The 72,089-nt window shown below is 37.4% G+C and overlaps 2 protein-coding genes across 2 annotated transcripts; both read left to right on the top strand.

The window, feature by feature from the left end:
* The first annotated feature begins 26,187 nt into the window (after positions 1–26,187).
* On the top strand, positions 26,188–28,589 carry LOC113720456 (norfluorocurarine oxidase-like). The gene is made up of 2 exons (XM_027245303.2): positions 26,188–27,142; positions 27,772–28,589. Exons 1-2 carry the CDS (start codon positions 26,207–26,209, stop codon positions 28,381–28,383), a joined length of 1,548 nt encoding a protein of 515 aa, XP_027101104.2. The 5' UTR covers positions 26,188–26,206; the 3' UTR covers positions 28,384–28,589.
* Positions 28,590–36,858: 8,269 nt separating this feature from the next.
* LOC113720457 (norfluorocurarine oxidase-like) lies at positions 36,859–39,238 on the top strand. Its single transcript, XM_072083754.1, has 2 exons — positions 36,859–37,779; positions 38,473–39,238. Exons 1-2 carry the CDS (start codon positions 36,859–36,861, stop codon positions 39,082–39,084), a joined length of 1,533 nt encoding a protein of 510 aa, XP_071939855.1. The 3' UTR covers positions 39,085–39,238.
* The last annotated feature ends 32,851 nt before the right edge of the window (positions 39,239–72,089 follow it).

Here is a 72,089-nt window from a genome sequence, read left to right as displayed (position 1 = left end):
CACTAAAAACGTTAATTTGGGTTGCCGCAAGGTCCTTCTGAATTTCTACGTTCAGGCCCTGGATAAAGCGTCTTACTCGCCGTTGCTCGGTCATGATTAGTTCGGGGGCAAATTTGGATAAACGGGTGAACTGGCTCTCGTACTCCGCTACGGACTGGATTCCCTGATGAAACCGAATAAATTCATATTTCTTCCGTTCCTGAACTAGCAGAGGGAAGAATTTAGTGTTGAACTCGCGCATGAAGTTCACCCAAGTCCAATGCGTTTGTTCTCGTTCCCATTTTTATCGAATAACGTTCTACCAGGAACGGGCCGCCCCTTCCAGCTGAAAGACGGCAAAGGTTACCTGCCTCTCCTCGGTATAGTGCAAGGCGACAAAAATATCTACCATTTTCTCGAACCACCTTTCGGCGACATCCGGGTCAGGCCCCCCAATAAACTTCGGTGGGGTGAACTTCTGGAATCTCTCAAGAGCCCTATCGTCGCTCTCGACGTGATTGCCAGGGTTTCCAGGATTAGGGTTCGGGTTTTGTCCCTGTTGCTGCAACACTTGTGCCAGCAGGTTGGTCATTTGTTGCATGGCGGCCGCTATTTGAACGTTAGGGTCAACCCTCGGTTCAGGGTTAGGTCCAGATGAGGTTTTTCCAGCGCCCCTTGCCGACGTGGGTTGCCTACTCCCGCGTCCACGTCCCCGACCCCTACGTGTCCCTTCCATGAAGTCTAATCGATCTAAGGTAAATCATGAATGTAACATTAAAGAGAACGGGAATGTAAATAAGGAACCAAAAATATGCACCATCAAAACATATACACATATCATACATCGGTATCAAACAAGTCACACAGTAACAGTTAGTCAAGTACAAACAAAGACAATCCATGAGAGAACAGTGTCATCAAAAGTTACATACAAAACTAGTCCAAACATAACAAAAATGGCTAGCTAAAGGTTCCTCCCCTGAACTACTCCTCTCACGGAATCAAAACTTAACTCAAAAGAGCTCTAGCCTAGCTCCCAACTGAGCCCACAGACTCTCCCCCTCGGCTAGAACTAGGGGTGCTCCCTTCTCCAGGAGTACCACCTCTAGGAGCCTCCACCTGCACATTGGCGCCAATCACGCCCTGGATTAGCACCTCACACTCATTAATAATACCGCCGGAACGGTCTCTAACCTCCCGGACGACATTGGTCAGACGCTGGTTAACCCCTTGCAACTGCTCCCTGAGAGCATTAGTGTGCTCCTGCTCCATAGTTATGTCCTTACGGAGCTCCCCTATCCGGTCAGCTTGCATCCTCGTGATGCCTCTCAACCTAAGTATCTCCGTGTGATCCCTGGCGGCGGCAAGCCTAAATCTCCTCCGCTCGCCTAACACCGCCACGACCACATGATCGATGTAAGAGTGATTTCGGCAACGATCACAACGACGAGCCCGACTAGCGGTATACCAAAGCCGGACCGGGCCTCCCGGCCTCTCCTGATTATCGATCACACGAGGGCGTCTCTGAGGCGGCTCACCCCCGCCCTCTCCGCTAACTCCAGCCATGGCCTATAAGAATAACAAAAGGGGTTCATAACTTAAACAACTTAAGCATAATCACACTTAACGGTACCTTAACATTCCTCACACAGGTCCTAAGAACCAAAAGTCACACTTGCCTAAGTCATTTCTAACTTAGGCTCTGATACCACCTGTGACAGCCCCACCTTCCCCTAAGGCGTACCAAAGGGGTTAGCGGACTGCTTGCCCAACTCTCGTCAGGACTAACGAGGCAGTTAAATACAATCTAAAATATTTCAAAAAAATAAAAATGCGCTTAAACGATGCAAAATTCACAAAATAAAAAAAACAGAATCTGAAACCTAACGTGAACAGTGACGGCCACGTCAGCAATCCGGCCAGAGTCAGTACAAAATTCATCCCAACATCAACAAACCATATGAACCATGAAACCAAACATGTACAAGCCGAAAAAACACATGAACATGTCCAAGCACTTTTATATATACATGTTTGCACATCTACAACTTAAAGGAACTTGTTTGATCAAAATACATTTGAGGTTTATACCCCATCGAGGAGCTATACAAAAGAATATGTAAACCAGCTCAACTCGGCCTCAAAATACAGTCTTCAAAAGTTATTCATTTCCTGTAAGGAAAACAAATATAATAAAGTGAGCTTTCGCCCAATGAGGTACCATCACCCAAGTAATAAAGTTCAAATAAGCACCAAGCCACTCAATCCAAATACATTCCATAGGTGAAGCGACTAACACCATGTAATAGTAAAATTATTAAAAGGATACAGACGGCTCTCAAGAGCCCTTTTCCTTGCTTGCCGTTCTTGATCTTGCCCCGTTGACCCTCCGTCAACGTTTAAGGAGTAACAATTACCATAGACTCCACTTTCTCCAATTTCCATCCACCTCTCATACCCCTATCGGGCCCGAACTCCAACCAGTTCAGTAATGGTTGTCGCGCCCCACTTTTTGATATGATGTGTGTGGTGTGTGTGTGGTGTGAGATGTGAGTGGTGTGATGGAATGTGAACGTGTGTAAATGAAAAGTGAAAGGCCATGGGACTTGATAATGCGACGGTTTGGCCATATAAAGTTCAAAAAGGGTTTTTTGTATCAAAAATGGAGTCGCCACTTGGTATAGGGTTAGGGTGTACCAAGTCACCCAAAAAATGGTTTTTTGTTTTTGAATAAAAAAAGTAAATAAACCCTTTTAAAGAACTTTTGGGTCTACGTAACCAAAAAGAGGGATCGGGGGTCACATTTGACGAAGGGGAAGGCAAGGATAAAAATCCAAGGCACCCCTTCGACCTAGCCAAGGCTAGTTGCGTGACTTAAACCAATTTTTCCTAATTTTTCTACCCAAGGTATGTATCGCGTGTTGGATATGTCTATATGAATGCAAAAACCTAGACCTAGGGGGACATGGGGGAAATTTCTCTTCAAAGGTTGAGCGGTGCCAATCACATTAATTGTGAAGCCCAATAATGATCCTTTGGAGAGGTCACACGTAATCCTAAATGACGTAAAATGAGTGGAATGCATGCCATGTGAAAGTGTGAGTTTGTGTGAAGTGAGAAAAATGATAAAAATAATAGGATGTAAGTGGAGGTGTGCAAATGAAGATAAAAAGTGTTCGTGTGCAAGTGAAGGGATATAAAGGTGCACGTGTGCAAATGAAAGTGTAAAGTGTGAGTAGTTAAGTGAAAACGTCCAAAAGTAGTGTGAAGTGAGAATGTAGAAAAAGAGATAGAATATAAAGTAAGTGTATGTGATAGTGAATGAAAAATGCATGAATCCTATAGGAATGCATCAAGATGGGAACGAGGAGTCCTAACTTTGTGACTTAATTTTCCCTTTGATTAGAAGGGGGAACTAGCGTGCTAAGGCTATCGAGTAGCCACACTCGCTCGTTTCCCTTATCAGAAGGGGACTCTTCAGGCAAATGTACCCTAACTAGCATGAGATGCAAGACCTAAAGTGAGGGGAAAGGGGAATCGAGGAGCATGCCAGATGATAAAACTAAGGAAAAATGCATGATATGTAGTGAACAGGCAAATAATGCATTAATGAAAAACAAAGGAAAATCCTATTGGGTCTAGCGTTGGACTAGCCCTTTCTATGAATTCCTACTAGCATTAGACTAGTGGAAACAATAAAAGAAGCCACAACTAGCGTTGGACTAGTGTGGTGACGTACATTCATCCATTCCATTCATCCACACTATGGAAAGCGAGTAGACATGCAAATCACTTATAAACACGTAGCACATAACACTTAGCATGCTCGACTAGATGCAAGAGCCTAAGAAAGCACTTAACAAATAACACATAGGCATGCAACACAAATTAAGGCCCTAATTATTACACTTGCTAACTAAAACAAAAGGGGAAGGGGAAAATGGACCAAATTTGCTCGCCAAGCCCTATCTATTACAAACCAAGAGGTGTACACATACCCCATAATGAATAACTTAAATAAAAGTAAAGTAAATGAAATAAATGCAAGGAATTAAAGAAGGGCAAGGAAAGCGAAGTAGACATGCATATTCACATAACACGTAGGAGCACGTAGGAGAAATGAAAGTTAAGGAGATAGAGGTTACCTCCCTTGCAATTGGTGCCCTAAATGGAGTGGAATCACTTATTTATCCTCCAAAATAAAAGAAATGGTCAAGGTACCAATTTATTTGGGAAAATTAAAGAAAATAGGCAAACACAAGCTCACTTGGTCATAAAGCCTCTAAAGTCATGAATTGAGTGCAATTGAAACAAAGCATGGTAGTTAATTGAAGCAAACAAACAATGAAGTTGCACACATTAAAATTGCCAAGGACCAAATTGATGAAATTATTTAATTGATTGGGTCCTAGTGGCATTAGCTAGAAGCCAAGGGGTCAAGGTGCAATTTTTGGAAATTATTTTCATGCAAAACATGCAGCTACGTATGGCTTAGACTTCTGCAACTAAAATGCAACATGCTTTCTTTTACTTTCAAGTTTGCTGCAAAGTTTCTAGCCACGGCTTTTGCCCACTTCACAATGCAAACATGCTCATCAAATGCTCAGATTTCTACCTATCAAACATCAATCAAACACACAATTTGGTTGCAGGTTTGATGGCGCAAAGAAACAGAAAAAATGCAGCAGTAGTTTTATATGCAATCCACATAGGAAGTTTGTTTCTGCAATATTTCTGTTGTGCTACATCAACCGAAACCACACTCAAGCACACAGCAAATCCAGATACACAGCTTCAAACTAAGCAGTAAAGCCCACCATCGAAAACATAGCAGCAAACTGCACAAATTCTGATGAACATTTCATGCAAACTCAAAGAAAATTTCTGCAACAGCAAAATTCTGCAATGTCTCTGTACTCGGCAAACAAAATGAAATCTGCTGCAATCTTCTCAAACTCAAACTTCTTAATCACAACCTTGGTTAGATTCTTCCACACCAACCAAATTCATTCATGCCAAATAACAGAAAACTTAGCAACTTCATTCTAACAAATGGAAAACTTAGCAAAACATCAATGGTTTTAAATTTCAGCTGGCAATGGAGCTAGCCTGCTGCGATATTCATCCAGAATTTTGCACTTTCAAGCTTTCAAATGCAGGTTTCATGTAAACTTCAAACCAAACCAGCAAAGACTATCACTTAACATCATTTAGCATCTGGACACTTTGATTAACACAACACAGCTGAATATGCAACAAAAGTAGCAGCAAACATCCCCCCAAAAGCTCATGCAACTCAGCCGAAGCCGTCATGAATACCCGCAGGTCCTGCTGCAACAAACTAAAGATTTCGAGCTTGTTGCGGCAGGTTTTGCTGCACCATCCCTCCCCAGAAAAAACGAGATTTATTATAAGGAGTTAAAGAAAGACAGCCCCTGCTGCTGTATCATTTAAGAGTATAACCCAGGTAAGCATTCACCCCAACGCAGGCAAGGGAAAAAAACAGCAAAGGGAAACGTGCGGATGAGCTTCATCCTCGGCAAAACTGCTGCAATTTCATTTCTCAAATGAACCCTAGCTTATTCGACCACACCACTAGAACCAAAACATCACACAGATTCAAGGGAAACGCGCAAATCTGAAAAGAAAACAAACAGGCTGCGACTTTCAGCCATGACTGCTATGGACAACAAAGCATCGTTTTTATCCGAACACAAACACCAGCCATTTTATTATAGGCTCAAGAAGGTCAAACAGAATCAGTAACAGCAGAGAGATGCAAATAAAAGAAAAGAAAAACTTTCAACTTTAAAGGAAGAATACGGTACCTTAATCGAGGAAGGGAGAAAGGGCTCGGATGATTCGGCCCGAACCTTCAAGGGAGCAGCAATGGAAGAGCGATGATGATGGAGCAAATCCCTCTTCGTCCCCACGGTTGAAAACCTTCGGGTTTAGCTTTCCTCCGGCAGTCAACAACCCCCCCTAGCAATCTTCCTTTCTTTTCCGTCGCACACACACTCTCTACTCCTTCAAGATTTTCAACCGCCACTCTACCCTAGCCGTCAACTTCGCCCTCAGCTCCTCTCTTTCCAGTTTTCGATTCCCCTTTTCCTATTCTTTCAACCTCTCAGACGCCACCTTGCTTAGCTCTCTCTCCATCTCCCCCGGCTGCCTTTCTTTTCCTTTTGCTGTCCATTCTCTGTTTTTTCCTTCAGCCCCCAGCCCAGCCGAAACCTTCCTCCGTTTCTTTCTTTTGCCGTAAGTCTTTCTGTCTCTCCCTCCAAACCGAGCTCCCTCTGTTTCATTTTTGCCTTTGCTCTTAACTCTACTCTCTCTGCCCTCTCCCTTGTTGCCCTCAATCTCTCAGACCAAACCCCTCAGCTCTCGGTTCAACTCTTTCTCCTTTACTCCCGTAGCTAGTTTTTCGTTAGCCTTTTTTTTTATCCCCGTTTTTTTTTTTAGTCGTAGCTCCCCCCTCAAGCTCTCATTTTTCTGTTTTTCTCCCATCCGTGGCCTCTTTTTCTTTTTTTTCCTCCAATTCTCAAACCTCCCTCCTAAGCTAAACAAGTGTCTTCCTAAATGTTGTGTTGTCAATTAAACAAAAGGGACACTTGTCCCTCAAATTCCCTAACCACTTGTCCCATGATTGTTTTGTACACTTGTTCAACATGCACACACTTCCACCTATTTTTGCCATTTTCATTCTTTTCCTTTTTTTTCATTTTCAAGAAATTCTATGCTAAAACTTAAAAATAATAATAACACAAAAAACTAAAAAACTAAAAACTAAAAAGTGGAAAAAAAACGAGCACAGACTAAAAAAATAATTAGTAAATGAAATTACACCAAAATTTGGTGTCTACAGTTTGCCCCTCTTTGTCTGAGTTTTGAAAAAACTTGAGACAAAGAAGTAGACACCAAATACTTACCTGTGTTATTCGGCTACGAACGATCCGGACGACGGACGCTTCTGAAACGAGGACTGACCTCTTTACCAGATTTTTTTTTTTTTTTTTTTTTTTTTGAAATGAAGACTTTAAGATAAGATTGATCCAAACAGAAAATTTAAAATCGGGATTGACCCGAACAGAAATTTAAAACGGGGATAGACCCAGACAGAAATGTAAAATTGGGATAGACCCACGGGATAGACCCGAACAGAAATTTAAAATTGGGATAGACCCACGGGATAGACCCGGACAGAAATTTAAATGGGATAGACCCCGACAGAAATGTAAATGGAATAGACCCACGGGATAGACCCGGACAGAAATGTAAATGGGATAGACCCGAACAGAAAATGTAAATGGGATAGACCCACGGGATAGACCCGGACAGAAATTTAAATGGGATAGACCCAGACAGAAATGTAAATGGGATAGACCCACGGGATAGACTCGAACAGAAATTTAAAATTGGGATAGACCCACGGGATAGACCCGGACAGAAATGTAAAATTGGGATATTGGGATAGACCCACGGGATAGACCCGGACAGAAATGTAAAATTGGGATAGACCCACGGGATAGACCCGAACAGAAATCTAAAATTGGGATAGACCCAAGGGATTAACCCGGTCGATTGGCGGGATAAAACCCGGTCCCAATGTGATAAAAAAAAACGGTCAGCGGGATTATACCCGGTCCTGCCGAGATTGGCGGGATAAAACCCGGTCCCAATTTGATAAGAGCGGTCAGCGGGATTATACCCGGTCCTGCCGAGATTGGCGGGATAAAACTCGGTCCCAATTTGATAAAAGCGGTCAGCGGGATTATACCCGGTCCTGCCGAGATTGGCGGGATAAAACCCGGTCCCAACGTGATGTAAGAGCTGACACGGTCAGCGGGATAAAACCCGGTCCTGCCGAGGTAAGCGGTCAGCGGGATAAAACCCGGTCCTGCCGAGATAAGCGGTCAGCGGGATAAAACCCGGTCCTGCCGAACTAAGCGGTCAGCGGGATAAAACCCGGTCCTGCCGAGATAAGCGGTCAGCGGGATAAAACCCGGTCCTGCCGAGATTGGCGGGATGAAACCCGGTCCCAACGTGCTTTTGCGAATGGTCAGTGGGATAAAACCCAATCCTGCCATCCAATTGGTCAAGAAATTGAATTTGATTTGCCAAGAAACAAGCAATTAAATTTGATTTTCCAAGAAACAAGAATTTGAACTTGATTTTTGACTTTTGACGTTTTGAATTTTTCTGATTTTTCGAGAGAATCATTTTTCAAAAATAATTTGCCCCAGTGTAGGGCCCTTTTCCCTTCTTTTCTCTTTCTTCGGCATCGGCCTTCCACATTACCAGATGCTCTTTCGTTGATTTCAACAATGAATACCTGCACAGGGGGCTTACCAAAATATGACATGCATTCACATTTTCATGAAAAGAGCAGCGTGATTGATTTGAAAGATGCATCATTTGATTCTTGGGCGAAATCCTCAATTGGACTAACAAAAATATTTGCCCCTGTGTGGGCTTGTTTTCACGAAATCTCATAACAAAAGTTTTGCCCCAATATGGGCCATTTAATTGCAAAAACTTGTCTGGATGACTTTCCATTTATTTGAACATTGTAAGAAACTATGTTTCCTAAAAGAAAATTTCATGATGATTTTCTTGAAATAAAATCAGATCACAGAAGATTTCTTCCTCACCTTGGCATTGGTGTTTTGGGTAATGGGTCACAATTTCCAGTTGGTTCATCTTTCAGGACCGATCAAGTGGGTGTTATTTCTGATTTGGAAATGGGAGGTCAAGATTTGTCTTTCTTTTTTTTCCAAATTGTACGTAATCCCATCAATATCACATCTTAGTGAAAGCAGAGAGTTTGTCACCCTTATTTCAAGAAAACTTAGTCAACATACAAGCTTTTTAGGCTTGTAACGTATGGACAGAAGTGATAGCTAAACATGTAGAAACGGGTTATACCCTTATGATCACAAATGATTTGATGAATTTCTTATGAGTATGATCCTCACTTTGGATTGTCATGAAGGAATAAGTCAACTATGGACTTTATTAGCTTGTAATTTGGCTTGAAAACGATAGCTAAAGAATAACACTTTAAAGGACATAGCACCGAAGATCGCATTTTCCCAAAATTGCCCCTATTTTGAACTCGAAGATTCTGAACTTTGTTTGATCACTCAATAGGGACTTCACCATCGAATCCTTTGTATTTCATTTTTTCCTTTTTTCTTTTCCGTTTTCTTTTCTTTGATCTGGTGGGTTTTCCATGGTGAGTAGCGTCAACCTCATGCTCAAGTAATTCAGAAATACAGCTAAAATTTTCCGGCATCAGAAATTTTCTTGACAGGGCCATTGCAAAAAACAAAAGTCAGGACTTTCGGCTTTTGTAATGGGGTCAGGTGGGGTGCTTAAAAAAGTTAAGGCTTGAAAGCGGATTTCGAAAGTGGTTTGAAGAATCTGAGATCGCATTGTTGCGCCAACCCTATTTTAGGGTTAAATCAGAATTTGCCCCAGTTTATGCTCAATTGAGGCTTTTTCTCTTTCATTTTCTTTCTTCTTTGATTTTTGGCCTTTTGCCATTCTTTTGAAATTTGACAAAATTTGCCCCAGTTTATTTGTGGACTGAGGTTCTCTTTTCTCTTTTGTCTTTTGATTTTGTGGCTTTTCACCTTTTCACTTCTTGAAATTTTCCTTTTCAACTCAAACTTGCCCCAGTGTGGGGTTTGCGATTCTCACGGGTTGCCAAACGAAATAATTTATTCTGAAGGCTCAAAAAGGATAACGAGGGGAAAGAATGTTTGATTGGAAAAGAAGAGGGCCTGACCTTTATTCTGTTCCTTACAATAACGCTGAAAGGAACCTTTCGTTAATGCGAAATTTTTTGCATGTATCTGAATTAACTGACTGAGGATGACTTCTGTTCGTCCATAAGTGGTTCGTCGGACAAAACCCTTCCTTTTTCCTTTTTCCAAAATTGAATCCCAGATAAATTCAAACTTCTCCAATTTGTGATTCCCTCTTTTCTTTTCTTTTGGCATTTTTTGCTTTTGTTTTTTTTTTTTTTTTTTTTTTTTTTTTTTTTGAAAAGAACCTCCAATTTTGGCTCAAATGAGGATGCAAGGGATAAATAGTGTTTAGATTATAGAAACGATGGCCAAAGTATCATTCTTACACTTCATGACAACCAAAGTAACGAAATGGTCATTAAGAATCCATTCCCCTTTTGATATTTGAAAATTTTCCAATGAAGGGTAGTGATCATTAGGGCTCTTATTTGAAACGAAATTATTCTTTCAAAGGCTCCAATGGGAGAACAAATGATAAAATGTGTATAGGTAGAGAAACGAATGCTCGAAGTATCATTCCAAATTTTCAAAACAAACAAGAATAATGCACATTTTTGCTTTCACTTAGATGTGAATTGAATCTGGTTAGACACCGCGGATATTTTCAAGCAAAAGTTGCCCCAATTTATCAATCAATGTGACTGACTTTATTTTGGGATTAAGTGCAGGAGAAAAGGTATCTCATGGGCCTTCTGAATGACCTCTTTCAATTTTTGAGCACTCTTATTGTGTAACTCGGATCAGCAATCTAGTGTATACATTTGTGAGTTTTCAGGCCAAAGGTTGAAAAATCTCAATTTGAGCTTATTTCTTAAAATTCACCATGAAATCTCTTAATGAGCTCAATAAAGAATGAAATGTACATGAATATACACAAAACAATAATTGTCCAAAAATTTTATTGCTGAAAAAGTTTGAAACAAAATTTATCGTTCAATTATGATACAAATGAGAATAGAAAGCTTCTAAAGAGCTCCACATATATATCCCTTTTGTCTCCTTCTCTTTTGACACAAAAAATATATTAACAAGTCAAATATACAGAATCTTCCTTGAAAGCAATTATGAAATCTCTTAGAAGCTCTTAGCCTAGAGCTTTCAGATGGATCTTTCAGGTTTCCATTATTGGATCTGCCCAAGAATCAAATAATACTTTCCAAACTTTATCGGATCAAAAAAAATTGTTATCCAATATAGGGAAATATTTTCATCTTATTGAAACCTTTTTTATGAATGCAGGGGAGGGGGGAAACAAAAGAAAAATACCCCGAGTTAGTAAACAAGAATATAAAATCGGTATGCATGTCCTATGGGGGAACCCTTTTATGCCAAGGGTAGGCCTAGCATGAAAATGCAATCCTCTAGGGTAGGCACTATACCATACCTGACGGATCTGATCAACTCATTGAGTGAAAAATAATTTTGAAAAATTTGGTCAATTGGAGTGACGAGAGACACTTTGTCAAAATGAGGTCAACGTCCGAATGGATTGATCACTTTTGATCGATACAAGAATTTGCAAAAACACACGGGTTTGACCTTGACGAACTTCCTATCGAAGAGATTGGAACTTTTCTCAGTGAAGCACGGGTCAAAACTCCAACTGATCAAATGGCTGGATGCAATGGATGCTTTTCTCAAAATCGACTAGGTTTTCCGTTTTGAAAATCGACAATGAAACCCTAATTGGTCAAATGAAATTGACAAATTATTAAAAATCGACCGGATTACCCTAGAAAGGGAAACAGGTCAAATGAATTGAATGAAATTTAATTTATCCAAAATTAATCAGATCACCCTAACAAGGGTAAATTGATCAACTAGAATGAACGAAAATTGATTTATTCAAAATCGGCTCGGTTGCCCTAAAAATGGGTAAATTGGCCAAATGAATGAAATTGAATTAGTGATTTATTCAAAAATCGGCCGAATGACCCTAAAAAGGGTAAATTGGTCAAATGAGTTGACAATTTATTGAATGAATTGGCAAAATGGATTGGTTGAATTGTCCGGCCATTGGTTATTTCAAAATTATTGAGGTGCATTAGTCTATGACCTTCTAAAAATCAAATTTTGACCTCAATTTATTTATCGTCTCAATAGGAGGAATCATTTGTGATTTTCTTCAAATTAATGTCCTTCACGCAAGGGATTTTTACCAATTTTTGATAAAATGGCCAAAAAGTGATTATTAGATGCTCATATTCCAAAGATCACTCTATGAAAATGATCGGATCCTACCTTACCTTGTGCACTACCCCTTTGGATGGTACAAAATGTAAACGTGCAAGTCTCACTGGATTAAGTATCCGAGACATAAGGTGGCTTATTCCTAAACACGGGATTCCCTAAATGGCATTCCCTTTCTAGGGTTTATGTGTGATGCCAGTTTATTAAAGCAGTAAAACATGCAATTTGAAATGAAATCATGACCTAAGAGGACCTTTTATACGCCAAGGTAGGCTTAGAATGCTATGCAATTATTAACCTATGAATGCAATACCAAAATCTTCAAACGTGCAATAACCTATCTACGAGGGTAGGTTCTAAAAGAAGGTCATGCCAGACCTCTTATTTGCTAGGGTTTGTGAATGCAATGGGGACACAAAATCAAGAAAAGTTAGTTCAGCCAAGACAAATACACATACACATTGTGGCAACGAAATCAGCACAAAGAAATAAAGCGATAAAAGGAGAAAGGGGTTGGACCCCTCCCCTCGTGAATAGTGTCCCTAATAGGGTAAGGCAGACGCTATCCTAGGTAAACTATCATGGATGCATGAGGTTAGGGTTCACTAATGCATCTAGACTCGATAAGTCATAGGTCCCCGAGCCTTCAGACTTGGAAACCAAGGGTCATCACTTCCAAGGTTCCTTGTCGGTGGCTCGAGCGATTCCCCAGACGTTGCTACGCACACGTCGTGTTACGGCTACCCGTCTGGGCGAATCTAAAAAAACCTCAACCTTCGACTAAAAACTAATAGGTTATCAACCTAAAGTTTAAAGCGGAAGATCGAGTGACCCCTCGGATCATGCTACGCACACGTCGTGATACGATCACATGTCCAAGTGGGTCGCCTAAAATCCTAATAGGGTGGAGTGGCGTGACAAGCCACTAAAAGAAAAATAAATGAGGGGTAAAAATAATTAAAGCGTATGCACGTATGCTAGTGCTCGTTTGGAGGGGAGGGATCAAGAACCAACGCGAGGCTCTAGGGTATGTCCCCCACCCAAATGTAATGCAAGCGCGAGATAAACAAGTAAACATACATCCAATCAACCAATCACACGTACGTGAGTGAGGGAATAGTTGGATACGCGTGCGAGGCAAAAAGGCCCTAAAAATGGAAAATGCAACCCTAATATCCAAATGCTATGCATAAAAAGGGTAGAAACAGGAAACGAATGGCTAAGTCAAATGCTTGGACCCACTTAGGAAGTCCCCAGTGGAGTCGCCAACTGTCGCGCCCCACTTTTTGATATGATGTGTGTGGTGTGTGTGTGGTGTGAGATGTGAGTGGTGTGATGGAATGTGAACGTGTGTAAATGAAAAGTGAAAGGCCATGGGACTTGATAATGCGACGGTTTGGCCATATAAAGTTCAAAAAGGGTTTTTTGTATCAAAAATGGAGTCGCCACTTGGTATAGGGTTAGGGTGTACCAAGTCACCCAAAAAATGGTTTTTTGTTTTTGAATAAAAAAAGTAAATAAACCCTTTTAAAGAACTTTTGGGTCTACGTAACCAAAAAGAGGGATCGGGGGTCACATTTGACGAAGGGGAAGGCAAGGATAAAAATCCAAGGCACCCCTTCGACCTAGCCAAGGCTAGTTGCGTGACTTAAACCAATTTTTCCTAATTTTTCTACCCAAGGTATGTATCGCGTGTTGGATATGTCTATATGAATGCAAAAACCTAGACCTAGGGGGACATGGGGGAAATTTCTCTTCAAAGGTTGAGCGGTGCCAATCACATTAATTGTGAAGCCCAATAATGATCCTTTGGAGAGGTCACACGTAATCCTAAATGACGTAAAATGAGTGGAATGCATGCCATGTGAAAATGTGAGTTTGTGTGAAGTGAGAAAAATGATAAAAATAATAGGATGTAAGTGGAGGTGTGCAAATGAAGATAAAAAGTGTTCGTGTGCAAGTGAAGGGATATAAAGGTGCACGTGTGCAAATGAAAGTGTAAAGTGTGAGTAGTTAAGTGAAAACGTCCAAAAGTAGTGTGAAGTGAGAATGTAGAAAAAGAGATAGAATATAAAGTAAGTGTATGTGATAGTGAATGAAAAATGCATGAATCCTATAGGAATGCATCAAGATGGGAACGAGGAGTCCTAACTTTGTGACTTAATTTTCCCTTTGATTAGAAGGGGGAACTAGCGTGCTAAGGCTATCGAGTAGCCACACTCGCTCGTTTCCCTTATCAGAAGGGGACTCTTCAGGCAAATGTACCCTAACTAGCATGAGATGCAAGACCTAAAGTGAGGGGAAAGGGGAATCGAGGAGCATGCCAGATGATAAAACTAAGGAAAAATGCATGATATGTAGTGAACAGGCAAATAATGCATTAATGAAAAACAAAGGAAAAATCCTATTGGGTCTAGCGTTGGACTAGCCCTTTCTATGAATTCCTACTAGCATTAGACTAGTGGAAACAATAAAAGAAGCCACAACTAGCGTTGGACTAGTGTGGTGACGTACATTCATCCATTCCATTCATCCACACTATGGAAAGCGAGTAGACATGCAAATCACTTATAAACACGTAGCACATAACACTTAGCATGCTCGACTAGATGCAAGAGCCTAAGAAAGCACTTAACAAATAACACATAGGCATGCAACACAAATTAAGGCCCTAATTATTACACTTGCTAACTAAAACAAAAGGGGAAGGGGAAAATGGACCAAATTTGCTCGCCAAGCCCTATCTATTACAAACCAAGAGGTGTACACATACCCCATAATGAATAACTTAAATAAAAGTAAAGTAAATGAAATAAATGCAAGGAATTAAAGAAGGGCAAGGAAAGCGAAGTAGACATGCATATTCACATAACACGTAGGAGCACGTAGGAGAAATGAAAGTTAAGGAGATAGAGGTTACCTCCCTTGCAATTGGTGCCCTAAATGGAGTGGAATCACTTATTTATCCTCCAAAATAAAAGAAATGGTCAAGGTACCAATTTATTTGGGAAAATTAAAGAAAATAGGCAAACACAAGCTCACTTGGTCATAAAGCCTCTAAAGTCATGAATTGAGTGCAATTGAAACAAAGCATGGTAGTTAATTGAAGCAAACAAACAATGAAGTTGCACACATTAAAATTGCCAAGGACCAAATTGATGAAATTATTTAATTGATTGGGTCCTAGTGGCATTAGCTAGAAGCCAAGGGGTCAAGGTGCAATTTTTGGAAATTATTTTCATGCAAAACATGCAGCTACGTATGGCTTAGACTTCTGCAACTAAAATGCAACATGCTTTCTTTTACTTTCAAGTTTGCTGCAAAGTTTCTAGCCACGGCTTTTGCCCACTTCACAATGCAAACATGCTCATCAAATGCTCAGATTTCTACCTATCAAACATCAATCAAACACACAATTTGGTTGCAGGTTTGATGGCGCAAAGAAACAGAAAAAATGCAGCAGTAGTTTTATATGCAATCCACATAGGAAGTTTGTTTCTGCAATATTTCTGTTGTGCTACATCAACCGAAACCACACTCAAGCACACAGCAAATCCAGATACACAGCTTCAAACTAAGCAGTAAAGCCCACCATCGAAAACATAGCAGCAAACTGCACAAATTCTGATGAACATTTCATGCAAACTCAAAGAAAATTTCTGCAACAGCAAAATTCTGCAATGTCTCTGTACTCGGCAAACAAAATGAAATCTGCTGCAATCTTCTCAAACTCAAACTTCTTAATCACAACCTTGGTTAGATTCTTCCACACCAACCAAATTCATTCATGCCAAATAACAGAAAACTTAGCAACTTCATTCTAACAAATGGAAAACTTAGCAAAACATCAATGGTTTTAAATTTCAGCTGGCAATGGAGCTAGCCTGCTGCGATATTCATCCAGAATTTTGCACTTTCAAGCTTTCAAATGCAGGTTTCATGTAAACTTCAAACCAAACCAGCAAAGACTATCACTTAACATCATTTAGCATCTGGACACTTTGATTAACACAACACAGCTGAATATGCAACAAAAGTAGCAGCAAACATCCCCCCAAAAGCTCATGCAACTCAGCCGAAGCCGTCATGAATACCCGCAGGTCCTGCTGCAACAAACTAAAGATTTCGAGCTTGTTGCGGCAGGTTTTGCTGCACCATCCCTCCCCAGAAAAAACGAGATTTATTATAAGGAGTTAAAGAAAGACAGCCCCTGCTGCTGTATCATTTAAGAGTATAACCCAGGTAAGCATTCACCCCAACGCAGGCAAGGGAAAAAAAACAGCAAAGGGAAACATGCGGATGAGCTTCATCCTCGGCAAAACTGCTGCAATTTCATTTCTCAAATGAACCCTAGCTTATTCGACCACACCACTAGAACCAAAACATCACACAGATTCAAGGGAAACGCGCAAATCTGAAAAGAAAACAAACAGGCTGCGACTTTCAGCCATGACTGCTATGGACAACAAAGCATCGTTTTTATCCGAACACAAACACCAGCCATTTTATTATAGGCTCAAGAAGGTCAAACAGAATCAGTAACAGCAGAGAGATGCAAATAAAAGAAAAGAAAAACTTTCAACTTTAAAGGAAGAATACGGTACCTTAATCGAGGAAGGGAGAAAGGGCTCGGATGATTCGGCCCGAACCTTCAAGGGAGCAGCAATGGAAGAGCGATGATGATGGAGCAAATCCCTCTTCGTCCCCACGGCTGAAAACCTTCGGGTTTAGCTTTCCTCCGGCAGTCAACAACCCCCCCTAGCAATCTTCCTTTCTTTTCCGTCGCACACACACTCTCTACTCCTTCAAGATTTTCAACCGCCACTCTACCCTAGCCGTCAACTTCGCCCTCAGCTCCTCTCTTTCCAGTTTTCGATTCCCCTTTTCCTATTCTTTCAACCTCTCAGACGCCACCTTGCTTAGCTCTCTCTCCATCTCCCCCGGCTGCCTTTCTTTTCCTTTTGCTGTCCATTCTCTGTTTTTTCCTTCAGCCCCCAGCCCAGCCGAAACCTTCCTCCGTTTCTTTCTTTTGCCGTAAGTCTTTCTGTCTCTCCCTCCAAACCGAGCTCCCTCTGTTTCATTTTTGCCTTTGCTCTTAACTCTACTCTCTCTGCCCTCTCCCTTGTTGCCCTCAATCTCTCAGACCAAACCCCTCAGCTCTCGGTTCAACTCTTTCTCCTTTACTCCCGTAGCTAGTTTTTCGTTAGCCTTTTTTTTTATCCCCGTTTTTTTTTTTAGTCGTAGCTCCCCCCTCAAGCTCTCATTTTTCTGTTTTTCTCCCATCCGTGGCCTCTTTTTCTTTTTTTTCCTCCAATTCTCAAACCTCCCTCCTAAGCTAAACAAGTGTCTTCCTAAATGTTGTGTTGTCAATTAAACAAAAGGGACACTTGTCCCTCAAATTCCCTAACCACTTGTCCCATGATTGTTTTGTACACTTGTTCAACATGCACACACTTCCACCTATTTTTGCCATTTTCATTCTTTTCCTTTTTTTTCATTTTCAAGAAATTCTATGCTAAAACTTAAAAATAATAATAACACAAAAAACTAAAAAACTAAAAACTAAAAAGTGGAAAAAAAACGAGCACAGACTAAAAAAATAATTAGTAAATGAAATTACACCAAAATTTGGTGTCTACAATGGTAATACTCGAGTATACCGGAACCAAGAGTCTCATACTCAATGATTCCTTATAACAGTCCCCTTAGTTTATCAATTTTCTCGACCAAGCCCTAGCTGGCTCGATTCAATTGACCACCAATAGGATTGAGCTCAGATTCAACAGTATAAGTCGTTGGAGACACGTCCAAACGACACAGTTCAAGTATAATCAAGTCACTTCAAGCAATACAGTAAATAGTCAATTAAACCCTAGAGTACGAGAGTGGTAAAGTACACCATCGTCTTACCAGTATCATCAGTAAACACAAACATTCCAATCATAAATCTCAAGTATAACAAGCCAAGAAGAATCAATAATGTGAGTAGTACACTCACCACTCAAGCAAAGGAAGTTATCACAAATTTCCGCCCGACGAATGCCTTGCGTCACCGACACGCCCTAAAACATTCAAATAAACACAATAAGACTCGAATACGAGTCATAAACCAAACCTGCATACTACTAAAGTAAGTTCAAAGAGAACATATAAGTGCAAACTCAACCTAGGACATGTGCGGAAATGAAATTTAGGTTGGAAACCAAAAGACAGTTTTGACGTTACTGTGCGGAACGGGCACAATAGTAGCTAAACTTATCGGATTGGGGTGAAAATTACACCGTTTCGAAGCTAACAGAAAGGGATACAATGTTGAAGAAGGCCATTCAGTCCAATTTGTAGTGCAACTAGGTCAAAAGTTCAATGTACCAAACCAGAACCGCATAAACAGGTTAACGAACCGCATTCTGGTTAAATAATCATAATTCAGGCTACCAAAGTCCAATTCAAGTGATTCCAAAGCCATTTGAAAGCTAAGATACTAAGATATATTTCTTAAGAAGACATCAACAACCAAATCAGTAGTATTCCCAATCAAATTAACCAATTACCAAAGCTGATTTTCAGTTTCGGACAGAAACAGGGCAGCAGGGGTATTTCAGTCTTTTCACAGGATACATTGCTCCGATTGGCCTGCAATTTTGTAGGCAACTATAAAACATCATTCTATACAACTTTCATGTTTTAATCTAAAATTAATTCGGCGTCTAACTATGGGAAATAGTACCGGGCAGAATGGGGTCCAATGAAACCCTAATCTGGAAATTTTTGTACAAAGTGGGAATTTTCCGCAAATAACTTCAATTTACGCATCAAAGCTTCATTCTAGACCATTCTAAGCCATCACCCATAGCCTACCATTATTACACATATAAAACAGAAATATCACGGAATAAAATAAAAATTTCACCAATCTCTACCAAAGTCAAGAAATCTTTCACAAAATCATACCTTTAACCAACACAAGTCATTAATTTGACATTATCAAGACCAAAGAAAGCATTTCCTAGCTACTCACCTTGAAATGCAAGAAAGGAAGCAACTGAACACCTCTGTTTCTCAAACCACTTCACCAACAACTTCACTACCACTCAACTAAGGGTTTTTATGGAGAGATTGGAAGTTTAATCGGTTGGATTACAACTTGAGCAAGATTTGAGATGAAGAAAGTTGAAAAGTTTTTTCCTTTTCTCCCTAGCAAGGTTCGGCCAAGAGGAGCTTACAAGATGATGAATTTTGGTCAATTTTTTTTTTTGATTTATTGGTAAAGTTGGTCCAAAGGTCAAAGTCCAACCCAATCACAAAGTGACACTTGTCACTCTCATTAATGCATGGTTATCCTTTTGTCCCTCTCACACTAATCCATTTAGTAACCTCTAGTTATCTCTTAACACCTGTTAAAGTAAACCCAGTATCCAAAACTTAACCTAACTGGCCGAATTTTTCCGAACTTTCGGCACTAGCGGGTCCCACGTCCAGCATACGCTCTTAATTTCTCAAAAACTAACCGATACCAGAAAAATCATCTAAAAACTATATTTACTCATAAAAATTATCTAGAAAAATTTTCTAATAAAGAAAATGAAGAAAAGCATGCCATTAAATAGAATAAAACCTAGAAAATGAGAAAATTTACGGGGTCTCACACCTTGAATTCCTCTATAAATAGAGACCTTTGGAGAACATTTTCATAACTTTGGAAGGCTAGAGAAACTCACTAAAAATGTAGTCCTCACTAGAATTTTCTTAGTTCATTAGTTAGAGTAGTATAGTATAGGTAGTGTAGTTTATCCTCTTGTATTTATAGCTAGATTTGGATGAAGATTGAGGAGCAAAGATGGAGAGGTTGATCTCATGTGACAAGGGTGATATCTCTTTTACTACTTTCTTTTTTGTATTTGATTTCATGTTTAGTTATAATACAAGTTTGGATTTGTGTGTTTATCATGTTTAGTTAAAGTTTATGCCTAGAGTTATGGATGAACTTTCTATATCTTGTTTGTGATATTTACTTGGTTATTTGATGATATTATTTTGAACAAGTTATTTATCACTTTGTTTTTCTAATCATGATTAACTGGCCATTAATTGTGATTATCTAAAGGTGTTAAGTTTGCAATAAGAATTGAAATTTAACACTAATTCAAAGAAGTGATAAACCTAGGGAGTACATTCACGAGATTAGAGGTGCACCTATGTGGTTTTAGTGACTTGTTTCATGTAATTTCATAGAAGAAATGAACTTATAGTTAATTCATAGCCATGAGAGTAGGTATGGTTTAGTTACAAGTATAGTTGATTCACTACGAGAGTAGGTTTCATATACATTGGAAATTACACCATAATTAGCAAAGATAATAGCATTCACTTAACCAGTAATCTCATTTGCAAGAGTAGTAAGGAATTCCATACCTCTAGGAGTTTTCTAGTGTTATTTTCATTACTTTTATGTTTATGGTAGTCTAGATAATAAAGGAGTTCGAAAAACCATCGGTAATTGAAAATCTTCTCTGTGAGATCAACCATTAATACCTTATACTCGCTCACGATTCGTATACTTACGATAAATCGCGTGTGGGGTATTTAGGAATTACGATAAACCATCGGTAATTGAGTCTTTATTTGTATATTTTTATTTGTTTAGAGTCATCTATTCTTCTTGACTAAACTTGTTTTTAAGTTACTTTAAAAACATATTTAGGGATTCAAGGAGAGTAGAAAATATGGGCGGACAACACATGAAAAATGGAAGATCGGCAATCGATGGTTACTACATGCAAAGCTCCATGAATAGAGGCGACCAAGAAATTACCAAAGGTATGTCATTTGAAGATGGTTTAAAGTGCTTATAGGCTAAACTTGATATTATAATGTTAAAAATTCAAATGGACACCATTATGAATATACTCGAGCAAAAGAGGAATGTTAATACTTTTAATTCTAATCATGTGATTTGTGACTTGTGTGGAGGATTTCATGCTATTCATACATGTAGACAAGTACAAAATGTGGATTATTATGGTGAATTTGGGCATTACAATCCTTGTTTAGATCAATATGGTGCTAATTGGGATAATTCTTCTACTTATGGTTGGGATAATCAATATACTAATAGTGACTCTTCATGTTTTTATGATTATCCACCCGAATGTGTCCAATATGAATCAAAACCATCTTGGGAATTGGCAATAGGAAGGTTAGTTAATGCACCTTCACTGTCGGAATTAGAAAGTGAACCATTAGCTAATGATTCTAAGCCATCTTGGGAGTCAGCTTTAGAAAAGCTAGCAAATGCAACCTCCGACCGTTTTGATAGGGTTGAGGAAAAGTTAGATAAATTAACTTCTCACTTTGGTAGAATACAAGAACAATTACATGTTTTGTGTGACGTTATTTCCTCTAATGATATGCAAATTGACCCTAACATGAATGGTGAGCATGTTGCATGTGAACGTGGATTGCATTTTGATGAAAATGATAAATCTCAATTGTGATTCAGTAACAAAATGTCCATTTCACATGATAGTACCTTTGGAGCTAATCTTGAACCTCAAGAGATGAGTCTTAGCAACTTATTTTTCACCCCTCTTAAGGAATGTATTGATAGTATAGGTTTTAAAGGTATTATTACCCAAGAAAGTCAAGCAGATGTTCCTTTGGTGAATTCTCAAGTGATACACATTCAAGGTAATATCTATGAATCACTTGAGATAGGTAAGCCACTTCTATCTCTTTTATCATTAGAACATGTGGCTTTGGCTATTAAGCCACCTTTTAATGATTCACCACGACCAAAATTGGCGGATTATTCATTAACCAAGCCTCCTTGAGAAATGAGGCAAAATAGTCGAGCCAATTTCACCCTTTTTCTACTGATTTTTTTTTTAAAAAAAAGGCAGCTTGAGTTTAAACATTTGATAATGATGAATTTAGTACTTGGCATAGATTTAGACCCCATTTGAGGTTACAGTACTTTTGGTTAAAAAATACATTTTTATGTGCTAAAATTATTATTAAGGTATTTTGTAAACATTATCTCATAAAAATAGAAGTAGGGATTTTGGTGTTAAAAGTACTTTTAGCAAAATATCAAAATTTGGTGCTTTTTTAAGGTGAAAAATCTAACAAAATTTACAAAAAAAAATCTACAAAGAACATTTGATCATTAAGCAACTAAGGGAAAAAAATCTACAAAAAATGGGAAATATACAAAGGAAGTAGAAGACAATAACAAAAAAGATTCTTGTCAAATTTAAATATCTTGGAGAGGTTAGCTATCAATATTTTGACTTTTTGTTTCTAGCTCCACTTGTTTTTTGTGAATTATTCAAACGTTCAACTATGACGCTCTCTAGTATTGTGGACTTCAAGAACACCAATCTGGAAAGAAGAAGTTGCAGGTCCTGACTAGGCTTGCATGCAAACTGTTTGTAGAGTTGGTGGTGGGCGTGAGACGAGTGTTGGTCCTCGTTCCCATAGCAATCTATTTTTCCTAAATGGATTTATATGGATCATGTGAATAATTCATGCAAATCCATCAATTCAATTGGGTTGAAATCGTTATCGATCTAAAGTCATTACCCTTCATACAGTGGCGGAGCTAGGAATTGCAATTAGGGGGGACGAGTCTCTGTTATTTGGACCAAGTTCAAATAACTTTCAAACATTATTGTTTGGGTCCTTGAGAGGGGGGCAAAGTGAAATTTTTTATCAATATTTTGGGGGGGGGGCACAAAACAATATAATAAAATTTTTTTTACTTAGAAATTTTTTTTATAACAATTGGAGGGGGGGCAAAGTGAAATTTTATCAATATTTGGGGGGGCAAAACAATATAATAAAAAATTTTTTACTTAGAAATTTTTTTTTTAACAATTGGAGGGGGGGCGGTTGCCCCCCCTTCCCTCCGCCCCTGCCTTCATACAAATCCATTCAAACTTGCTTTGTATGGACTCCATTGTGCCACCTCTAGTATGCAGGATGAGTTGTAAGTCATGACCCATGCAGGATGACTTTTTTAAGTTTTTAAGCGAGTCATGCAATCCTGGTTATTAAAATCGGACTGGGAAGGAACGGCGAAGTAGATGGGTCAACAGGTCACTAATTAAACCAATGGATTGTTGAATATATTTAAATATTATATTTCATAATTTTTGATATAAGATATATGATATAAATTGTAATAAACAATGCAGTAGCAAATGCTCATTTAATTTAATTTGCTATAAAAAAATTAATTCATATAAAAATCAATAAAAATTAAATTTATTTAGTAATTCACCAAATTTCAAGTGTAAAATTTTGTCTATGTTTAGTATAATTATCTAACCACCAGTCTTTTGGTTGGTGACCACCATCAAAGTATTAAGAATTGATGGGATAGGAGGTCAAGGGTTCAAACTTTACCTTCCACCAATTGCCACATTATGTGGGTCTACTTAAAAAATTCATACGGGTGCGTAGTATACCCATCTGGTCTGTTGGTGGTTCAATCCCCTCCAGGTTACCCTTGGGCCTCTTCAGATCCCCCCTCCCACTAGTGTAGAATAGTTTATCGTATCAACAAAAAAAAAATGGTGTAATTATCTAGCTTATTTATGAATTTTAAGTATAAAAAAATATTAAAAATAATATTTGTCTTTAAAATGAATTATGTAACATGTTATTTTTGAAATCTATTTTATAACTTATAGAGTTTGGGTGGTCATAAATTTTTATTAAAAAATTCCAAATAAATTTATTTTAGAGATATTTAAAAAAAGATAGAATTGACAAAATGTTTATATCCTAAAGAAAGCTATTCTATTAACATAAGGCAAAGTGGCCTAGTAGTAAGTATACTATAGCATATACCAAAGGTCTGAAGTTTGAATCCTAACAAAGCTAACTAAATTTTTTTCCACAAAACCTGGTTCATGGACAAAATCAATCAGATTTCCGGTCTAATACGGTTGAACTGCAGGATCATTGACCAATCAACGATCTCTATGTTTAAATAATCTAATTAGAAACCCAGTCCGATCCAATAATCGGTTCACCAGATTGGCTAGTTCGATTGCTAGACCGGATCGGATTTAATAACTATGCATGCAATGACCCTAAATTGTACATCTTGAGCGAAACAGATATCCATCACTATCTAAAATTAGAAGTTGAAGCACGAAACAAAAAAAATGTGAAGGGAGAAGCAAATAGAGAGCAATTAAGGTATCCAAAAGTGAAAACTGCAGCTCGATTGGAAGGTGGACAATATCCTTGTAGGAATGCCAAGCTTATGCGAGGTGCTTCAATTGTAGAATGATCGATGGGTGTTTTTTTTTTTTTTTTTTTTACTTTTTTGATTTATCTAATTTGCCTTTAAGACAATTTGTCTACATATGTCCTTAATTTCCTGTTGAAATACTAATAGTATCCACTTGGTTGTAGGATGCTATGTTTTTAACTATGTTAGACTCTGAGTCTAGTAGTAGTCATTTTGTAGATATATGTGACTCAATTGCTGTAAATAATAACAAATCAGCCTTCTAAGAAGAAAATAAGATATTTTGTAATAAAAATGACTCATGCTATTTTGGTCTATATGCATACCAAAAGCATATCAAATGAAGAACACAAGAAAGAATTTAGTATACGTGGAATTACAAAAGAAACAAATTGAAAGCTCTAATAAAAATGAGCAGAAACGTCAAATTAATTATTTTGTGATTAACTTTGTGTACATGCCGTGGTTCTTTTGAATTTTCATTTCCATTCTAGTCAAAGAAGAATAATTAAAAAAAAGTTTTGCATAGCGAATGAGTTGACTCTTTATGATAATATATGATATCTCACCCTTAATTTAATGAGAAGTAAAGGCTGCTTTTTCCACAAGAACTTTCAAAATGTTTGAAGTACCCAAGAATCTTACAAGTCCCGGTCCGATGTGACAGAACCATACAAGTCAAAGAAATCAAGCAAACGAAAGCGGAAAAAATATTAATAAAGATTAATAAGACGCCCATATGTTACACGAATCAAACGAACCTGATGTAATATAGGTAAGAGTAAAATAAAGGAAACAATTTGCCCACAAGCCTCAATTGAAGAAAAATCTTTCCTCTTCATTCTGCTCTACGTACAGGGTTATCAATTATGGCATAGCTTTTAGTATAATTGTATTTGACTGCCAGAGGACAGAGTTGTCGAACAACTATGACCAAAGAAAGAGCTAGACAGAAAAATAGCATTCTATCTTTTATATCACAATTAGAACTGAGCACTCATTCTCATACAACAAAAAACATCCTCATGAATGCGAGCACTCATTCTTTTTAGTTAGAAAACATTTTAATCTTAAACTCACTTTCAATCTGTTTTTGTAAAACCTGACTCGGTAACGAGAAGATTCTGACAGCCTCCAGTCCATGTACGGTACACCCAAATTATAACAAAAAAAATTCTGATAGTCCTGGCCATCTAGATGAATTGGACTTGCAATTCTTAATTCGATGTTCAACTGTCTGGAGTTGCTTACTTTTCTTCTTTCTTTCTCGTGATCCATGTTTCTTTGCCGAACACCCAAAAAAAAAAAAAAACGTTGTAATAAGTTTCAATTGAATTCCCAGATTGTGATTTCACCCATAACTCAAATAATAATAGCCAAAAAGTTATGCAGCAATTTAAGCCAAATCAATTTAAGTCACGAGGAGCAAGATAAAATGGTATGAAAAAGACTATCAAACTCTTAAATAAACCACATGATCAAAGAAACCTTTCTCATATACAAAGAATTAAGCTCCTCTCCATTAACTGAAAAGGATTTTAATGTATATACAAAAATAAAAATTAAATTGATTAAATTTTACCATTAGATCAAACTTTAAAACTTTTATCGTTATTTTGACCTATTTTGTGCTGTCCAAATATTTTGTTCAAATTTAATAACAAAATGTTCGTAGATAAGTTTGATTTTTAATTGCGTTGATCTACTTGTGAAAATAAAACTATTCGCATAAACATATTACTTTGTAAAAATTTATTTGTACAGATATAAATATATAGAAGATTCAAATATCACTGCTCAAAAAATGAACCACCCGAGAACCGTCAATGGTCGTACTCGTACAACGGTGCCCTAAATGATGTATTGACTTGATCGTCCCCTCTGGTCCTGATTTATTGGATTTTCTATGGTAAAAGAGCTTGAAAAACTAGTATAAAAGCAGAACACCATCACAGCCAAATGCATGCTCACATACCACATGGCTTTGATCAATCTTGATCTTTCATTTTTCTCAATTTTTTCCTTGCTCGTATTCCTTCTATCCCTTCTCAAATGGTTCTATGCTGCTTCTAAACCCCAGAAAAAGTTACCACCATCTCCACCAAAGCTCCCAATTATTGGCAATCTTCACCAGCTTGGCCAGTTTCCACATCGCTCCCTCCAATCACTGTCAAGAAAATATGGTCCACTCATGCTGCTTGAACTGGGAAGCAAGCCGATGCTGGTTGTCTCTTCCTCTAATGCAGCTTGCCAGATCTTGAAAACCCATGATTTATCCTTTGCAAGCAGGCCTAAATCGGGCATCCCAGATAAACTCTTTTACGGAAGCAAGGACATAGCTTTTGCACCATATGGTGAGTATTGGAGACAACTAAAAAGCATTTCTATGCTTCATCTTTTGAGTAACAAAAGGATTCAGTCTTTTCAACATGTCAGAGAAGAAGAGACGTCACTCATGATCGAGAAGATCAGCCGAATGTGTTCTTCCTCAGCTGTAAATTTAAGTGACATGTTTTTAATTCTCACAAATGATATAATCTGTAGGGTTGCCTTGGGGAGGAAGTATAGCGAGGAAGAAAATGGGAGGAAAAGTATGGAGAATTTGAAGGTGTTTGGTGAGTTACTGGGTATTTTTGATGTAGGAAACTATATTCCTTCGCTTGCATGGGTTAATCGCTTCAATGGTTTGGATTCTAAAGTGAAGAAAACAGTTAAACAGATTGACGGATTTCTTGAGGGTGTGATAGAAGAGCACATGAATAAGAGGAAAGGAAAGGCTGAAAGTCACTCTACTGCTGAGGCAAGATGCCAAGACTTTGTAGATATCTTGATTGAGATTAATGAGGAAAAGACTATGGGCTTTGCTCTTGAACGAGATGCTATGAAAGCTATCATCCTGGTAAATTTCTCTCTCCATCTCTTTGTATTGGTAGTAAATCTTTGGGATTGAGGCAAGTATGGTAGATTTTGGTATAGTTGCATACGGTCGTTTTATTCTTACTTTTTAAATTTGGTATACACTTATATCTCACTAAATTGGCATACGCAAGTGATATTTATATAAGTTATATTAGTATAAATCAAATTACGTAAGAAATCAATAGTTGTACAACATATAAATCACAATCGAACTTGTGTCAAATTCTAAATCTTTTACCTGTTTTAACCACTCAAACATATGAATATTCAGGTTTGTTGAGTTAAGCCTTATGAAGCCTGGATTGATGTGTGAATGGAGTAATAATTGGGTTTTGTCAATCGAGATTTGGCAAACCTAAACTCAGCCCATTTAAATATTCATATATACGTTAGAACTATAAAAGCTCACAAACCTTAGGCTGTTTATTGGACTATGAGCCAGCCCAAGCTAGCTTATTTTATTGATTTTAAAATCATTTCATTGATAAAGTTTGATTACGACATGGTTTTGAATAAAGTTGGATTGGTACACAATAGAAATAAAGGTTATTGCCATTATATAATCCAAACATGTTCTAATGCAACACTTTCTTTGATTCCATTATTTAGGATGTCTTTGGTGCTGGATCTGATACAACACATTCAGTTATGGATTGGGGAATGTCAGAACTTCTAAAGAACCCCAAAGTCTTGCATAAATTGCAGGCTGAGGTAAGAGATGTGACTCAAGGAAAGCCAGAAATAACTAGAGCTGATATGGAGAAAATGCAATACTTAAAAGCAGTGATTAAAGAAACTATGAGACTTCATACTCCAGTTCCATTACTGGGTCCTAAAGAATCGAATCAAGACGTCAAAGTAATGGGGTATGATGTACCAAAGAGCACACAGGTACTTGTGAATGCTTGGGCAATTGCAAGAGATCCATTGTTGTGGGAGAACCCTGAAGAATTTCGACCTGAGAGGTTTTTGGGTTCGAGTGTAGATTTTCATGGTTTGAACTTTGAGTTAATTCCGTTTGGTGCCGGACGAAGAGTTTGCCCGGGTATCAACTTCGCCATGTCAGTAACTGAACTTGCATTGGCAAAACTGGTCAACAAATTTAACTTTACATCACCCGATGGAATCAATCCAAACGAGTTGGACATGACCGAATCATTTGGTATCACAGTCCACAGAAAATTTCCTCTGCATGCCATTGCCACACCATATTCTTGCTAATGTCTTTGTTTATGATGTTTCAGCTTTACTTGTTTTGTTTCATTTCTAGTGACTATAGTGATGGGTTATTGGATACTATGCCCTAAGGATACCGAATAAGGGGTGCGTTTGGCATTATCTTATTTGCACGATGTAACTATAGTTAATATTGCTAGTTAAGTTATACACAATTCACACTGATAATGTTGGAATTTCGTTGTGGCTTAGTCCCTCTTTTTGGTGTGCTTATCTTGGGCCTTTTTTTTTGAATGCCGGCCCAAATTTTATTAGAAACAAACCAAATACGAGGGGGACATCAACCTTACCTCATATAGTACATGATAAAATGACCAATTAAGAACATTGACAAGTAATTCTATATCTACGGAAAGACTGAAAAACTAACTTGTCCAATCTATACTCTCCCCTCGCCATCATCAATAAGTAATCCTTCAGAATCCGTACTAATACCATTGAATCTGATTTAACAATAACCTGCGTAGATCCTCTTTGAACACACAATTTCATCCCTAATAATGAAGCTTTAGCTTCCGCCTGTATACTAGTACCCTTACCGAAGAAAGAGGAGAAGGCAAACTGTAAGCACCCCCATTGAATCTCGGAGTACCCCTCCTCCACCACACACACCTGGATTTCCTTTCAAGCATCTATCAATATTGAGTTTCAACACCCCCCTCTACGGAGGTTGCCAAAAAACAATCCTGACATTAAAATCACCCAATCGTCACTCAACTAGTTCCAAAAAAGGATGCCAAGACATAATATTGTGAAATTCCCTGAACTTAATCCAATACACAGACCTCAAATCACTAAAGATAGCTCCGCACACCGAATGAAAATCCACAAAAACTCCTTGGTAGAAAGCTATATTCCTTGCCTTCCATAGGCGAAAGATAAACTTTAATCTTTCGGACTTGGCTGGTTTATACCACCAATGAGCCATGACCGCATGCAAATGATCTCCAGCATAATGAATTCCACAAGGCGATCCAAAAAACTTCCACACGGCCATCGCCAGCTCCCCTTGCAAGAACAAATGTTTTACCGTTTTAGCTTGAGAGTCCACACAACAAAAACATTTGGACAACATATGAAACTAAAACTTAGTCAGCACATCATCCAAAGGCATCCTACATCTAAACAATCGCAGCATAAAAAATGAAATTTTCAATGGCACTTGTGTATGCCAACATTGTTTAGACATGAATGAAGAATCCCTAGCATCCCGTATCTCCTGGAATGCAAAGAATAAAGAGAACCTGCCCGATGTAGATACAACCCAAGTCATGGCATTTGGAACATCCCTAGAAAGAATAACCATACCCGCAATTTCTTGAACAACCTCCACTGGCAGCAGTTGACCCAACAAGATAATATTCCACTCACCATTGTCAATAACATCTTTGAAAAACAGATTTCCTTGCACCTCAGCTTTAAGAGACAGAGCTCCTGATCCTACCCAGTTGTCATACCAAAAGTTACAACTTCCATTGTGAAGTTGCTAGACTATAAATACCCCCTAATGTCCAACTTCCTTCTCCATGTAGGCGAGCTTGTTGAAGAAATGGGGGCTTGACATGGAAGAATTCCAAAACAGTACTTGTCGTGCATAAATTTTGCCCACAAGGAAGAACCACTCCAAAAATTCCACTACAACTTACAAGAGAACGCCCTATAAACCTGACAAGTAGATATTTTACGTGTTTTATTGGTTAGTTTTGGTGTATTTTACTTAGTTTTATAACTAATTAACTAGGAATCTTGTGAAAATATGCATTTTGTGATTTAATTGGTGAAAATTGCATTTCTGTGGATTTTAATGGTGAAAACTTCATGTTTTTGTAGGTTCAATGATTCAATCATCAAATGGTATGAATTGAGAAGATAATTGGATGATTGATGATGGTTTAAAGTGATAAAAAGAGAATATGAAGTGCAAAAGAGGAAATGCAATCAAGAACAAAAGGAAGCAAGTTTCACAGCTTTGACACCTTGTGGTATTTTGACAATATCTTGAGCTACAAGCATTGAATTGAGGTGATTCTTAAACCATTTTGATACTGAGAGATAGATATATATTTCGTATGAAGACATTAAAGCCCAGTTCAGTTGTTTTCCTTGTCAAAAAGTCGAAATACAGAAGTTCAACTCTGTTGTCGAAAGCTGAAATAGAGCTCTGACCAGTCTTTGGTATTCTGATCATATCTCGGTCCACAGAGCTCCAAATTAGATGATTCTTGAGGCATTGCAGAGATAACTCAAAGGGCTACAACTTTCTTGTTTTTCACAAGAGTTAGTTCGGCCTCCATCATCATGAAAATAGCAGTTGAATTGGTACCAAATTCACAGAAGTGAATATGCGACTCATGAATACATGGCTCAAGTCGCGTATTCTTGCCTGATTTCTGCAACTTGCTCATCAACTTACCTTACTTTTACACAACTTTCCAGCTCAATTCTAGCTAGCAATTCTGGTTGTATCTGACCAAGAAAAGGGTGGAAAGTTGGAGAGACAACTCATAGGAGTTCAAGAGTAAAAAAATGACAACTTTAACAACTCTTCTTGACCTTGAATTCCTCTATAAATAGAGACCTTTGGAGAACATTTTAGTTAGAGTAGTATACTATAAGTAGTGTAGTTTATCCTCTTGTATTTATAGCTAGATTTGGATGAAGATTGAGGAGCAAAGATGGAGAGGTTGATCTCATGTGACAAGGGTGATATCTCTTCTACTACTTTCTCTTTTGTATTTGATTTCATGTTTAGTTATAATACAAATTTGGATTTGTGTGTTTATCATGTTTAGTTAAAATTTATGCCTAGAGTTATGGATGAACTTTCTATATCTTGTTTGTGATGTTTACTTGGCTATTTGATGATATTATTTCGAGCAAGTTATTTATCACTTTGTTTTTCTAATCATGATTAACTGGCCATTAATTGTGATTATCTAAAGGTGTTAAATTTGCAATGAGAATTGGAATTTAACACTAATTCAAGAAAGTAATAAACCTAGGGAGTACACTCACGAGATTAGAGGTGCACCTATGTGGTTTTAGTGACTTGTTTCATGTAATTTCATAGAAGAAATGAACTTGTAGTTAATTCATAACCACGAGAGTAGGTATGATTTAGTTACAAGCATAGTTGATTCACTACGAGAGTAGGTTTCACATACATTGGAAATTACGCCATAATTAGCCAAGATAATAACATTCATTTAACCGGTAATCTCATTTGCAAGAGTAGTAAGGAATTCCATACCTCTAGGAGTTTTCTAGTGTTATTTTCATTACTTTTATGTTTATGGTAGCCTAGATAATAAAGGAGTTCGAAAAACCATCGGTAATTGAAAATCTTCTCTGTAAGATCAACCCTTAATACCTTATACTCGCTCACGATTCGTATACTTGCGATAAATCGCGTGTGGGGTATTTAGGAAATTATAAATGTAAAACTTGATTGTGGATGAGTTAATTATATACGTATACCCCGCGCACGACAAGTTCTTGGGACTGTTGCCGGGAAAGATTGGGCAATATCGGTGCTAAGAACAACTTTATTAATTTAGACATTTTTACTTGTTTTTCTTGTTTTTGTTGTGTCTAGTGTATTAATTGTTATATTTAGTGTCTTGTTGAGTCTTTATTGTATATTTTTATTTGTTTAGAGTCATCTATTCTTCTTGACTAAACATAAGTTACTTTAAGAACATGTTTAGGGACTCAAGAAGAGTAGAAAATATGGGCGGACAATACATGAAAAGTGAAAGATCGGCAATCGATGGTTACTACGTGCAAAGCTCCATGAATAGAGGTGACCAAGAAATTACCAAAGGTATGTCATTTAAAGATGGTTTAAAGTGCTTATAGGCTAAACTTGATATTATAATGTTAAAAGTTCAAATGGACACCATTATGAATATGCTCGAGCAAAAGAGTAATGTTAATACTTTTAATTCTAATCATGTGATTTGTGACTTGTGTGGAGGATTTCATGCTATTCATACATGTAGACAAGTACAAAATGTGGATTATTATGGTGAATTTGGGCATTACAATCCTTGTTTAGATCAATATGGTGCTAATTGGGATAATTCTTCTATTTACGGTTGGGATAATCAATATACTAATAGTGATTCTTCATGTTTTTTTTATTATCCACCCGAATGTGTCCAATATGAATCAAAATCATCTTGGGAATTAGCAATAGGAAGGTTAGTTAATGCACCTTCACCGTCGGAATTAGAAAGTGAACCATTAGCTAATGATTCTAAGCTATCTTGAGAGTTAGCTTTAGAAAAGCTAACAAATGCAACCTCCTACCGTTTTGATAGGATTGAGGAAAGGTTAGATAAATTAACTTCTCACTTTGGTAGAATACAAGAACAATTACATGTTTTGTGTGAAGTTATTTCCTCTAATGATATGCAAATTGACCCTAGCATGAATGGTGAGATGTTGCATGTGAACGTGGATTGCATTTTGATGATAATGATAAATCTCAATTGTGATTCAATAACAAAATGTCCATTTCACATGATAGTACCTTTGGAGCTAATCTTGAACCTCAAGAGATGAGCCTTAGCGACTCATTTTTCACCACTCTTGAGGAATGTATTGATAGTATAGGTTTTAAAGATATTATTACCCAAGAAAGTCAAGCAGACGTTCCTTTGGTGAGTTCTCAAGTGATACACATTCAAGGTAATATCTATGAATCACTTGAGATAGGTAAACCACTTCCATCTCTCTTATCATTAGAACATGTGGCTTTGGCTATTAAGCCACCTTTTAATTATCCACCACGACCAAAATTGGCGGATTATTCATTAACCAAGCCTACTTGAGAAATGAGGCAAAATAGTCGAGCCAATTTCACCATTTTTCTACTGAATTTTTTTTTAAAAAAAGGCAACTTGAGTTTAAACATTTGATAATGATGAATTTAGTACTTGGCATAGATTTAGACCCCATTTGAGGTTGCAGTACTTTTGGTTAAAAAATACATTTTTATGTGCTAAAAGTACTATTAAGGTATTTTGTAAACATTATCTCATAAAAATAGAAGTAGGGCTTTTGGTGTTAAAAGTACTTTTAGCAAAATATCAAAATTTGGTGCTTTTTTAAGGGGAAAAATCTAACAAAATCTACAAAAAAATCTACAAAGAACATTTGATCATTAAGCAACTAAGGGAAAAAAATCTACAAAAAATGGGAAATATACAAAGGAAGTAGAAGACAATAACAAAAAAGATTCTTGTCAAATTTAAATATCTTGGTGAGGTTAGCTATCAATATTTTGAGTATTTGTTTCTAGCTCCACTTGTTTTTTGTCAATTATTCAAACGTTCAACTATGACGTTCTCTAGTATTGTGGACTTCAAGAACACCAATCTGGAAAGAAGAAGTTGCAGATGCTGACTAGGCTTGCATGCAAACTGTTTGTAGAGTTGGTAGTGGGCGTGAGACGAGTGTTGGTCCTCGTTCCCATAGCAATCTATTTTCCTAAATGGATTTATATGGATCATGTGAATAATTCATGCAAATCCATCAATTCAATTGGGTTGAAATCGTTATCAATCTAAAGTCATTACCCTTCATACAAATCCATTTAAACTTGCTTTGTATGGACTCCATTGTGCCATCTCTATTATGCAGGATTAGTTGGAAGTCATGACCCATGCAGGATGACTTTTTTAAGTTTTTAAGCGAGTCATGCAATCACGGTTATTAAAACCGGACTGGGAAGGAACGGCGAAGGAGATGGATCAACAGGTCACTAATTAAACCAGTGGATTGCTAAATATATTTAAATATTATGTTTCATATTTTTTTGATGTAAGATATATGATGTAAATTGTAATAAACAATGCCGTAGCAAATACTCAGTTAATTTAATTTGCTATAGAACAATTAATTCATATAAGAATCAATAAAAAATAAATTTATTTAGTAATTCACCAAATTTCAAGTGTAAAATTTTATCAATGTTTAGTATAATTATCTAACCACGAGTCTTTTGATTGGTGACCACCACCAAAGCATTAAGGATTGGTGGGATAGGAGGTCAATGGTACAAACCTTACCTCCCACCAATTGCCACATTATGTGAGTTTATTTAAAAAATTCATACGGATGCATAGTGTACCTATCTGGTCCGGTGGTGGTTCAATCCCCTCTAGGTTACCCTTGGGTCCTTTCAGATCCCCCTCCCTCTAGTGTAGAATAGTTTATCGTATCAACAAAAAAAAATGGTGTAATTATCTAGCTTATTTAGGAATTTTAAGTGTAAAAAATATTAAAAATAATATTTATCGTTAAAATGAATTATGTAACATGTTATTTTTGAAATCCATTTGATAACTTATAGAGTTTGGGTTATCATAAATTTTTATTAAAAGATTCCAAATAAATTTATTTTAGAGATATTTAAAAAAAGATAGAATTGACAAAATGTTTATATACTATAAGAAAGCTATTCTATTAACATATGGCAAAGTGACCTAGTGGTAAGTATACTATAGCATATACCAAAGGTCTGAAGTTTGAATCTTAACAAAGCTAACTAAATTTTTTTCCACAAAACCTAGTTCATGGACAAAATCAATCAGATTTCCGGTTTAATACGGGATCATTGACCAATCAATGATCTCTATGTTTAAATAATCTAATTAGAAACCCAGTCCGATCCAATGATCGGTTCACCAGATTGACTAGTTCGATTGCTAGACCGGATCGGATTTAATAACTATGCATGCAATGACCCTAAATTGTACATCTTGACCGAAACAGATATCCATCACTATCTGAAATTAGAAGTTGAAGCACGAAACAAAAAAAATGTGAAGGGAGAAGCAAATAGAGAGCAATTAATGTATCCAAAAGTGAAAACTGCAGCTCGATTGGAAGGTGGACAATATCCTGGTAGGAATGCCAAGTTTTTTTTTATTTTTTATTTTTTACTTTTTTGATTTATCTAATTTGCCTTCAAGACAATTTGTCTACATATGTCCTTAATTTCCTGTTGAAATATAATACTATCCACTTGGGTGTAGGATGCCATCAGTTTATGAGAAGTAAAGGCTGCTTTTTCCACAAGAACTTTCAAAATGTTTGAAGTACCTAAGAATCTTACAAGTCCCGGTCCGATGTGACAGAACCTTACAAGTCAAAGAAATAAAGCAAACGAAAGCGGAAAAAAATATTAATAAAGATTAATAAGACGCCCATATGTTACACGAATCAAACGAACCTAATGTAATATAGGTAAGAGTAAAATAAAGGAAACAATTTGCCCACAAGCTTCAATTGAAGAAAAATCTTTCCTCTTCATTCTGCTCTACGTACAGGGTTATCAATTATGGCATAGCTTTTAGTATAATTGTATTTGACTGCCAGTGGACAGAGTTGTCGAACAACTATGACCAAAGAAAGAGCTAGACAGAAAAATAGCATTCTATCTTTTATATCACAATTAGAACTGAGCACTCATTCTCATACAACAAAAAACACCCTCATGAATGCGAGCACTCATTCTTTTTAGTTAGAAAACATTTTTAATCTTAAACTCACTTTCAATCTGTTTTTGTAAAACCTGACTCGGTAACGAGAAGATTCTGACAGCCTCCAGTCCATATACGGTACATCCAAATTATAACCAAAAAAAATTCTGATAGTCCTGGCCATCTAGATGACTTGGACTTGGAATTTTTAATTCGATGTTCAACTGTCTGGAGTTGCTTACTTTTCTTCTTTCTTTCTCGTGATCCATGTTTCTTTGCCGAACACCAAAAAAAAAAAAAAAAACGTTGTAATAAGTTTCAATTGAATTCCCAGATTGTGATTTCACCCATAACTCAAATAATAATAGCCAAAAAGTTATGCAGCAATTTAAGCCAAATCAATTTAAGTCACGAGGAGCAAGATAAAATGGTATGAAAAAGACTATCAAACTCTTAAATAAACCACATGATCAAAGAAACCTTTCTCATATACAAAGAATTAAGCTCCTCTCCATTAACTGAAAAGGATTTTAATGTATATACAAAAATAAAAATTAAATTGATTAAATTTTACCATTAGATCAAACTTTAAAACTTTTATCGTTATTTTGACCTATTTTGTGCTGTCCAAATATTTTGTTCAAATTTAATAACAAAATGTTCGTAGATAAGTTTGATTTTTAATTGCGTTGATCTACTTGTGAAAATAAAACTATTCGCATAAACATATTACTTTGTAAAAATTTATTTGTACAGATATAAATATATAGAAGATTCAAATATCACTGCTCAAAAAATGAACCACCCGAGGACCGTCAATGGTCGTACTCGTACAACGGTGCCCTAAATGATGTATTGACTTGATCGTCCCCTCTGGTCCTGATTTATTGGATTTTCTATGGTAAAAGAGCTTGAAAAACTAGTATAAAAGCAGAACACCATCACAGCCAAATGCATGCTCACATACCACATGGCTTTGATCAATCTTGATCTTTCATTTTTCTCTATTTTTTCCTCGCTCATATTACTTCTATCCCTTCTCAAATGGTTCCATGCTGCTTCTAAACCCCAGAAAAAGTTACCACCATCTCCACCAAAGCTCCCAATTATTGGCAATCTTCACCAGCTTGGCCAGTTTCCACATCGCTCCCTCCAATCACTGTCAAGAAAATATGGTCCACTCATGCTGCTTGAACTGGGAAGCAAGCCAATGCTGGTTGTCTCTTCCTCTAATTCAGCTTGCCAGATCTTGAAAACCCATGATTTATCCTTTGCAAGCAGGCCTAAATCGGGCATCCCAGATAAACTCTTTTACGGAAGCAAAGACATAGCTTTTGCACCATATGGTGAGTATTGGAGACAACTAAAAAGCATTTCTATGCTTCATCTTTTGAGTAACAAAAGGATTCAGTCTTTTCAACATGTCAGAGAAGAAGAGACGTCACTCATGATCGAGAAGATCAGCCGAATGTGTTCTTCCTCAGCTGTAAACTTAAGTGACATGTTTTTAATTCTCACAAATGATATAATCTGTAGGGTTGCCTTGGGGAGGAAGTATAGCGAGGAAGAAAATGGGAGGAAAAGTATGGAGAATTTGAAGGTGTTTGGTGAGTTACTGGGTATTTTTGATGTAGGAAACTATATTCCTTCGCTTGCATGGGTTAATCGCTTCAATGGTTTAGATTCTAAAGTGAAGAAAACAGTTAAACAGATTGACGGATTTCTTGAGGGTGTGATAGAAGAGCACATGAATAAGAGGAAAGGAAAGGCTGAAAGTGACTCTACTGCTGAGGCAAGATGCCAAGACTTTGTAGATATCTTGATTGAGATTAATGAGGAAAAGACTATGGGCTTTGCTCTTGAACGAGATGCTATGAAAGCTATCATCCTGGTAAATTTCTCTCTCCATCTCTTTGTATTGGTAGTAAATCTTTGGGATTGAGGCAATGGTTGATTTTGGTGTAGTTGCATACGGTCGTTTTATTCTTACTTTTTAAATTTGGTATACACTTATATCTCACTAAATTGGCGTACGCAAGTGATATTTATATAAGTTATATTAGTATAAATCAAATTACCTAAGAAATCAATAGTTGTACAACATATAAATCACAATCGAACTTGTGTCAAATTCTAAATCTTTTACCTGTTTTAACCACTCAAACATATAAATATTTAAGTGTGTTGAGTTAAGCCTTATGAAGCCTGGATTAATAAAGGCCAATTGATACCCCTAGTCATAAGACTCATAACCTTCAAGAGTTCTGAAGGTTGTGAAGGTTGTGAATGGAGCAATATTGGCTTTTGTCAGTTGAGATTTGGCAAACCTAAACTCAATCCATTTAAATATCTATATATACATTAGAACCATAAAAGCTCACAAACCTTAGGCTCTTTATTGGACTATGAGCCAGCCCAAGCTAGCTGATATTTATTGATTTTTAAAATCATTTCAGTGATAATGTTTGATTACTACATGGTTTTGAATAAAGTTGGATTGGTACATAATAGAAATAAAGGCTTATTGTCATTGTATAATCGAAACATGTTCTAATGCAACACTTTCGTTGATTCCATTATTTAGGATGTCTTTGGTGCTGGATCTGATACAACACATTCAGTTATGGATTGGGGAATGTCAGAACTTCTAAAGAACCCCAAAGTCTTGCACAAATTGCAGGCTGAGGTAAGAGATGTGACTCAAGGAAAGCCAGAAATAACTCGAGCTGATATGGAGAAAATGCAGTACTTAAAAGCAGTGATTAAAGAAACTCTGCGACTTCATACTCCAGTTCCATTACTGGGTCCTAAAGAATCGAATCAAGACGTCAAAGTAATGGGGTATGATGTACCAAAGAACACGCAGGTACTTGTGAATGCTTGGGCAATTGCAAGAGATCCGTTGTTATGGGAGAACCCGGAGGAATTTCGACCTGAGAGGTTTTTGGGTTCGAGTGTAGATTTTCATGGTTTGAACTTTGAGTTAATTCCGTTTGGTGCTGGACGAAGAGTTTGCCCGGGTGTCAACTTCGCCATGTCAGTAACTGAACTTGCATTGGCAAAACTGGTCAACACATTTAACTTTACATCACCTGATGGAATCAATCCAAACGAGTTGGACATGACCGAATCATTTGGTATCACAGTCCACAGGAAATTTCCTCTGCATGCCATTGCCACACCATATTCTTCCTAATGTCTTTGTTTATGATGTAACTATAGTGATGGGTTATTGTAAACTATGCCCTGAGGATACGGAATAAGGGGTGGCGTTATCTTGTTTGCAAGATGTAACTATAGTTAATAATGCTAGTTAAGTTATATACAATTTACTGACAATGTTGGAATTTCGCAGTGGCTTAGTCCCTCTTTTTGGTGTGATTATCATGGGTTCAGCCATATATTTATCGTTATTATATAGTGATATAAATTTACCATTCTTATAGTAATGCATTGATCTAAGTTACCATTGGCGTCGGCCTAGTGATTACGGGATGGCTCTTTGAATTCTCTTCGCTATCAGATTTAAGACTTAAATTTTGTGCGTAACAATTGAGATTGAAAGGGCATGGGAAGGAGTAAGAAGGTATTTTAAAAAAAAATGTTAATCCAAGTTAAAAAAAATGTTAATCCAAGTTAAAGCCGCTGCTGGTTCTATTGCAACATCATTAGATGGAGCCAAGAACGTTGCGATGGTTGTTCAAGCTTTGTGTTTGTTACCACTCGATGTTTAGGACTTATGAACAAATCATTACTGATTACCCTTACCATTTACGAAAAAGATGGACACCTAGCTGGGGGATATACATGATTATTGGCAAGAATTACAGTTCAATGAGCTTCAGGATAATACGTACATTTAATAGGAGACCACAAATGACGATTAATGCATCAGGCAAAGGTTCAACACCAACCCACTATTTTCTTCCTTGAAGAACTGAAGTCCAGGTCTTGTGCATAGTTAGAGAAATTTCTAAAATTATGATGAATTTTAAAAAATTTCTACAAAGGGGGCATTTTGAGTATACAATTCCGTCCAAGGGGTCTTCGCATTCAACAAATGCGAGCTCAGGAGTTCGCATTTGCTGAATGCGAAGTCCCCTTGAATTTTCGACCCACAGAATCCAAAAAAAAAAAGAAAAAAGAAAACCAGACCTCGCATTTAAAAAATGCGAGGTCACTTACCTCGCATCTATTAAATGCTACCTGGACAATCGCATCTGTTCAGCATCTTCTTCCGTCACTGGACAATAGCATCAGAAAGCTTAACTTATTCACTGAAAGCGGGCTGTAGCTTCAACATTTTCCGGTCTCCATTTTGCAGCTTTCTGGGGCTTCAACTTTCTAGCGAGAGCTTCCAAAATGACCAGAGTTGGACTCCCTCCCTCCAACGGCTGCACTCTTGATGAATGCTGCTACTTCCGAGGATTTCAATGACGGATTTGGGATGCAATTTCCCTTCAATTTGTATTTCCCAATTTTGTTGTTTCTTTGGGTTTTTTGGTTAAATGAGTCAAAGAGAGGACTGAGGTTGAAGGAGCTGGGTTTTCATGTTTCACCGACAGACAAAGGACCTCGCATTTGAGAAATGCGAGGTCTATTTAAAAAAAAAAATGCTACCTGGCTTTTTGTTAGCTCGCATTTGCTGAATGCGAACTAAGCTAGCTCGCATTCAGCAAATGCGAACCACCTCATTTTAGAAATCACCCCATAAATAGTCTCTGTTGTAGAAAAACTTTTTTTTTTCATAATAATTTAAGAATTTCCTCTGCATAGTTATGAGATTAAGATCATATTGTTCTGGCATTCCCAGTCTAAGAACAGCTGAACTTTGGTTAGCTCACCTTCAAAGTAGCCTATGAGTCCCAATCCTTCACAAATCAGATCCAAAACCCTCAAGAGAAACTTCCGTGCTTCAAAAAAGGTTGTATGAATTGTGGTGCTAATCATTGTAAGGGAATTCCTGACTTCATTCTTATTTAACTAAGTTAGGTCATGCGTAGAGGCTTTACCGATATCTGGTAGGCTTTTCGGGCAAAGATTGAATATGATCCTCCACAGGATGGCAACTGTGTGACGTTATCACTCCAGTAGTGAAAATCTTCTTTGTGATAATTTAGAGTGCTTGAGAAGATTCTGCAGATTTGGCTGATGTCGCTGTCGTTGGAGTAAAAGCCTGGCAGCCTAAAGAATTCCTGGATAACATTCATTGTCTCCTCCATTAAGCCTTCAGAAACTCCATGATTAATGACCTGAACTAATAGCATTTACTTATGAGTAGCAAGATTGATAATGCGTTCCAAATGATGGTCTTAGACAATCATCATCAAGGATTATGTTTAATTTTTCAGTTCAAACATAACCAGTACTATGAACCTGAAAGAATCCAAATTCTTGGCTTGCTTTCATAATCGGCTCAATGACTTCAGCTTGTTTAAGCCTGCAGCTTCCTCAAGGTCAATGGTTGGAATGTTGATAGGGTGCAAAATTGTTATTCAATTTATAATTATTTTTCCCTTGATTTTAGCTAAATATTGTATTAATTGATTGATTCTACTTATATTTGGTATTTGGTGCTAATTGTAGGGAGGTGGAACAAAAAGTGATAAAAGATGTGATTTTTGAAAAATTACTTTCAAGTCTAGAAGACTCGGGAATTTATCGCGCACGGAGATTTCCTAGTTTGAGTTAAATATGGACATCTTTGGTGGAATTTGGAAGACTTTAATTATCTTTTTTAGTTGTAGAGTTGAATTAGGAAACATGAGTTATTATTATTTTTATTTCTTTTTTTCTAATTAGGCAATAGGCCTTTATTATGAGTAGTAGACGTGAAGTAGGAAACAAAGAATAAGGGAAGCCCAATTCCCGTTTGATTGGTACTTCGTAGGGTAGAAACAATAAAAAAAAGGGTCATGACTCTTTTGCTAGAGAGGAGAAGAACGGCCGCTTGGCCTTTCTATTCGTCTTTCCTTGAGTTTTCTTCTTTCGCCGAACATTCACGCAATTTTCGTCAACGGAATTGTTTGGGTTGTTCTCAATAGAGAGTAGCTAAATTTCTTTTTCTAGTCGAAAGTCAACTTGGAGACTCGGTTCCAAACATCTATGAGATCGAATTATTTTACTTATTTCTTTTATTCATTGGTATTCGTACTTTTTCTGATTTAACTTCTTATGATTGTTGTGTTATTTGAATGTTAAGGGTCCGACATTCGAATTAACCTAATAATCTACTATTAGATTAACGGGTGGAATCCGTAATTATTTGATTGGTTAATGCCAGTGGCGATTTGCATGATTGGTCCTATGTTAGGAAAACATATGATCTAATTTAAGTAGCGTGTTTGTTGGTCAGGGTTGGGTTTTCTAATTCTTAATGCAATCAAGGAATTAAATCCTACTGTCGTACCTAGAATTGTTTCTTAGTTAGAGAAAGAGTCAATGGTTGTACCTTGCCTATCAACAAAGTAAGGAAAAGTTGGTTGTCAGAGTTTGTTGATAGCTATAACCAATCTATTAATGAGTAATTGAATTATCTTTCCATCGATGATCAGTTGAATGGACTATGTCTGAAAAGTTGCACCTTTAACTAGAATCGTATCTACTGTTGATTAACTCCTATTTATTTCCGTTAGTTGTTATATTAGGCGGTTAATTAAGTTATTTTTATATTTTCTAAAATTCCCCCTATTCGGGACTTTAGAAGAAACGAATTATCCCCAATCCCTGTGGATTCGAGCCTACTCACTGTCATATATAAAAATTTGTATTTATCTTGTGTAGGTAATTATTATTGCATAAGATCGACACCCGTCAATTTTTGGCGCTGTTGCCGGGATCTGGTACGTAATTAATTTGTTTCTTTTGGAGTTCATCTTATTTTTATTCTTGTTTTTCTCTTATTTTTATTTTTTTTACTAGTTTATGACTGCTAACATTTAATATTTTTGTGATAGATTGGACTTTATTCTTAGAAGGAGTAATGAGACTCCAGTATTTTCTAATAATCAATATTTAGATACACTGACCTTTTTTGGAGAAAGATTGGCTGTTGCAACTTGTGGATTCTGTTATGCCTCAAATCATTCAATTGATAGGTGCCCCATATTTCAAGATGGCCTAAATGCCCTAATTGATACTTTTGGAGATTTTTCACCCCGATTTCAAACGTTGCATGACCCTTATTCAAATGAATATGATCAAGGATGGCAAGATAATTTCAATTTTAATTATGCGACAAGGCCAATGGATTTTCAACAGCAAGAGTCTCAAGAACCATCATCTACGCCAGGTATGTCTCTTGAAGAAATGATTGAATCACTAGCTACTAACACATGTCGATTTCATCAAAAGACACAAATGAACATTCACAACCTGGTGGATCGAGTGCGTTTATTGACTTCAAGAATAATGCGATTGGCTTCTCAAATGTGTGAAGAATTGTCCTCACATACTATTATCGATCTTGAGAAAGATGAGAGTGCAATTATTCTAACATGTGATGAGGAGCTGCAAGAGTCCCTAGGAGAAGGATCTACAGATGTAGTTGAAAAGGAAGTTGAGAATGAAAAAATAAAACCCCAATCTCTAATTGTTCGAGTGGATGAATTCAGTAAACAATTCTCAAATATGGTGACATCTTCTCCATTCTCTAGCCAACATTACCCTGTCTTTTATTCTATAATTTCTGCTAGTGTGATAAATTTTGTTATATCAGAAATTTTTGAGTTTCATGGCAGGAATAAGTTAGGAGTTGATATGGTCAAATATCTTGAACTGATAAGTGCTCGTGATGGAGAAGTAAGTGAAGAGTTAAGGTCACTGTTTAACTGTTTGGTGCTAGCTACTAGTCAATGGAAGAAAGCAACTAGTATGCTTAAAGATCATTCTATTTACGAGGGTTACCAGGATTACATAGAGGATGAAACATTGAAACGAGCTATAAGATTTTATCCTTCGTGAACAAGCATAGCAATGTCTAGCCAAAGACATTAAAGAAAGGCGCTTATTGGGAGGCAACCCAATTCAATTTTTAGTTTATTTTTATTATTAGTTTCATTATATTTATCTTATGTTTTTCATATTTGGTGTGTTTAATTTTCATTTTTGATGTTTCAATGGTTAGAAGACTTCCTCCCGACAGGACGTGCCCGTGCGTAGAGGGCTCATGGTAATGCGATAATAATCCGCTCCACCATCAAAAACGTTTACACCATTATGTCGTGCCCACGGCTACTCGCCTGGAGAGCTCACGTTTCGAGTTTGAAGGCCGACAAGGCAACATGACACGCACGCGCCTAGAGGGCACGTTGTAACTTGTAATTAGTCAACTTTATCATCAGAAGAGTTTCAACCAATAAAACATGCCCACGTCTTGTTCCAACAAGGGGGAAGTAAAAAAAAACAGAGAGACAAAAACATTTTTTTTCTTTCTTTCTTTCCTTTTCTTTTTCCTTTTCTCTTTCCTTTCTTTCTCTCTTCTTTTTTTTCCTCTCTTCTTTCTTTCTATCTTTCTTCCCTTTCCATTTTCTTTGCCATAGCTGTCCATCTTTCTTCACCATCGACTATTTTGTCCCAAGAAAGGTCACCGTTGCTATTGGAGCAATTTCATCCCCCTCCAATTTGCTTCACCGTCAGCAATTGTAGCCCCTAAAATTTGTCGGCCGAATTGGTGCACCACTAAAGGAGATTTCTCACTTGCATGTACAAGTCCATCAAATGGATGGTCGGTTGGCCAATGTCGAGCTTCACATGTCTTTTGGCTCTCACCTATAGCTATGCTACAACACCCCCTAATGATCAGGAAAGTTTCATTGCTCCCTTCCTCTACTTTTATTTTTTTATTTCTTACATTAGGAACAATGTAAGATGTATGTGTGGGGGGTAGTATATGATAGTATATTAGAAAATTATAAGTGTAGGCATTTTTGTTGGAATTTTTGTTCAACTTTGTCGAATTTTATCCAATTTTTGCCATTTCTTGCATATTTTTGTGGTTATTCCTGATTAACAATGGCTAGATATTTCAAAATTTTCTATTACTAAGGTTTTATGTGGTAATGTATCAAGTATGGCATGGTTAAGTCTAAGCATGTCTCTCTGGTGAATATTTGAGATTTGTGACTTTTACCATTTTTGATTAACTTTTCTAGGTATTGTAAATATTTGTCTGTCATTTTTCATGTAAATTGGTTCAACTATTAATCTTAGTTCTCCATGTTTGGGAGATGAAGCGGACTTGTGATCTTTAATTTTATTTTGTCGCTAATCTGTGAATCATATTTGGTCATACTCCGCTGGTTATCGTTGCCTATTAATTGGTGGTTTTCACCAAAAGTGTCGACTTTCGCGTCAAAAAGTGGTGATAGTTATGAGTATGTGGTCATTAAGCGATGAGAGTTGAGTAACCAGGCTCCTTCATTTAGTAGATGTCGGAGTTTGCGTCAAAAGGTTTGAATGGCTAAGGACTAAGTTTTTTCTCTCGAATTAAAAAAAAAAAACTCAAGTGTGGAGATATTTTAGAAAAGAAAAAAATGTGCTAATAGTGAAAAATGTGAAAGTGTATTTTGTTTAATAGTCGAACCATTTGCTAACAAATTCTAGTTGAATATTTTATATCCTTAGATTGGTTAGTCAGAAATTGGGAGAGTCTTTTGGTTATAAAAGCTAACCAAAGAGATATCTTGGAGACTAACCACTAGTGCTTGACATGTGTTTTAATTGTATCTTGGCAATGGGTAATTTGAGTGATAACCATTATTTGAACTTGTTTGTTTGATTTGTTGTTTTTCAAATTTGAGGACAAGCATGATCTAGGTGTGAGGGGAATTGATAAGGTGCAAAACTGTTATTCAATTTATAATTATTGTCCCCTTGATTTAGCTAAATATTGTATTAATTGATTGATTCTAGTTATGTTTTGTATTTGGTGCTAATTGTAGGAAAGTGGAGCAAAAAGTGATAAAAGAGGTGATTTTTCAAAAATTACTTTCAAGTCCAGAAGACTCAGAAATTTATCACGCACGGAGATTTTCTAGTTCGAGTTAAATAAGGATATCTTCAACTAGGAAGTTCTATATGCTTTTTATTCTAAGTCTTTTATTTTTCAATATTGAAGTATTGTTTACTCTTATAGGTATGATGAACTAATTTATATTTAGCATTAGGGTTTTATGATGGAGTTTTGATTATTTATCTTAGTTAATTTCTTAACTTTTGCCTTGATTTATTTATTTTGATTTAATTATATATTTGTGATTGGCCACCATGGACATCTTTTTTGGAGTGTATTGAATTGAAAAGCGATGTACAACCATGCACTACATAAATAAACTTACTTAACCTAATCATGACACTAGATTAGAGTTTGTATGATGTAACTATATCACCTAAGATCTTAAAGAGTTTAATTAAATACACATGATATCGAGAGAGATGTGAGATTTAATAGGCAAAACTTAGATGTATTGATACATAATTTAAGGTACTTGCATGTGATACATTCTTGCCATATTAAGAAATTAACTGGTTAATTAACTCAAACTCTAGATCAAAATTTGAAACCCTAGTCTTTTGCCATTTGTTTTCTCCCTACCTTGCATACTCAATATTTCCTTTCGACCATCCATCAATATTGAGTTTCAACACCCCCCACTGCGGGATTGCCAAAAAAAATCCTGACGTTAAATGATCCAATCATTGCTCAACTAGTTCCAAAAAACAATGCCAAGACATAATATTGTGAAATTCCCTGAACTTAATCCAATACGCAGACCTCAAATCACTAAAAATCGCTCGACACACCGAATGAAAATCCACAAGAATTCCTTGGTAGAAAGCTATATTCCTTGCCTTCCATAAATTCCAGCAGACAAAAATAGGCAAAAGACGAAAGATAAATTTTAATCTTTTGGACTTGGCTGGTTTATACCACCAATTAGCCAAGACCACACGCAAATGATCTCCAGCATAACGAATTCCACAAGGCGATCCAAAAAACTTCCACATGACCATCACCAGCTCCCCTTCCAAAAACAATTGTTGTACCGTTTCAGCTTCAGAGTCCACGCAGCAAAAACATTTGGATGGCATATGAAACTAAAACTTAGTCAGCACATCATCCAAATGCAACCCACCCCTGATCAATCGCAACATAAAAAATGAAATTTTCAATGGCACCTGCGTATGCCAACATTGTTTAGACATGAATGAAGAATACAAAGCATCCTGTATCTCCCGGAAAGCAGAGAATAAAGAGAACCTGCCCGATGTAGATACAACCCAAGTCATGGCATCTGGAACATCCCTTGAAGGAACAGCCATACCCGCAATTTCTTGAACAACCTCCACTGGCAGCAGTTGACCCAACAAGATTATATTCCACTCACCATTGTCAATAACATCTTTGAAAGACAGATTTCCTTGCACCTTTAGGAGATCATATATTTACCGTTCTTATATAGTGATATAAATTTACCATTCTCATAGTAATGCATTGATCCAAGTTATCATTGGCGTCTGCCTAGTGATTAGGGGAAGGCTCATTGAATTCTCTTCGCTATCAGATTCAAGATTTAAATTTTGTACACAACAATTGAGATTGAAAGGGCATGGGAAGGAGTAGGAAGGTATTTAGAAAAAAATGTTGATCCAAGTTAACTTTATGACTTATTCAACATTGGTACCGAGAAAATTAACAGAGCAAGGTTGATCTTTAGAACATTTAATTGAAAAACATGCATATTTCACATCAGAGTTACTCCTATTGTATTTTATTTCGAGACAAATGACATACAAACACCATGATCATTCCACTGCATTCTTAAGCATCCTAGAGCATTTAGAGCATTCCTAATATCTTGCCCAAGGTAGCTAGGAGCTACGGAACTCTTTGTATGTGAAAGCTCTATAAAGTATAAATAGGAGGATTTCCTTTGTCAGTCAAAGCCGTTGCAGGTTCTATTGCGACATCATTAGATGGAGCCAAGAACATTGCGATGGTTGTTCAAGCTTTTGTGTTTGTTACCACTCGATGTTTAGAACTAATGAACAAATCATTACTAATTACCCGTATCATTTACGAAAAAGATGGATACCTAGCAAGGGGTATACATGATTGTTGGCAAGAATTATAGTTCAATGAGCTTCAGGATAATACGTACATTTAATAGGAGACCACAAATGATGATTAATGCATCAAGCAAAAGTTCAACACCAACCCCACTGTTTTCTTCCCTGAAGAACTGAAGTCCAAGTATTGTGCCTGATGAAGCATAGTTATGAGATTAAGATCATAGTGTTTTGGCATTCCCAGTCTAAGAACAGCTGAACTTTGATTAGCTCATCTTCAAAGTAGCCTATGAGTCCCAAACTCCCAATCCTCCACAAATCAGATCCAAAATCCTCAAGAGAAACTTCCGTGCTTCAACACATTATGTACTTATGACATCCCTAAAAAAAGGTTGTATGAATTGTGGTGCTAATCATTGTAACGGAATTCCTAACTTTATTCTTATTTAAATAAGTTGGGTCATATGTAGAGGCTTTACCGGTATCTGGTAGGCTTTTCGGGCAATGATTGAATACTATCCTCCACAGGATGGCAATTGTGTGTGACGTTATCACTCCAGTAGTAAAAATCTTCTTTGTGATAATTTAAAGTGCTTGAGAAGATTCTGCAGATTTGGCTGATGTCGCTGTCGTTGGAGTAAAAGCCTAGTAGCCTAAAGAACTCCTGGATAACATTCATTGTCTCCTCCATTAAGCCTTCAGAAACTCCATGATTAATGACCTGAACTGACAGCATTTACTTATGAGTAGCAAGATTGATAATGCGTTCCAAATAATGGTCTTAGACAATCATCATCAAGGATTATGTTTAGTTTTTCAGTTCAAACATAACTAGTACTATGAACCTGAAAGAATCCAAATTCTTGGCTTGCTTTCATAACTGCTCAATGACTTCAGCTTGTTCAAGCCTGCAACTTCCTCAAGGTCAATGGTTGGAATGTTTTGTAAGACTTGCCTCCTTTGGTAATTATGACCCACATGATTGATTTTAAAGTGTTGATATTTTAATTAATTGATTGATATTTTGTTAATAATTAATTAGTATCTCTCATTAAATAATGATTGGTGATTGATATTCTAATTAATTGATTGACATTTTATCAATAATTAATTAGTATCTTTCATTTGTTAATGATTGATTGATATCTACTGTTAATTGATGTCTTATTCAATCTATTAATCAATCAAATTAATCAATTAGTCAGAAAATATTATTTCAGTTACAAATTTTGACAAGATTTCCTTGATGGAAGGAAATCCTAGGGATTTTTGTATTTACCAATAAGGGTCCCTAACCTAACCTACAAAAAGCCTGTGGCATTTCATCAGTTGTACACTTTTTGGTTAGGTATTAGTTAGAAGATCCTTACTCTAAATTCTCTTTCTACTTTTCTCTTCTTCTACACATCTACATTGTTTCTTTGTCCACATAGACAAGAATAAGGCAAGAAGTCAAGGGAGTTGTAAGGATTAAACTCTGTTCAACAATAATGACTGGAGGTAAATCATTTAAATTTCCACTGCTTAGTATAATTTATTTGTAATTATTTGATTTGCATGTCTTTGTAGTATGGAATATGCTTCCCTGGTCTCCATTCTGGAGGAAAGACATGTTTCAGGCGCGGCTTTTGGCACATTGGTCAAGTTTGACATAAGCACATCCATCTGTAATTGCTTGGTTTGCAAATGCACGTATGGATTTCAATGTACAATTAGGTGAAGCTATAAATAGAACTTCATTAATGAAAAATTTTTCCCATTCAGTTTTAAGTTTGCAAGTTGATTTATATTACAGAACTTTAATGATTGAGAGAAATTTATCACGGTTCATATCAATTGCTTAGCAAATCTAGCAATTGGTTTTTGATCAATGAAATATCATCAATTGGACAAATATGGATCTCAAGTTTTATTTGGATTTCATTTAATGTGGAATTAGTAGGTTACATAGATCTTATTTGAAATATTTTCATTGGTTAAAGATTAACTATTAGGTTTGCCAAATAGTTGGTTTGGAATGTGATAAACTTTTTCATTAACTAAGTTGTGTAATTTCATGCCATCCATTGAAATCAAACCTATTACCTAATAATTGGTTTGTCTTCGAGATAGGATTGGAGTTCATGTAATAGTGACATCAAAATGAAACAAGAAATTGCACTAATAATTTCAGATTTCAAACTAGAATTAAACAATGCTTAGCCTAAACATCCTTTCATTTTCCATATACTTTGTACCTGCAACAAAAAATACCACCATACTTTTAAACTGGACAGCCAAAATTTTTGCATCACCATTAACGCTTGCATTGTGTGTTGCTATGGCAAAAGTTGCTCGTTGGAAGAAAGAAGCTGTGGTCGTGTGAAAAATCATCTTCAGCATAAAGTGCCATCCCCCCCCCCACCCACATTCCAACATAAATTGACACTGACAAAATCACATCAATTGGTTGTCCTTACAAAATCTAAAACTAATTTTTTTTTTGTTTTTGCTGTGACTAGTAATTTATGTCAATATAAGTATGATTCGCATGCTAAGAAGACTATAGTCTAATGGCTAAGGTTGAGACTCCATAATTTAGAGATTTTGGATTCAAATCTCCCTGCTCACTCTTCCTGTGTTAAAAGAAAATTAAAAAGAAAACAGAAAAAGCATGACTCCTGTGAGTTATAACCAGATTCATCTTGAAAGTAGTCCAAGACGGCAGCAAAAGTGACATAAGTTGGTAGCCGCTAATGGTGTTGGCTATCTAAACATTACGATATTTGAAGCTATTTTTTTTCCGTGATTAATTAACTATTGTGGTATTAATTGTGGGTCCTGCAACTACATAAATAACAGAAATGATATAAAAATTACACATGTTGTCTTTTATTCAACTTTGGGCGACAAAATTGCTTTTTTTTTTTTGGGTGAAAGAGACATAGTCAAATAATTCCACATTCCTCTTCAACATAGTCCAAGACATTAGCAAAATTGGCATACACCGTTATTGCATTGGCTTTTGCCTATCTAATTAATAGATAAGAGAGATGATATAAACAATTACGCATTACTGTCTTTGTTTCAACTTTGGGCAAAAAACCAAGTTCTTTCCTTTTGTTTTTGTTGAAAGATATATAATTACAGAATATTTTATGACAAACTGGGGCAAGATGCTCTGTCATCATCTGAAAGCTATTTTTTGGCCTTTCCTGGTTGAATATTAGGTAAGTTTTCCAATCCAAATAACGTTTCAATTGTGAATTTGGCATTGCTATTTGTGCCTGATGCTCAATATCTAGATTAATTAACATTGGAACTTTAGACAGTAGAATTACACATCAAGTTTGAGAGTTAAATTCACTAATGCAATCAATAAAAGGTAGTTTGGCTTTATATACTATTAGTTTTCATTACTTTTTAGATATTGTTATTGTCCCATTTTTGAAAATCTCTAAGATGGTCATAATGGTTTGTCCATTTTATTTATGTTTATTAGGGCTAATTTTCATAAATACTACAAGCAACACCTGCATTGTAGGTGTGGTAGGTGTGGTAGTTATTAAGAATTTAAACTAATTACCAATAGAGGATAATAACAGATTCCTTAATGTAGTAATTTAATCTACATAATAATTTTCTTTATAGAGAAGGCAAAAATCCGAAACTGTTTATCCTTCATACTACAACTGACATTGTATACACTATCAGGTCTACATGTAAAAGAACTAATCTTAATTCAAATTTAAATTTTAAATTTTACACATGTCGCATACATTCAAACTGGATACTGTATACATTGAATTTATAGTGGTCATTGATGGGATCAGGCACTAACAGTTGCACGAGTAACTATTTTAGGAGGTTGAATTCATCAGGCACTAATAGTTGCACGAGGAACTATTTTAGAAGGTTGAATTCTAAGAGTTAACTTCTTTAAAAAGTTGAAGGGGTAGTATAATCATTTCTAAACAGTGTAACATCATCCTTATACTGCATAAGAAGGAGTTGAAGTTTGAGTGTTGACTTTGTTTCCTTCTGCCGGAGAAAGTGAAATATCCTTTTTGATTCTTTATTATGTGACATTAGTTGCAGATAGTTGCATAAGTACTCTCTTCTTAAATACTATTAAGTACTATTAAGAAGTTGGGTTTTCACTCATTGGTGGGATATACTTCAGGAAGTTATGTAGGGGCATCTCGTATTACTGAATAGAGCACCCACTCTAGGTATACAGGCATTCCAGCCTGTTTTAGTAGAAGGACGTGCTGTTTCTTCTGCCTCTTCATGGATATATAGTATTCGCCATTAAACTGCAATTGCAATCAAATTAGTTATTCATTCTCTGCATAACCATTACCTTAGTTACTCCTCCACGTTGAACGAATGGCTATGGCCGTTTCTCTCTTGTGCTTTTGTTAGGCTTCATATATATCACGGGTCTCTAAAATCAAATTAACTTCTTTTGTGATATTTGGATGCAGGTATGGCTTCTCTTTTTAATTGAGATGAGTTCATTGATGATTGTTAATGGGAGCACAAAAGTTGTCCAAGTGTTGATCCTGCTGCTAGAATTCGAGCATGGTGAAATGTCCTCTATTACGTTCGTTTCAGTGAAGTCAAAGGGATCAATTTCTCAAATTCCTAGGGTTTTCAAGTTCACGATTTTGCAAAACCAAGCTTCAAATCAAGACTTTGAAGATTGACGGGTATTTTACATACATGCAAGCTAAAAAATACCGATTTACACCCGTTCACTGCAAGTATACAGATCAACTAGTAGTTTAGGGTATATATCGGGTCGATCCCACAAGGAAGAGTGAACAATTACCGGTATTACTAAAGCTTCTCTATTATTTAGACTATCAATGAATGATAAGAAATTTAACCTACTGCACTTATACAAGAAATTAACAAATAAAAGCTCCTTAGGTTGTGGTATCCCTAACTACTCATGCAAGTGTTATATTTGGATCATTGAGTACTACATCTAGGCTAATTATGGTGTAATTTCCTTATGCATTTGAATCCTACTTTCGTAGTGAATCAATTATACTTATAACTAATCCATACCTATTCTCATGGTTATGAAATTAGCTACAAGTTCATTTCTTCAGTGAAATTACATGAAATGAATCACTAAAAACCACATAGGTGTACCTCTACTTTCGTGAGTGTACTCCCTATGTTTAGCACTTCTTGAACTAGTGTTAAATCTCAATTTCCATTGCAGAAACAACACCTTAGATAATCACAATCAATGGTACCAGATTAATCATGATTTAAAGAGCCAAAGTGCTAAATAACTTGCTCAAATCATAGCAATCAAATAACCAAATAATAAACACTAACAATTATAGAAAGTTCAACCAAACCCAAGGTATAAACTTTAGAAACACATAATGAACACAAAATCCAGAACTTGTATATTAACTAAACTTGGAATCAAATACAAAAGATAAAGAAATTGGAAGGAATACAACCCTTGTCACATGAGCTTTCTTCCTTGCCTTCTTCATCCTCCATCTTCATCCTAATCTAGATAATAAACAAGAATGGAAAGCTACACTACTCTATACTAAGCTAAACTAACACTAGAGAGATGAAAGAGCTACATTTCTGCAGCTTCCAGCTTCTCCCGTATGTCTCTCTCTATTTTTCTCCTATGAACTCCCCAATCCTTTTGCTCTCTCTCCCCTTCCTTTTGCAATGAATTTGGCTATTTAATGATGAAAGGTTGGTCAAGAAATGATGTTTTCAACTCCCTTTTACAGCTGGGAATGTCTCTCACATGTCTAGCATCACATGTGAGTTGGTGGAGGTGAAATTGAGTTTTACGCGTATAAAGCAGCCTTTTCTGACCAGTGATCCGAGCTGCTACAGTGCCTCGGATCCGTATGGATCCGAGCTCGGATCCACTAACCCAGAAACAGCCGAGGGTTCGGATGAATAGTGGATCCGAGTGTGGATCACTTGCTCTGTTTTTGGCCCAACTTCAACCGATCTTTTCTTGATGTTAGAGGCTGAACCAGCTCATGTGTAAAACATGAAAGTTGTAGCCTTTTGAGTTATCTTTCCAATGCATCAAGAATCACCTCATTTGGATCTGTGTAGGCTGAGATATGACTGAAATACCCTTGTCTGCTCATTGCCCTGTTTCAGCTTCGACCAACAGAAATTAGCTAATGTAATTCGGCTTTTTGATTTTGAAAACCTTAAAACTGGATTCGGATGTCTTCACCAAAGTTGTAGATCTATCTCTTATCTTCAAATGGGTTCAAGAATCATCCCAATCCAATCATTGTAACTCAAGTTATAGCCGAAATACGAAAATGTGTCAAAACTGTCAAAATACACAAAATCCAAGTAAAAAGTGATAAAAACCTCATTTAATCACTTAAAAGCATTTTTCACCAATTATAACCAAAATGATTCATATTCTTCCAATAATATAACCAAAGTGACTAAAAATAATATAAAATGTCATACAATTATTACGTAAATTAGTCACTTATCAAATTCCCCCACACTTAAATCATTGCTTGTCCTCAAGCAATTCACACATAATCAAATGCAATGATTCAAGAGGTGAAATAATATATGCACTTTGTCCAATTTAATTCCTCAAGACTTGGAAAATAATCATTATACAATTATTCAATTTACACTAAATACTCATAATATCAAGTAAAGGAAAGATAATTATACCCTAAATTCAACAAGTTAAACTTAATCTCTTACCCTAACTTAATTTTACAAATAAGCAAATCACATAGTCAATTTATAGCTTTCCTCCTCCTATAATCATCTTTTTCTCAAAATTCTATAACTAAGAGGGATTTATTTACACAAATTTTACTTAAATAGTGAGAATGCCTTTTTACGCGAAAATCGACACTTTTAGATGAAGATCCCCGGTTACTCAACATTTCACTTATTCAAGTTGCTATGCATACTCTTAATTCAAGTACCTTTTTACGCGAATGTCGACATTTGTTGATGCCAACTCCCGGTTACTCGGTACATGAATCATTGGAGTAGAACAATTTTTATTTACTTTCTCTTTTTTCTTTTTTTTCTTTTTTTTTTCTTTTTTCTCTTTTTTTTTTTCTTTATTTTTCCCTCATAGAAAAAAAAAATATTTATAGAAATAATCAAAGGAGGAGTATAACCTTTATCGACTATATCAATCACTTACTTGCAAAATTAAGTAAAGAGAAGAAATCTCATTAAACATGTAAAATTATAGGCATAATTTTCCTCATTTTACCAAATATACTTTCTAAAATGTAAAAATTCTAATTGCGTAATAACCATTTCCAAGTTAAATGAGGGCTAAACCTTCCAAAATACATATAACATTTCAACAATTGGAAGAATAAGGTTGGAACAATTAGCCCTTTTTGAATGAAAATGCAAGAATTTGAAGAACTTTTGGGCCATAGTGAAATATTGGAAAAGATTTTAGAAAAAATTTCACAGAGTTTCTCCTTATAAATGGATGAAAACTCCCTGCCAACAAACCCAATTTCAAGCAAATTATCCACATGGCAAACATTTCAAACACAATTCCAACATTTCTAAGCATTTAAATCCACAAAATATCATCACATAGGCTTAAAATGCAAGTTCAATAATTTCCTCCCCCACACTTAAACTTCACATTGTCCTCAATGTGAGAAAAGGAAAATAAATAAAGAGTAAAAGAAAATACTGCTCAATTGAACTTGCGTAATCAGAATCCATGGCCAAGTGACGAATTTCCAACCGTATTTGAGAAAGAATGGAGAGTTCACTTATTGCACCCTGAAAAAGACAAAATCAAAACAAATAAATTTCTTAAAAATAAAAGGTTGCAATCAACAAAATCATGCAATTCAAGGAAAAAGGAAAAATGATCAAGCATGTGGAACCATACAATGTTCAAGGGATAAAAACATGAAATGAGCTAATCTTTGCTAATCAAATATATGCATTAGTATCCAAAGCAAAGGGAAGCTAATTTCACACAAAAAATCCACAATCATGAACAAAATAAGTTCCATTTATACATTTTGTCATCAATGATCAAATCCCCGCAAGTACAAAAGCAATCTCAAAATGGAGGCGAACACACCAAGCCAAAATATAAATGACCTTCTTGAGAATTCATGAAATACTAGAAACCATTGAACCACAAGGATTATAAGCGCATTTATGAATTTCATCAATTAAGGTCATCTTCAATTCACCTTTTCTTTTAGAATTACCTAAGAATTCAAGAAATTATTCAACCAAGCCCCTTTTCATTCATTAGGTAATCTAAATTACTCACATGAATATCATAAACTCCCACAAAGCTAATTAAAATGCTACATTGGCCACTTAATATGCAACTTTGTCACCAAGCCAAATTAGGCATAAATTTAGCAAAAATTCACCAAATAATTACAAACTCATGAGTTAAACATCACCAATAATCATCAATAAGTTCAATAAGCACAATGTAAAGCACCAAACTTCACAAAATGAAAAAAATTCGAAATTGCCCCAAAAATAAAAAAAAATAAAAATTGGCAAAATTCAAATGACAACATTTGGTGAAGATTTGTTACCTCAAACTTGTTGGTTGATGATTATGGATGCAAATGGTGAAGAAACCCCCAAAAATTTCACTCCAATTCGGCCTCAAATGGATAGTTCAAAAATTTGAAACCCTTGTTCTTGCTAAGCTCAAATCCGAATTTAGACTTGTTTTTGAAGAATTTTTAGCTATGAAATCATCTCTCAAGTGAAAAAGGAGTGTTTTGGTATACTTGGTTTGAAGATTGGATGGTGAAAAGAGTGAGTTTAGTGAGTAGTGTGTGTTTTAGGTGTGAGTGCGTGTGTAAGTTGAAGAAGAGAGAAAAAAAAAATTTCTGATTGCAGAAGTGGATCCGAGGCCTTGGATCCATATGGATCCGAGCTCGGATCCGTGGCACGAAGTTTTCTCTGATTGCAGAAGTGGATCCGAGGCCTTGGATCCATATGGATCCGAGGCCTTGGATCCATTGAATCTGCACTTATTGCAGAATTTTTGCAATTTTCAGTTTGACCTCAATTCTTCAAAATACACTCTAGATCATTTCTATGTCAAAATAAACCATTCACGCACATGTAAAATGATCTAAACATGCATTCTAAACCTCTTTAATGCATCAAAAACCATAATTACTGAATTTGAGGTATTGAGATCTTTGATCAAACTTCGCCTTTTTCACCTCATTTGGTCACTTTTGCATCTTTTTCCAAAACCTACAAATGAAAAACAACAAAATAACTCAAACTTATACTTTAAACATAAAATCACTCCAAAGTAACACCAACTTAAACAAGCATTGGGTTGCCTCCCAATAAGCGCTTCTTTAAAGTCAATAGCTTGACTATATCACCTCATTTTTCAAGGAGGCTTAGTTAACGAATAATCCACCATTTTAGGCCGTGGTGGATCATTAAAATGTGACTTTATAGCAAAAGCCACAAGATCTAATGATGTGAGAGATGGAAGTGACTTACATATTCCAAGTGTTTCATAGATATTACCTTGAATATGCACCACTTGAGAACTTACCAAAGGAAATGTCATGAGAGTATCTTGGGTAGGAATACCTTTAGAATCTATACTTTCAATGCACTCCTCAAGAGGGGTGAAAAATGAGTCATTAAAACTCACCTCTTGAGGCTCAAAGTTAGTTCCAAAGATATTATCATGTGAAATGGATATTTGCTCATTAAAACACAATTGAAATTCATCATTTTCATCAAAATGCAACCCATTTTCACATACAACATTCCCACCATTCATGCTAGGATCATTTTGCACATTATTAGAGGAAATAACTTCACACAATGCACTCAAATGCTCATGTATTTGACCAAAGTGAGAAGCTAATTCATCTATTCTTTCCTCAATCCTATCAAAACGGTCGAAAGTTGCATTTGCTAGCTTTTCTAATGCTAAATCAAATTGATTAGAAAAATTTTCTACAGCTAGCTCCCAAGATGCATTAGAATCATTAGCTAATGGTTCACTTTCTAACTCCCAAGGCAAAAATGCATTAGCTAGCCTTTCTATTGCCAACTCCCAAGATGGTTTTGATTCATATTGGACACTTTCAGGTTGGTAATCATAAAAACATGAATTATCACTATAAGTACATTGATTATTCCAACCATAAGCAGGAGAATTGCTCCAATTAGCACTATATTGATCAAAACAAGGATTGTAATGCTCTAATTCATCATAATAATCCACATTTTGTGCTTGCATACATGTATTAGTAGCATGATAACCTCCACACAAGTCACAAATCACATGATAAGAATTAAAAACATTAACATTCCTCCCTTGCTCAATTTCATGCATAATTGTGTCCATTTGAACTTGTAACATCATAACATCAAATTTAGCCTTTAAGCACCTTAAACCATCTTCAAAAGACATACATTCAGTAAATTCTTGGTTACCTCTGTTGAAGGAGTTTTGCACTTGGTAACCATCCCTTGCCAATCTTCCACTTCTCAAGCATTGTCCTCCAAATTGACCTATCCTCCTCATCACCTAAAATTGCTTTTAAACAACTTCAAAAGCAAAATTAGTAAGAAAAATAGGTAATGAAACACATACACATAAAATACAAAAATAACAGAAAATAACATTCACATTATAACTAATATTATGTCTAAACTAATAAAGTTGCTCTTCACACCGATATTGCCAAATCTTCCCCGGCAACGGCGCCAAAAACTTGACGGGTATTTTACATACATGCAAGCTAAAAAATACCGATTTACACCCGTTCACTGCAAGTATACAGATCAACTAGTAGTTTAGGGTATATATCGGGTCGATCCCACAAGGAAGAGTGAACAATTACCGGTATTACTAAAGCTTCTCTATTATTTAGACTATCAATGAATGATAAGAAATTTAACCTACTGCACTTATACAAGAAATTAACAAATAAAAGCTCCTTAGGTTGTGGTATCCCTAACTACTCATGCAAGTGTTATATTTGGATCATTGAGTACTACATCTAGGCTAATTATGGTGTAATTTCCTTATGCATTTGAATCCTACTTTCGTAGTGAATCAATTATACTTATAACTAATCCATACCTATTCTCATGGTTATGAAATTAGCTACAAGTTCATTTCTTCAGTGAAATTACATGAAATGAATCACTAAAAACCACATAGGTGTACCTCTACTTTCGTGAGTGTACTCCCTATGTTTAGCACTTCTTGAACTAGTGTTAAATCTCAATTTCCATTGCAGAAACAACACCTTAGATAATCACAATCAATGGTACCAGATTAATCATGATTTAAAGAGCCAAAGTGCTAAATAACTTGCTCAAATCATAGCAATCAAATAACCAAATAATAAACACTAACAATTATAGAAAGTTCAACCAAACCCAAGGTATAAACTTTAGAAACACATAATGAACACAAAATCCAGAACTTGTATATTAACTAAACTTGGAATCAAATACAAAAGATAAAGAAATTGGAAGGAATACAACCCTTGTCACATGAGCTTTCTTCCTTGCCTTCTTCATCCTCCATCTTCATCCTAATCTAGATAATAAACAAGAATGGAAAGCTACACTACTCTATACTAAGCTAAACTAACACTAGAGAGATGAAAGAGCTACATTTCTGCAGCTTCCAGCTTCTCCCGTATGTCTCTCTCTATTTTTCTCCTATGAACTCCCCAATCCTTTTGCTCTCTCTCCCCTTCCTTTTGCAATGAATTTGGCTATTTAATGATGAAAGGTTGGTCAAGAAATGATGTTTTCAACTCCCTTTTACAGCTGGGAATGTCTCTCACATGTCTAGCATCACATGTGAGTTGGTGGAGGTGAAATTGAGTTTTACGCGTATAAAGCAGCCTTTTCTGACCAGTGATCCGAGCTGCTACAGTGCCTCGGATCCACTAACCCAGAAACAGCCGAGGGTTCGGATGAATAGTGGATCCGAGTGTGGATCACTTGCTCTGTTTTTGGCCCAACTTCAACCGATCTTTTCTTGATGTTAGAGGCTGAACCAGCTCATGTGTAAAACATGAAAGTTGTAGCCTTTTGAGTTATCTTTCCAATGCATCAAGAATCACCTCATTTGGATCTGTGTAGGCTGAGATATGACTGAAATACCCTTGTCTGCTCATTGCCCTGTTTCAGCTTCGACCAACAGAAATTAGCTAATGTAATTCGGCTTTTTGATTTTGAAAACCTTAAAACTGGATTCGGATGTCTTCACCAAAGTTGTAGATCTATCTCTTATCTTCAAATGGGTTCAAGAATCATCCCAATCCAATCATTGTAACTCAAGTTATAGCCGAAATACGAAAATGTGTCAAAACTGTCAAAATACACAAAATCCAAGTAAAAAGTGATAAAAACCTCATTTAATCACTTAAAAGCATTTTTCACCAATTATAACCAAAATGATTCATATTCTTCCAATAATATAACCAAAGTGACTAAAAATAATATAAAATGTCATACAATTATTACGTAAATTAGTCACTTATCAAAGATGTTGATGGGAAATCCGTGCCCAAAACCCTAATTCATGAAGCAGATCAAGGAGCAGATACTTTACTAATTTGGCATTGTCTATTTCTCTTAGGAGCATTTGATAAAAGTGAAATATAAAAATTGAAATTTGATTCCATTAAATTATTGAATTGTTAAGTATTAAATCAAATACATTTGAGTGTATATCACATTATCACTTATTTTTTAGAGTAAGTTTTACCTAGGAAATTTGGTATCACTGAATTAATTTAGATGTTCAATTTTTTTTTATCAAATATGTCTGAAAATATTAAGATCTGAATCCATTATATTTAAATGCTAAATTGGGTTATCAAATAGGACCTTAATTTCTTAGTTATTTAGTCGATTGTGTTAATAATAAATTGTGCCAGCTTGCATGTAAGTTGGAACCACATAGTTGTTGTTTTAATTGAGTTGTTTTGGGCCTTTTAGGTTAATAAAATAATTTGGTCAGTTTAAAACTTAAGTTGGGCCTTAATTAGTTAGTTCTTAGTTGGTTAGTTAAGTAGTTAAGTTTTGGCCCTTTTGGATTTGTACTTTAGCTATAAATAGTCGAACTCTTTGCTTCGATTAATAAAGACAATAGAGCGAACCAATTTTCCAACATTAAACATGCCTGTTTCCTTCTTGCCTTCTTTATGAGCCATCCTTGAACACCTTAAAGTGGTGCTAAGGCGCTTATCGACTTATTAATCAAATAGTCACTTTGATTCTGGCGTCATCTACCAATCAAATGTTCTTGAGCCATTCCTTGAGCATTTTGATTTCCGCTGTCTAAACCTTGATATCCATTCTAGATCCTCGGGGCTTGTGGTGCTACAAGTTATATTTGAAATAAGGAGAAGAATGTATCAGCTGGTATTAGAGTTAGTTGAAGGTATCAAAGTTATATCTCTTTTAGTTTTCTTGTTGGTGTCTTTGTCGTTCTTATTCTAGAGTTCTAGGGTTTTGTCTTTTGAGTCAAAAAAAAAAAGAAGTTACTAGTCATTCATAGTACTGTTCATCCGTGTTATTGTTCATCTCGAAAAAAAATTATGTTTAAAGTATTTCTTGGAAATCCAAAGTTCTTACCTAGGGTTTCTTCATGAGTCTTGGGTTGTGTGAGCTATTTGCACTTGATACTTGAAACCCTAAATTTTCGTTCTTAAAGTTCTGGAAATTTTTTTGGGGAAATCTTGGCTGTTTATGTCTGTTTCTTGAATCTTTCTTGAGTTTCTTGAATTTCTTGATTAAATTCCAGAAGTTCTTAAAGATCTTGAAACAATCTTTAAGGTTTCTTGAATTCTTGTGTTCAAACTTTTCGAATCTTGAAATTCTTGAAATCTTGAAAATTTAGGGCTTGTCTTTTACGAGTTTCGTCATAAGATTGGCGGCGCTCTTATCAATTTTCCTACTTTCATTTTGGGTATTTTTTTAGTTTACAAGGAATAGATTTACATACTCATCTGCAAATGAACTATATATGGTTGTAACTGGAATTGCATTATTTAACCTGTTAATTTCTCTCTTGTTTTTTTCCCTGTATGTGAGGCTGTTGTTATTCTCCAAACCTAGCTTTATTGCATATACCTTGAATAAGGTTGGTAATTTCATCACTGGACTCATAATTTGTCAAATTCAGTTACTTTGACGTGAACACTAGCTTCTTTTTTTTTTTTTTCAAAAAACACTACTTTTATTGCTCAATCAAAAAATTAGAAGCCGAGCACTAGACTGGTCGTCAAGATGATCCCTTGATAGTTCTAATAGAGGGAAAGCCTAGCATATCCATCCTAACTTCCCCTCTCGCTAGCCGTGGAGGAGAACAGAGGTGGTGATACACCCTTACAGGATCCTGCGGATGCAGGATACCTACATTAGCTAATATGTCAGCCACTTTGTTGGCTTCGTTAAAACAATGGGAGAACTGTGTAGGATCCGCAACTAACTGCCATATTTGCTGCACTTCCCTTCGAATGTGCCATGGGCACTGGAACTGCCGTTGTAATATACCCACTAGTACCAGCGAGTCTGTCTGCACTCGAACCTGCACAAAGCCTCGTTGAGAGCATAAGCGTAGCCCCGTTAATAACGCTAATGCTTCAGCGCGCAAGCTAGTATTGACCCTCAGGGAAACCAAGAATGCCACTAACACCCGACCATTTGACTCCCGTAGTATTCCACATCCACCACTTATTCCGGGATTCCCCTTCGAGCACCCATCCGTATTCAGGGATAGGAACCCCCTTCCAGCTGCCTGTCACCTAACCAAACAGACCTGACGTAATGAAGACGGCTGAGATAGCCTTTCAAAGAACTGATCAAAATTCCGCGCTACAATCACATGCTGAAATTTAACCTCAACCGCCTTGGTAATGTCCTGGAGAATGCCATGACAAATCTCCCCACTAGTCATTTTGACCCCTTCCCAAATTGATTTGTTCCGTGCCTTCCAGATATGCCAACAGATGAAGCTTGGCAGAATAGAAACCACAAAACGTCTCTGAGCATCCGAACGTGCAGACAGCCACCAAGCAACCAATCTCTCCCGCAGTGGGACTGTAGGTAGACCTATTCCGCACGGGGTGCCGAAGATGTCCCAAATCTCTACCGCTAGTTGGCCCGTTGAGAAAATGTGGTCAATCGCTTCCCCAGCCGCCATGAAGCAACAGAAACATTTTGAAGATAATTGAAAGCCAAATTTACCCAATATATCATCCAGCGGTAGCCTCCGCATCAATAGACGTAACATAAAGAAAGAGACTTTCAGTGGGAGCTGAGGGAGCCAAATGTGGGGGAATATCCAAGAAGGGTTCTGAGCTTGCCTTACCTCTTGGAAAGCGGAGGTCAACGAGAAATTTCCTGAAGGTATTGACACCCACACCACCTCATTTGGCCTCTCACCCTCCGGGGTCGGATAATATAGGATCATGGCTGTGATGTCCCTTGGGAGGTATTGTGCTAGCAACACCGAGTTCCACCTTCCATCTACCAAAAAGTCCCTGAACGATAAATCCCCCTTAACTGGGGCTTTAAGGAAAAGAGCTTCGTTGCCCAGCCAGTTATCATACCAGAAGTCACAGGTCCCGGCATTCACCAACCAGTGCATAGACAACTCCGCTTCCCTGCTGACATTGATTAACCGTTTCCAAGTTGCTGATGCACCCGCAATAAGCTCTACCTGACAAGGGTGAGAACGCCTACAATATTTCGCACGTAAGAACCGTGCCCATAAAGGCGTTCCCGTACAAAATTCCCACCAGAGTTTATAAGAGAAGGCTGTGTAAACATCCCTTAATAACCTAAAATCGACGCCCCTCTCCTCCGTCGAATAACACAACTGCTCCTAGCGGATACAATACCTGGCCTCCAACTTTGTAGAGCCCCATAAAAAGCCCGCACAAACCCTCTCAATTACTCTGAACACCGAAACCGGCATTACTGCGGCCGATAGTAAATGCAATGGGATAGATGAAAGAACATGTTTGATGAGAATGATCTTACCCCCCTGAGACAAAACCTTGGACTTCCATGAAAGGATTCTGCCGAGTATTGCTTGACTCACCTCACCGTAGTATGAAGCCTTACTCTTCCCAAAGTACAATGGGAACCCCAAGTAACGAATAGGTGTTTGCTGCCTTGGAAAACCAGTGATATGCTCAATTACCCTCCGTCGAGCAGCCTGTGTGGAGGGATGCACGATATACCCACTTTTTTGGCCATTCACCAACTGACCCGAGGATTGTTGGTAAAGCTCTAGCACCCGCACAATATCCTATAGGGCTCGAGCATAACCGTTTGCAAATATCAGTACATCATCAGCGAAAGCCAAGTGTGTCACAGGAGGACAGCCTAGCGGGACTTTAAAACCCCGATAGCCATGATGTACCACTAGGTTGTTTAATGCCCTTGAAAGAACCTCCGCCCAATCACAAATAGCACGGGTGATAGTAGATCCCCCTGCCGTAAATCCCTACTTGATTTGAAGAAGCCATAAGAAGCTCCATTAATTATAACCGAGAACCAAACATTAGAGATTAACCTCCATACCATGTCAATAAATCTTTCCCCAAACCCAAACCGCCGCAGTACATTTATGAGGAATCCCCATGATACACGGTCATATGCCTTGGACATGTCTAATTTCAATGCTACATTTCCTCCCCTAGACGATCTACGTATCCCTGACATTAGCTCTTGGGCGAGAAGATAGTTTTCGGTTATATTCCTGCCCTTAACAAAACCCGTCTGTTGGGGTGAAACAACATTAGGTAGAATACCAGCCATCCTATCAGCAAGGATCTTAGACAATACTTTATTGAAGAAATTGCAAAGACAAATCGGTCTAAACTTCAAAAAATCCTGAGGGTTCGGTCTTTTCGGAAGTAAGACAATAGAAGTAGATGTAATAAATCGAGGGAGCTCAGCCCCGCAGAAAAGCTCAAAACTGCATTATGTGACAGCCCCACCTTCCCCTAAGGCGAACCAGAGGGGTTAGCGGACTGCCTGCCCAGCTCTCGCCAGGACTACGGGCAGTTAAACGCGATCTAGAACGTTTCGGGAAAGTAAAAGCGCGCTCGGACAAGCCACAAGTATCAAATTAACAAAATATAAAAAAAAAATGAAAACGATGAATAGTAGCCTGGACAGCAGAATCCGGCCGGAATCTGGCCGGATTATCGGCCGGATTCTTGGCCGGATACTGTCCAGTGAGCAAGTTCACGGATTCAAAAATTTCCCAAGCAATCCGGCCGACAATCCGGCCAGTTTCTGGCCGGATTCCTGGCCGGATTCGGTCCAGAGCCTTTCCGTCAAAAATTTTTCTTTTGCCGTTTGAAAGCCGAATCGTTCCGAAGTTCATCCAAACATCAATTTAACATATACACATTGAAATCCAACATTGTCAAGCCAAAATGGCATACCAAAATAGCTATTTAGTTCATACATAAACAAGTAGCCATTTACACACCAAACATTGGTGAATCAAAACACTTAGGGTTTTCACCCTCAAGGAGCTAAGCAAAATACATATACATGAGCTCAACTTGTCATAACCGTTTCCAATTCCTGTAAGGAAAACAAATAACACGGAATGAGCTAAAGCCCAGTGGTACACTACTACATAAGCAACCAAAGTCACATAAGGATGAACTTTTATTTAAAGTGCACAAATAAGCAGTAAAGCAAAACGGTAAAAGGATACGGTCGGCTCTCAAGAGCCCAATTCCACGCTTGCCATCTTGATCCAATCTCATTGACCCTCCGTCAATGTTAAGAGTACCAAACCGTAGACCTCACTATACTTCCATTCCTTCCACCCAATATACCCCAACCGGGCCCGCACTCCAATTCAGTAGTTTTTGGTAATACTCGAGTTTACCGGAACCAAGGGTCTCATTACCACAAGGTTCCCCAGTACAGTCCCCGTGGCAATTCAATCTTCGCGACCAAGCCCTCGCCGGCTCGATCCAATTGACTACCAAACGGGGTTGAGCTCAGTAATACAGTAAGGTCGTTGGACATCGTCCAAACAACACCAAATCAGTTTCCATAAAATGGAATTCACCAACCAATATATCAAGTTCAGTAATGCAGTAAAACGGTAGCCAATCAGTGACAATATCAAAAGAGGTGAGGGCGGTCAAGTACAACCTCACCTTAATCAATTTCAATATCCAAGTAAGCCTTCAAGGCATCACTACACATAGCACAAAGCCACATTATAACAAGTAAGTGAGTAGTATACTCACCAAGCAAGAAAGTGGTGTTTCATACACCGTGGTCACCAAGACGTCGTGAGCTACCGTCACGTCCTAACACATGTAAAACATTCAATGAGACTCGATTCCGAGCCATATAGCAATGCCAATCATAACCCTAATAGGGTTTTACAACCATATACAAGCATGATAGCAAACCAGAAATTAAGAAAGGCTTTAATGTAGGCCTTGATAAGAAAACCGGTTTTGACGTCATAATGCGGTAATGGCACAACTCTCACTACAATTATCGGTTGGGGGTGTAAAACCCACCGTTTCGAAGCTATGAAACAGGGCTACAACAATGTAGAAGGCCACTCAGTCCAGATCCTAGCACAACTAGGTCAAATACGTCAAATACTAAACCAGCATTACCAAAACAGGTTTGCAAAACACACAAAACTGTAATGAACACAACTCAGGCTATACATGTCCAAATGCCGAAATTCCAAAGGCATAAGCTAGCTAAGATATCCAGCTACATTTCATCAGAAGACACCAACTTCAAAATCCAAACCAAATCCAGTCAAAACAGGCAATTACTATCGCAGTTCGGACATTCTGTTCACCAAAAACAGCAACAGTAAAAACGGCATAACTCACTCTATACTACTCCAAATGCCCTGAAATTTTTCAGGCACTTCATACTCATCAATACCTACAACTTTCATGTTTTGAACAAAGTCCAATTCGGCCTCTATATATGACCTAAAATTTCGGACAGATTAGGGGTTTATGAACCCTAACTTCTCACATTTCATTCCAAATCCAAAATTGATTGCATTTCACAACAATTCACACCTACTAGAGCCAAAGCCCCTTATTACCAACCATCATACTAGTCCACAACATCAAAATCATATGAAACCAGAAAATTCCTCATAAAATGGAAAACTTCACCAAATCAAGCCAAACCAAGAAATAAATCATATATTCCAACACTCAAGCCACTTCTAAGCATAATATAACCATCATTAGGTGTAGTAGAGGTTCAAGCATCACTTACCAAGTATCAAGAGATGTAGAGAGGTGTTGGCCACCTTAGAGCTTCAAACAAACTTCACTAATACACGTACTATCACTAGAAGGAAAGATTGTATGGAGTAAAAACTAAGTTAAACACTTGATTTGGTGGATTGGACAAGTTGGAAGCTTGAAATGTTGAAGAACTTTCTTCCTCCTTGCAAGAGAGAGGTTCGGCCACAATGAGAAGAAAAATGGTGAATTTTGTGAATTTTTTGGAGATATTAACTAATTTTGCTCAAAAGTAAAAAATGTGAATAGTGTTTCTTAAAGTCCAACCAATGAGAAGATGACACTTGTCACCTCATTAAATGCATTCTTATCATTCTTTTCTCTCTCACATCAATCACTTCACACACACTACTTATCTCTTAACACCCGATAAATTTTTCACAGTATCCGAAACTTAACCTTATTGGCCGAATTTTCCCGAACTTATCGCACTCGTGGGTCCCACGTCCAATATATATTCTTAATTTTCTAAAAATTCACCAATACTAGAAAAATCATCTTAAAACTATAATTGCTCATAAAATCCACCAAGAAAATATTCCTAGGCCAGAAAATGCAGAAAACATGAAATTTAAGGGGAAAAACCCTAGAACAAATTAGGGTAAATCTGGGTTCTCACACTCTCCCCCCCTTAAAAAATTTCGTCCTCGAAATTTCTCACCTTAGTTCCCGAAAAGGTTTGGGTAGTTCTTTCGCATTTCCTCTTCCATCTCCCAGGTGGCTTCCTCAATTCCGTGGTTTCTCCATAGCACCTTCACTAGCGGAATCCGCTTGTTTCTAAGCTCTTTGACTTTTCGATCGAGCACTTGGACCGGTTTCTCTTCATAGGCCAGCGATTCGTCCACTTCAATCTCCTCCGGTTGCAATACATGGGATGGGTCTGGATGATACTTCTTTAGCATCGAGACGTGAAATACATCATGGATTCGAGAGAGACTGGATGGCAGTTCCAATCGATACGCGACCGCTCCTACTCTTTGTAGGATCTTGTAGGGTCCGACGTACCGCGGTTGAAGTTTCTTTCCTTTGCCCGTTGTAAGACTTCGTAAAGGTGTGTTTTTGAGAAACACATGGTCTCCAACTTCAAATTTCAAATCTTTTCTTCGATTATCCGCGTAGCTCTTTTGGCGACTTTGAGCGGTTTGGATCCGTTGCCTTATCAATTTGACCTTCTCTTGAGCCTCTTCCATCCATGGAATAGTTGCCGGGTCTAAAGCTTTCCTTTCGCCAACTTCATCCCAGTAAATCGGCGAGCGGCATTTGCGTCCGTATAGGGCTTCATACGGAGCCATTTGAATCGACGAATGGAAGCTGTTGTTGTACGCAAACTCTACTAAGGTCATGTGCTGACCCCAGTTGCCTCCAAAGTCCAGAATGCACGTTCGTAACATGTCTTCGAGAGTTTGAATCGTCCGCTCTGACTGTCCATCCGTCTGAGGATGATAAGTCGTGCTCAAATTCAGTTTAGTCCCCAAGGTTTCTTGAAACTTCTGCCAAAACCGAGATACAAACCGTGGATCCCGATCAGAGACGATGCTCACAGGAACACCGTGTAGTCTCACAACCTCATCCATGTACAGTCGAGCCAACTTGTCCATTGAATACTTCATGTTCACCGGCAAGAAATGGGCCGACTTGGTTAATCGATCAACGATCACCCAAACGGCATCGTGTCCTCTTTGCGTCCTCGGTAAACCTGAAACGAAGTCCATCGTGATGTTTTCCCACTTCCACTCGGGTATCTCCAAGGGTTGCAATAAACCCGATGGTTTCTGATGTTCCGCTTTCACTTGTTGACAAATGAGACACTTTTGTACATATTGAGCAATTTCCTTCTTCATATTGTCCCACCAATAAGTCCCTTTCAGGTCTTGATACATCTTGCTGCTGCCCGGATGGATTGTATACTTGGACCGATGAGCTTCCTCCAAAATCTCCATTTTTAACGACTCCTCCTTTGGTACCACTATTCGGTTTCGATACTTCAAAATGCCTTCAGGATTCAAATTGAAATCCGTTGTTTCTCTCTTATCCACTTTCTCTCTCCATTTCTGTACCATCAAATCCTCGCCTTGCGCCTCTATTATACGTTCCAGTAGAGTGGAGGTCACCCTTACATTGCTAAATATCACCTTATGACTCCCAAGACAGGGTTTCCACTCGCACACGGATTCTAGCAAATCCCACTCCTTAATCATTAGTCCTGCTACTTGCACCTTACGACTCAAGGCATCTGCTACCACATTCGCCTTTCCCGGATGGTAATTGATCGTACAGTCGTAGTCTTCCAGGAATTCCATCCACCTTCGTTGTCTCATGTTCAGTTCCTTCTGAGAGAAAAGGTATCTAAGACTCTTGTGATCCGAATACACTTCGAAAGTCACCCCGTATAGGTAATGCCTCCACTTTTTCAGAGCAAACACCACTGCGGCTAATTCTAGATCATGATTCGGGTAGTTTTGCTCGTGAAGCTTCAATTTTCTAGAGGCGAAAGCAATCACATTCCGGTTCTGCATCAAAACGCACCCCAGTCCTTCTCGCGACGCATCCGCATATACTGCAAACCCGTCCACTCCATTTGGCAAGACCAGTACTGGAGCCATGGTCAATCTTTTCTTTAATTCCTGAAAACTTGTTTCGCATCGGCCGTTCCAGATAAACTGGCCATGCTTCTTTGTCAAGTCAGTTAAAGGTCCTGCCAGTTTAGAAAAATCCTTAATAAACCGTCGGTAGTACCCAGCTAGCCCTAGAAAGCTACGAATTTCTGTGGGGGTTTCTGGCCTCTTCCAATTCGTCACGGCCTCAACCTTCGTCGGGTCCACCGAAATACCTTCGTGGGAGATCACGTGACCCAAAAATGCTACTTTCTCCAACCAGAACTCGCATTTACTAAACTTGGCGTACAGTTGATGTTCCCTCAATGTCTGCAATACCATTCTCAAATGCTCCTCATGCTCCTCACGTGTCTTAGAGTAGACCAAAATGTCGTCAATGAACACCACGACAAATCGGTCTAGATAGGGTTTGAAAACCCTATGCATTAGGTCCATGAAGGCGGCGGGAGCATTGGTCAGTCCAAAGGGCATAACGGCGAACTCGTAATGCCCGTATCTCGAATTGAAGGCAGTTTTCGGAATATCCTCCTTCTTAATCAACAATTGATAGTATCCCTGCCGGAGGTCCAACTTGGAGAAGACCACTGCTCGTTGCAGCTGGTCGAACAACTCATCAATGTGGGGCAGTGGATATTTATTCTTAATCGTAACGTTGTTCAGCCCCCTATAGTCAATACACATCCTCAACGTTCCATCCAAGGAGACTCACTCTCGTGAATGAATCCCCGCTCCAAAAGGTCTTGCAATTGCAACTTAAGCTCCTTAAGTTCCGCAGGCGCCATCCGGTAAGGGGTTTTTGAGATAGGTGCGGTTCCAGGTAAAAGATCTATTCGGAATTCTATCTCCCTTTCCGGAGGTAAGGCTACTAACTCATCAGGAAATACATCCGGAAATTCCCTCACTACAACCACGTCCTCCACTTTCAACTTATCCATAGGGGTGTTAATAAAAAAGGCCAAAAATTCTTGCGCCCCACGACTTATCAATTTCCTAGCTCGAATGCCCGAAATTAGAGCAGATGAGGCTAACCTACCCCTTATATCCAACCTTAGGGTTGCCTCACCAGGAATGCGAAATTCTACTATTTTCGATTTACAATCCAGTTGGGCGTTATATTTGGCTAACCAGTCCATGCCCAGAATCACATCGTACCCCTTAATAGACAAACTAATCAGGTCTCCTAAAAATCTCCTCTCTCCTACCCATATATCGCAATCCTTATAAATCATACTAGTCACCAACCGTTGATTCCCCGTAGGTGTACTAACTTCTAAGTCATATGGTAAGCTAGCAGGTTTTATATCGATGCCACACATGAAATCAGGGTTAACAAACGAATGAGTGGCACCAGGATCAATTAAAACTTTGGCAAAGCGGTGGAAAATAGGGATCGTACCTTCCACCACCTCGGAAGACTCTGGGACCTGATGGGGCTCTAAGGAGTATACCCTAGCTGGCACCTTAGGTTTGGATCCGTCTCCCTTGGCTGGTCCGGTATTGGTCCTCGGCGGTAGTTGACTTCCCTTTCCGTCTTGTTTTAGGACCGGACAAGTAGCCAATTGATGGTCCGCACTTCCACACCGCAAACATTTCCCCTGTTTCCTCCAGCAATTATCCTCAGTGTGGTTTGCTTTCCCACAGTGCCCACAGGGACCTCGAGGTGCCGAAGCCGAGCCACTCTGAGCGTTTCCTCTTTGTCCTCGCCCAGCTTGACCACCCCTAAATGGAGTCCCTCTGCCTGAACCAGAGTGTCGACCACCACCCGATCCTCTTCCAAACTTAGAGGGAGTGCTCTTCTCACCTTGTCCAGATGTACTCCCAGGAAAACCACGCTTCTTAGCCTGGAAGTTTCGGACCTGCAGCCGTGCACTCTCAACTCGTTGGGCTTTTTCCATTGCCTCGCTAAACGTGGTGATTTGAGCCGCCGCGAGGTCTTTTTGGATCTCGACGTTCAAACCCTGAATGAAACGCCTAACCCGTCGTTGCTCTGTTATGATTAGCTCAGACGCGAATTTAGACAGGCGGTTGAACTGACTCTCGTACTCTGCCACAGTCTGAGCCCCTTGCCGGAGCCGGATAAACTCGTCCTCCTTCCTCTCCTGGACTAGAGGAGGGAAAAACTTTGCATTAAATTCACGGATGAAGTTCACCCAAGTCCTAGGTGTCTGCTCCCGTTC

The sequence above is a fragment of the Coffea arabica genome, chromosome 3e, assembly GCF_036785885.1.
Source record: "Coffea arabica cultivar ET-39 chromosome 3e, Coffea Arabica ET-39 HiFi, whole genome shotgun sequence".
NCBI lineage: Eukaryota > Viridiplantae > Streptophyta > Magnoliopsida > Gentianales > Rubiaceae > Coffea > Coffea arabica.
This window is presented reverse-complemented; position numbering and strand designations above follow the sequence as displayed.

Bases quoted from the DNA above. Each gene is read 5' to 3' on its own strand.
- LOC113720456 (XM_027245303.2), top strand. From the start codon at position 26,207: ATGCTCACATACCACATGGCTTTGATCAATCTTGATCTTTCATTTTTC. The intron at 27,143-27,771 runs GTAAATTTCTCT...TCCATTATTTAG, and splicing joins CTATGAAAGCTATCATCCTG to GATGTCTTTGGTGCTGGATC.
- LOC113720457 (XM_072083754.1), top strand. From the start codon at position 36,859: ATGGCTTTGATCAATCTTGATCTTTCATTTTTCTCTATTTTTTCCTCG. The intron at 37,780-38,472 runs GTAAATTTCTCT...TCCATTATTTAG, and splicing joins CTATGAAAGCTATCATCCTG to GATGTCTTTGGTGCTGGATC.